At 47.6% G+C, this 71807-nt stretch overlaps 1 protein-coding gene and 1 long non-coding RNA gene across 2 annotated transcripts; both read right to left on the minus strand.

The window, feature by feature from the left end:
- Positions 1–10697: 10697 nt before the first annotated feature.
- On the minus strand, positions 10698–42349 carry LOC110341067. Its single transcript, XR_002382960.2, has 3 exons — positions 42089–42349; positions 17453–17613; positions 10698–10766 (listed from the first exon to the last, which is right to left on the minus strand). It is a non-coding gene; the product is annotated as an uncharacterized LOC110341067 (long non-coding RNA).
- Positions 33846–34685, minus strand: LOC101835497 (lymphocyte antigen 6E-like). The gene has a single exon (XM_040738396.1). It carries the CDS (start codon positions 34574–34576, stop codon positions 34166–34168), a length of 411 nt encoding a protein of 136 aa, XP_040594330.1. The 5' UTR covers positions 34577–34685; the 3' UTR covers positions 33846–34165.
- Positions 42350–71807: the final 29458 nt, after the last annotated feature.

The following is a 71807-nucleotide window of genomic DNA, read 5'->3' on the forward strand; positions in this document are numbered from 1 at the left end:
ACTCCGAGTTTTATGAGAGGTGCTGTAAAGGCAAGGGCTAAGGGTGTGGACTCAGCTAGGAGTGAAGGATGATCTCCTTATATCTGTCTACCCATCATCCATCTTAAACTATCCATTCTCTCCATCCCCGTCAGAGACACTGTGACCCCCCTCCTTCAGTTGAAGCCATGGCTGCTCGGCCACCTCTGGTCTTCACCACACAGACCTCAGTGTATAAAGTACCCTCCAGCCCAGGTGGGGTGTCACTGATGTGACTGACCCTGAAACGGGCCACAGAACCAAGGGGTTAGCGTGGCAGTAGTCCTGTAGCCAGGGGGCTTCCTGAGGATGGAATGGCATTCGTCAGTGTTCTATTAGTGTAGCAGAACACCCTAGACTGTAAAGAAAAAGCATTTATTTAGCTAGGTGTTCTGGAGTTTGGAAGTTGAAGGGCACAGTGTCAGCTTTAGCTTGACTTTGGTAAGGACATCTCGGTGAATAGTGTCCGTTTGGGTGCGAGCACATGAGGTGGGGTGAGGTGGGAGGACAAAGGCGAAACCAACCATGATCCTGGTGAACCATGTTAGTCCTTTCCAAAGGCCTGACCCGCCTGCCGGCCCCGACTCCTCTTAAAAAGTCAGTCTCTGTCTGCCTGTCTGTCTGTCTGTCTGTCTGTACCTGCATGCATGTGCCCATGCTTATGGTAGTGAGAGGACCACTTGTGGGTGTTGGTTCTCTTCTTCCATTATGTGGGCTCCTCTGGTTAGGAACTTCAGATAGGAGCTTTAGTAGATGGCACCTTCACCCACTGAGCAGTACCACTGGCCCCGGATCCCACCTCTTAGGAGCCCCACCACCTCTACACCCCCACACTGAGGCCCACACTTGTGCCATCACACTGAGGCCCACACTTCCATCACACTGAGGCCCACACTTGTGCCATCACACTGAGGCCCACACTTCCATCACACTGAGGCCCACACTTGTGCCATCACACTGAGGCCCACACTTCCATCACATGGACCTTTGGCAACACATGCCTCCTGCACCCCTCCCCCAGCATGGTAGAATCAGCCAAGACTGTCTGTCTAACATCATTAGCCAAGGAGGGATGGCAGTGCCAGAAGAAACTGGAAAAGCGTCTCCCGGCCCCAAGACGTCCCGGGCAAGAAATGGAAGGACGCGGGGCACAGATGGTGTTTTTTTAATCTCAGATTCCAATTGGCGGCAGAGGCCTTGGAAGAGGAAGGAGCATATGGGGACTGAACAGCTGGTTCAATAGACATGATCGCAGAACAAGATCTGATTTTCTGGACTGTGGCTGGAGCTGGGTTCTTGGGCCTAATATCAACTGTCTTCTCATCAGGCTCTGCACAGGACTTAACTGTTTAGGACTCATGGCTGGCAGGGTCTGAGGGTCCCCCACCTGACAGAAGGACCAGGACGGCAGAGACACTGCCTGAAGTTCCAGGGCTAGTAATGGCAGACCCAGAAGAATGTGGGGCCATGAGGGCATCTTTACTGTGTATCTGGTGTTGGTGGGGTAATGGGTGAGGCTCTCCTCTGTGGACCATCCAGGCCCCTCTGCATTCAAGGCTGGGTCTTGACACACGGGCTGCCTTTTGCCCTGCCCGGTCCCTCACCTGAGTCCTGACAGCTGTGAAGGATATGTCCTGTCATATTCCTAAATAGCTCTGTTCAGATGCCTTAGAGCTTGGACAAAGAACTTAGCAGCTAGGTACTTGTCTTAGGGTTTCCATAACTGTGAAGAGATGCCATGAGCATGACAACTCTTCTACAGGAAAACATTTAATTGGGGCTGGCTTAAAGTTCAGAGGTCAGTCCGTTATCGTGGTGAGGAGCATGGCGGCATGCACGCAGACATGATGCTGGAGAAGGAGCTGCTACATGTTGATATGCAGACAACAGGAAGTAGACTGTCACACGAGCAAAGCTTGAGTAACAGAGGCATCAAAGCCTACCACCTCGATAGCACACTTCCTCCAGCAAAGCCACACCTACTTCAACAAAGCCACACCTCCTTTGGGGGCCGTTTTCTTTCAAGCCAAAAGTCCTCACTCAAAGCCACTGTTGTCTGCTTGTTAGAGCCCCAGATCTGTCCAGCCCACTCTTTTATAAGGTTCTGGACAGTGCTGGGTCTACATGAGCCCAAGCCAACCCTAGTGATTCCAGTTCCATTAGCCATTGACAGGCTTAAAAAAAGCATTTAACTACATTCTGGCCATTGCAATATGAGGTTGCCTCTGTTATCCCTGGAATCTTGGCAGCTACCTTGGAGCTATGAGGAACCCTAGCATGACTATCTAAGCTTGGTCCCTTGAGTGGGTGTTGGTAGATGGCAAGACATCTAAGAGACGGAGATATAGCGGGTTAATCGTGTTCTTGAAGAGGGAAGTAACTGATTTGAGGCTCTTCAGTTTTATTGAATTTGACTATTCTTATATGATACTAAAATCTAGAAACAGTGTGACAGTTTTCCTTCTAATCTAGTGCTTTTGATTATGCCGATTGCTCACCCAGGACTCCCAGCACTCCTGACCCAGGCTGGCACCTGAGCGTCTCCTGTGCTGCTGGACTTCACTCACTGGCACTTTGTTGGGGGTTTGACATCGATGTACATCGGGATACTGTCTTCCGTTTCTTGTCTTTTGTATTTCTTCTGCTTGGGTGAGGGCGGTGCTGGCCTCACAAAAGGAATTTGGAAGTATTCCCTTCTCCTTGGATATTTGGAAGAATTTGAGAAGAATTGGCGCCCATCTTCTTTTGGGTGCTGAGCAGCGTGTGCTGGAAGCCAGTGGTGCCAGGCTTTTTTTGCTGGGCTGGGTTGCTGGCCCTGTCTTCCCTCTTTCACGTTACTACTCTGTGATCATTTGGCATGTCCTCAGCCCTGAGCACATTTCGCATGACCTCAGTATTCAGCCTTGATAGGGGCATTACTTGCCGTTCATAGCTGCAACCAAACACTAAACAAGGACTAGAGGCAGACTTTGCTGGTTTGAGGGAAGTCCATTGTGGTGAGGGAAGCATGTCTGGAGGAGCTTGCTCAGATTTGGGCAGATCAGAGATAAGACAATAAGTAAGGCGGGGTTATAAACCTAAGATCTGCCCCCAGAAACCCACCTTCTAGGCTCTACAAACTCCCAGGACAGCACCACCATCGAGAGAGAGAGTGTTCAAACTCCAGAGCCTGTGGGGATATTTCACATGCAGATTCCAATAGTTTCCCATCTACTCTTCCTTCCAGATCACTGCTCACCACACTCTCTTCAGAGCTTTCTTATTTGTAGTATCAGTTATAATATCTCATATTTATTTAAAATTACATTTATTTGATATTTTTTCTTGGCTGATCTAGTTACAGGTCTGTCAATATGTCTGTTTTGTTGTTTATCTTTCCAAATAACTTAACTCTCAGTTTTGCTGATCATTTCTGCTTCTTAAAAACTTAAATTTGGTCTGGAAAGATGGCCCAGTGATTAAGAGCACTGGCTGCTCTTGCAGAGGGACCTGAGTTTGGATCCCAGCATCCACATGGCAGCTCACAGCCTTCTAGAACTCCAGTTCCAGGGCATCTAATGTTCTTTAATGTTCTTTTCAGGCCTCTGAGGGCACTGTAAACACATAGCCCATTTAGATGCAGGTAAAATACTCAAACACATAAAACAAAAATATTTAAGTTAAAAATTTAGATTTATTTATTTATTTACCTATTTATTTATTTTTTTGTGTGGAAGGGGGAGATGCATTCATGCCACGGCCCATGGGGAAGTCAGAAGACCACCTATAAAGTCAGTTCTCTGCCTCCAGCATGTGGCCCTGATCCTGGGGATCAAACTCAGTTCATCAGGCTTAGTGGCAAGCACCCTCACCCTCAGAGTCATCTTATCGACCCTGATTTCTACTTTTTAAACCTCTAAGCTTGATTAGTTATTTCCTTCTGCTGAGTTTGGGCTTAATTTGACTTCTTTCCCCATCCCTGAGGGTGTGCAGCTGGGTTGTATGATGTAGACATTTACTGTTGTGAAATTTCCTCTAGGAGACGCTTCTACTGTTTCTCACAAGCGGGGTTGTACTTCTGCAGTTATTCGTTTCATGGTATATAGATTTAGATTTGCTTTCCTGTGTGTGTGTGTGTTTGTGCACATGGGTGTAGGTGCCTGCAGAGGCCAGAGGAGATGTCAGATCCCTTGAGGCTGGAGTCCCAGATGGTTGTGAGCAGCCTGTTGTGGGTAGTTAGAACTGAAATCATATCCCCTGGTGACTTAGTTGGGTTTTTATTGCTGTGAAGAGACACCATGACTACGGCAACTCTTATAAAAAACAATTCATTTAGGGTGGCTTGTTTACAGCTTCAGAGGTTCAGTCCATTATGATCATGAAGAGGAACATGGCGGTATGTAGGAGCTGAGAGTCCTACATCTCGACTCAGAGGCCAACAGGAAGTCAACTGACTATCACACTGAGGGAAGTTTGAGAAAGAGACCTCAAAGCCCGCCCCTACAGTGACACACTTCCCAACAAGGACACACTTCCTAAGAGTGCCACTCCCTTTGGGGGCCTTTTGATTTCAAACCACTACACCTGGAAAAGCAGCAAGTGCTCTTAACTACTAAGTCACCTCTCCGGTACCTGGTGCTTTTTCAGTTCTGTCTTAGTTACTTTCGTCTTACTGGGATAAATGCCATGACCAAGGCAACTTATAAAAGGCCTTCCTTTTATAAGGGTTTATTTGGGGTTTACAGTTCCAGAGGGTAGGAGTCATTCGCCATCATGACAGAGAACATGCAGCAAGCAGGCAGGCATGGTGCCCAGGCAGTAGCTGAGAGCTCACATCTCCATCCACAAACATGAAGCAGAGAGGACACACTTGGGATGGCAGAAGGCATCTTAAGCCCTCCCCTAGTGACACACCTTCTCCAACAAGGCCATACCTCCCAAGCCTTCCCAAACAGCCACCAACTGGGGACCAAGTATTCATAAGTCTAAGACTTACGGGGGCATCTTCAGACCCCTGGACCCATGTGTGGTTAGGCAGTACATTACTTAACTTCTTCATATCTGATAATTTCCCAACATTTTTCCTATTATTGACTTCTCATTTACTCCCACTGTGATCACAGGACACCGGTGAGGGCTGATTTAGACCTTGAATGTGTTAAGGCTCATTTCGTGGGCAGCGCATGCCTGGGTTGAGCAAGCTCTGTGTGTACAGCCTCTGAGAACTCTGTACTCTGTTAGCCTTCTGGGGGTCCCCTCGCATGTGACCAGGCTCCAAGAGGGTCTTTGTCTTCGACTTTTGAAAATGATTACAATGTATTCTGGAATGTTCTTTAAAGCCGTCTTTACGTAGTACCCTTTGAGTTTCACGAATCTGTGTGTTCAAATATCGCCCAAGATTTGGGAAACATTCTGCCAATCTTTCTTTCATTTTTAAATGTTTTTTCTTTTTGTTTTTTGTTGAGACAGGTCTTGCTGTGTAATAACCCTAGCTTGCCTGAAACTCACTACACAGACCAGGCTTGACTCAGATTCACAGAGACCCAATTGCCTCTACGTCCTGAGTGCTGAGATTGAAGTGAGTCACCATGCCCAGCTCAGTCGTTATTTCCTGAGATAAACTTACTCCCCCTTTCCCTTCTTCTTCTGGGTACTCATGATTTCTGGTTGCCCCCTGTAGGGTTCTCACCCTGCCCCATGCTTTTTCCTCTCACTTCTTTGTTTCTTCTTGTTTCTCTTACTGGCTGACATCAGTTTGCCTCTCCCCTTGAGACTGCCCTTGGAGTTCAGGGACTCCGTGACTCAGCACCAGTTCCTTCTATTTTTCAACTCAGCTTCTGACCCGGCCTCCATGCTTGTGTAGCCCATCATCTCAAAAGCTTCCCAGGTGGCCAAGGGTTTGCATTCCTTTTTAGGCAATTCACACATCTCCATTTCTTTAGAGATAGTCAGTGGAGCCATCCTAATTTCCTTTGTGTCATGTTTTCTTGAGGGTCTGTTTGTTGCATAGCCTTGAATGAGCATCTGCATGCTGAGAGAGGAAACACCTTCAGTCTTCTGGACCTGTCTCAGTATGTGACAGCTTTCTTCTGGGGCTCAGTCCTTCTGGAGTGGCCTCAAGAATTGAGGCCTCAGAGGGTGCAGCTTCTGGGGCCTCATCTGATGAGCTGATTGGTTACCAGGAAGCTTGATGAATGTGGCACCTGTTTGATCCCTGGGGAGAATGGACTCTGTCTCCTAGGCTGGTGAGTAGGGGTGGTGTGGAGCGAAACAGCAAAGGGCTTGTTCTCAGAAGTGTGGACACTGGTGGCTTCCTCCAGGTGTCTGAGAGGGCTCGCACTAGGTCTCAGGGAGGGATCCTGTGCTGAAAGTATTGCACAAAGATCGTGTCTAAAAGGGGCTAGAAGGCCTTAGCACAGCTAAATGTTTTCCCCTCCCTGTGGTGGAGGTGGTGGTGGTGGTGGTGGTGGTGGTGGTGGTGGTGTGTATGTGTGTGTGTGTGTGTGTGTGTGTGTGTGTGTGTGTGTTTGTGTGTATGGGGGGGCATGACTGTCTGAAAGCCTTGCTACAGGATGGTGGCCTTTTATGAAGAAGATTCTTAATTAATTTATCAATTTTTAAATTGCTACTTATCAATTTTTACTGCAGTGGGGTTTTATTGTTTGGTTTGGGAGTCCTTTCTCCTTCCTTCCTTCCTTCCTTCATTTCTTTTATCTGCTGTACATGTTTTGAAATAACTTCTCACTGTATAGACCAGGCTGGCCTCGAACTTTCAGTGATCCTCCTGACTCTGTCTCTGAGTGCTGAGATGAGAATTGTCTTTTTAAGACGATACATTTTAATGCTTGGTTCCCAGTTGATGGAACTGTTTGGGAAGGATTAGGAGGTGTGGCTTTGCTGGAGTCACTGGGGACAGGCTCTGAGGTTTCCAAAGCCCACACTATTCCCAGTTAGTTCCCTTTCTGTCTCAGGTTGTTGTCTCAACATGGAAACTCTCAGCTACTGCCTGCCTGTCTGCTGCCATGCTCCCCACAATGGTGGCCATGGGCTCACCCTCTGGAACTGGAAGACCCAAATTAAATTCTTTCTTTTATAAATTGCCTTGGTCATGGTGGCTTGTCATGGAAATAGAAAAGTAACAAAGACATGGAATTATGGGTGTGTACCACCCACCAAGGCTGGTTTTTATTCTATTTGTATTTATTTTACTTTTAAATTTAGTTAATTAACTAATTGATTTTGTGTGTTTATGATGTACCTGTGTGTGTGTGTGTGTGTGTGTGTGTGTGTGTGTGTGTGTGTGTGCCACTGTGTGTAGGTCAGAGAACAACCTTGGGTCATTTCTCACCTAACCCTTCATTTTGAGATAGGATCTCTTGTTCACTGCTGCCTTCTCCAGGCTAACTGCCCACAGGCTTCCTGGGTCCTCTTGTCTCTGCTTGGGATTATAGACACTTGCACTATGCATATGGCTTTTCCATGGGTTCTGGAGATTTGAACTCATGTCATTAAGCTTACAGGGCAAGCACTTAACCCATTGAGCCATCCGCAAGTCCATCTTCCATGTTTTTTTAAAAGGCCTTTTCCTTTTGTTTTTATTCATCTCACTGGGTAGGAGACTAATCCTGCTTCCCTTTATCATGTCTGCCCCAATTCCAGCTTGGCTAGCCTTGGCATCCCTTAGCAAACCCCACTGCAAGTGATGTCTATTAAAGCAGAGAGCGGAGTGTGCCTGCCATCCTTCGGCAGCTTCTCCTCTTGAACCTGAGCAAACCAGGAGCCAAGGTGTCTTTGGCAGCACCAGGCCTACGACAGGGGACAGAGGTGGTAAGTCACAGATGGTGGGACACCTGGCCATGCCCCCCCGCTTCCGTGCTCTGGCTGTGTTGCCAGAACATTCTTTTTTATGCTTTTGCTTCCATAGAATGAAGTGGAGCATGGGCAGGCACAGTGCAGCCCTAGCTTTTGCGCATTTATAAAACGCCTATTTATGAAAAGTCATTCAGTGCAGGATTATAATGGGGCTGACAGGCTCAGGTAGAACCCATTAGGCTCCCAGCTCTGCTTCACTGTATCTGCAAGCATTCTGCAGATTTCTCTTTAACCAAGAAACAGAACTTGGAGAGTCCCTGTCTAGTCTCCAAGCCTCTGGCTGTTTTTCTGTGGGCAGCTCGTGTGAGCAGTAAGAACACAAGGCCTGCAAAGTGCTTCCCACTGGGCTTAGCCAGGACCAAAGTGTGAGGGTGACTCCTGTCAACCTGATGGACTTTGGAGTCAATGAAGAGACACACTGTGGGGACACCAGACCTTGAGCAGAAACCCACTTCCCCTTCGGCCTGGGAGCAGGCATCTATGTAATGTTTACTGAAAACAATTCAGTGCTTTAAAGCTTGATAGGGCTCAGATAAGGGCTGGCTCACTGAAATACCATGCCTTCCACACCTCCTATGGCTAGATGCCTCTTCCTGCCCCCTGTGGTGTCTCCCCGATTCTGGGGCCGGAGATTAAACCACCAGCCAGGAGGGTGAGAAGTGGAAAGAATGGTATGTAAATGGATGGCAAAAGTCCTTAAAAAGGGAAGCCCTTTTTCTTGGAGAGACTTCTCCTGAGATTTCGCCTGAGAGCTCTCCTAAGCGGACTGGGGTCTCCTCCTAAGCTGACTTGGGAAATATAAAGTTTTCTTAAAGCAACCGACCGGTCTCTGTGTCATCTATCCCGACCACCTCGCTACATTCTCGGATGCAGGCCGCACAGCAGGTGTGACAACACACCTCTGGGTAGATTTGTGAGAACATTCCCTGGAAGGATTAACCGAGTGGGTGAAGGCCCAGAGTGGGCGGCGATGTCCAGCAGTAGCCCAGATGTAAAGAGGGCCAAGGAAAAAGTGGCTGCTTTTGTGTGCCAGCCTTCACTCCTAGCTGGTGAGTGCATTTTCTACTCCTCCCTCCTCCCCTCCCTTCTCCTTTTCAACTATTGTTGCTGCTGCTATTGCCTCTGCCTCTCTGCCTCTCCCTGACACAGGAACCTAGCTTCTTGAGCTTTTCAATGTGGCTCTCCAGGAATCCCCTAGATTGGGACTACCAAGGCACCCAGCCTTGCGGACTGAGCAGTTGGCTCCCAAGTTCTCTGCCTTTCTGGTGTGCAGTGGCTATTGTTAGACTGTGTGTAAGTCAGTCTGGTGGGTCCCTCTCTAACACATTCATTGTTTGGTTCTGTTCCTCTGGAGAACCCTGCCCAGCATAGTCAGGTGAGCTTGACAGCTTCTAGATCAGTGCTTCTCAATGTTCCTAATGTTGTGACCCTTTAATACAGTCCCTCACCGGGCAGTGGTAGCGCACGCCTTTAACCCCAGCACTCGGGAGGCAGAGGCAGGCGGATCTCTGTGAGTTCAAGGCCAGGCTGGACCGGCAGCCTCCAAAACAATACAGAGAAACCCTGTCTCGTAAACACCCCCCAAAAAAGAAAAAAAATACAGTCCCTCATGTTGTGCTGATCCCCCAACCACAAAATTATTTGTGTTGCTACTTCATAACTATAATTTTGCTACGGTTATGAATTTTGATGCAAATATCTGTGTTTTCTGATGGTCTTAGGTAACCCCTGTGAAAAGGTCATTAGAACCCCCAAAGAGGTCATGACCCATGGGTTGAGAACCACCGCTGTAGAACAAGACTTAGAAATGCATCCCTTAGCTGTACCTGTGTTCGTTGTTAATTTACAGTATTTATGGATAATTGCAGACATGGACAAAACAAGCAGGAAATGAGGCCTGCAGACCCCAAGGCTATGCCCCATTACAGCTGCTAACCTCCCTCACTCCAGATCTAGGTGTCCCTCAACTCTAACCCAGGGGACAAAGGGTCCATTCTTTCCACCTGTCCTGTCCACATGAGTGTCATCCTCACTCACACTTCCCCCAACTAGGAATGCTAGCTAGCAGCTCTTTCTGTGTCTGCTGCTGAGGTAGACCAGATGTCCTTCTGGCTCTCTGGGGGGCATCCAGGCTCTGCTTCTCAGAGGTGAGGGCCATGCCTTTCCCTGGGATCTCCCCAGGCTCCACCCAGTGCCCAGCCTTCAATGAGAGCTCACCCTTTCTACTTCCCAAGCCCCCTCCCAGTTCTGTATACCACCTTCATCTATTCAGAGGTGAAAGAACGTGGTATAGCAGAGCGTGCTGAGCTGGTATGGTCAAGAAGCAGAGAGTGGTGACAGAGAGAACCGAGCTAGGGCAAGAGACACTTTTGAAAGATGTGCTGTCCTCCATGACCTACTTCCTCCAACCAGGCCCCACCTTCTCCCTTTCCCCACCTTCCAATAATGCTGTCAAGTCACAAACCCACCTACAGAGGAGTCTATTGATGAGATCTGGCCTCAGGCAGACACCTTCTTATAGACCCTCATCTGCAGCCAACCATATGAGTCCAGGTGAAAGATTTCTTACTTAAACCTTGACAGATGTCATGTGCTTGTTGCTTGTCTGCTTGAGCACCAAAGGAATGGGGATCATCAGTTTTTAAAATATATACTTATTATTTTTATGCATGTATGTGTGTCTGTGTGGATATGTGCATGTGTGAGCTCATTGTCCACAGAGCCAGAAGAGAGCATTGTATCGCCTGAAGCTGGAGTTACAGGTGATTGTGAGCTGTCCGAAGTGGGTTCTGGGAATAAAGCTCCCATTCTCTGGAAGAGCAGCAAGAGCTCTTACCTGCTGGGGTCATCTCCACAGCTGTAAGGGACTCTTTTGGTCTCTGCTCCATCTCTGTCACCTGAAAGGGCCACAGGGTACATAGTAGGTTTTCAGCAAATATGTATAGAATGAATAAGGTCCTCTGAGTCACATGGTTCTGTGTAATAACTTGGATTCTGACAGGCAGTCATCAATAACATTGTATGAATACACACAGGGCAGGGGGATGGGAGAGGAAGAGATAGAGAGGTATGGGGGGAGGCTCACACAGTCATCTAGTTAATTGCATCTGGTGATGAACCAGGAGCAGGCTCAGGACTTCCATCCATGGCCTAATCAAAGCTTGCCTTCCTTAACCCCATTGCCCATCCCTCAGGATGATCCCCACCCAGAACCAGATTCCCACAGGCTGATGCACAGGGAATGAAACTTGTAACAGAGGCTTCATTTCAAAGCCACCACCCAGATCTTTGCTGGATGCTGCAGATATTTCCTTTTTCTGGGCTATTTCTATTCTCACCTTTTCTTTCATCAGTTCATGTTTTGAGTAGTAATGTGGCCAAGAATTTATAAAAAGAAACTGGGCAGAGAGCAAAGTCCTACAGGTGAGTTGTCTGAATCTCAGGCAGAGTTGCCTTGCTTGTCTTTGAGATTGGCTCTCCTGCTCTTAGTGCCCTGTGAACAGCCTTGGGCCAGGCTACCTGAGAGTAAGCAACTCACAGCCTGCTGTCCCTTTGTCCCAACTAATGGGAAGGTTCCCAGACTCGTTTGCCACAAGGCCCACACCAGCTGGCCACAGGCAAGGTTGGGAGCTTGGCTGAGTTCAGTGGGCCCTGTCCCAAACCACTAGCCTTTCCAAGCTAACCCCAAATATGAGACAAAAATGACTGGAGAGGAAGTCAATAGACGTGGAGGTTGACTATGTAGTTGAGGACGACCTTGAACTTCCCATTCTCCTGCCTCCACCTCCCAAATTCTGGGGTTACAGGCATGATGCACACCATTGCAGCGAGACCCTCCACCAGTTGAGTTGCTCTCCTGCCCCATCCACTCTTTTTTTTTTTTTGGTTTTTCGAGACAAGGTTTCTTTATATTGTTTTGGAAGCTGTCCTAGAACTCACTCCGTAGACTAGGCTGGCCTCGAACTCACAGAGATCCTCTTGCCTCTGCCTCCCTAGTGCTGGGATTAAAGGCATGCGCCACCAATGTCCGGCCTCCCATCCACTCTTTTAAGCCAGTAAAAGATTGAAGGGAAGTCAAGAAGTCTAACCGTACACCCTAGAGCACTCTGGAGGCAGTTCCTCTCCAGAAGCTGATGCAGGGCACCTTCTCTATTCAGGTAGGACTGAGCTGTGTTCTGGTATTTATAGAGTTACTGCATGCTCACAGTGTCGGGGCATCCAGTCTGTCTAGGCTGACAAACAGCTGTGTGGCTCCATGCAGCACTGCACTGCTGCCACCCCCAGGGATCTTGTCTGGGAGAAGAATTGCTGGACCCCGAGCTTCTCCCCTGGACAGCCTGTGATAACATCAAGCAAAACTTTGCCAATTGTGAGCTGAATACATCAGTATCACAAGACTGGCCTCATTTTCATGTCTCTGAGCATCTTTGAGATGCCTGTTGACCCATTTGTTCCCTTCTGGGTGAATTCATATCCTTTGGCTCTTTCCCCATCTGGTTATCTTTTCTTATTGACGAGGTCTGTTGTATGGCTTCTCAGCACCACAGGAAAGACCTCTCTGATCATGGGACGGCTGCATGCTGGAGGCTCTCATGATTAGATCACAGGCTGGCTCAGTGCCAGGCTCCACACATCTGAACCCATGTGGGGCTTTGATTGGCAGCTTCACTTTCTCTACCAAGAGATGGATCCAATACACATGCTCAGGTAGAAAGGTACTAAATCTTGCTGTCATTTGAAACTTAAGTGTCACCCAAAGACGCAGCTTGGCACCACTGCAGGATGGAGGAGGCTTAAAGAGGAAGGTTCTAGTTGGAGATTGCTAGATGGTTGGGATGTGGAGGGACCGTGGGACCCCAAGCCCATCATCTTCTTTTGTTTCCTCCTCACTTTGCTTCACCACACACACACACTGTGACAGGTCATCTCAGACCCCAAAGTCCCCGAGCCATCTGACCATGGCCTGGGCCCCCAAAGTTGAACCAGCACAAACCTGCTCTCTTCATAAGTCAATCACCTCAGGACTGTGTTACAGTGATGGTGAGCTGACGGTGCTCTCTACATGGGCACACCTGTAAATGGGCCCTGACTTGGGGAGGCATCAGGGCTACTGAAGCACACATCTGTTCTAAGAGTGGGGAGACTGGGCATGACACCCTCAAAAACACCAGCATGGGGCTCCACACTGGTCCTCACATTGGGAAGGGATGATCTGGAGAGGGTGAGAGGCTGCACAGCTTCTGGAGGCCTGATCTGGGGCGCGAGCTCCGAGCTCTGGAGCAAGGAGGGTTTGGGAAAAGAGGACTCTGGTCCAGCCTGCACTTCCCTCATCAGCCAAGCCAATAATCGATACAGACACATAATGAATTCTGGGCATCAATATTAATGTTGATATTTTACATTAATAAACCTACCCATCATCTACCCCTCATACACACACTCCCTGTTTCTGGTGGTCCCTGCTTGCTACAGATTAGTAATCAATTGAAAGTCTAATTTGGAGAGAAGCCAGTAGGCAAATTTTTCACTAGACAGCAGATAAGTAACTTTTCAAGATGGGATTGGTCACAACTAATCACCCAGGCCTCCATCTACATCTCTGGAGCATTAGACAGTCAAAGCCACAGACCTAGCCAAGGTCATAGACTTAAGTGGCACAACCATGTAACATTTGTCCAGGACATGGCAGGCTAAGGACACCCTTGCAGAAGACAGACCGGGATGGACAGATGTCTTGGGCAGACAGGAGGACACTGTTAGCATCTTCCTGGGACCTACTTGGCCAGTTTATGGTTTTGAGGATAAATGCAAAGGAACTTTGATACGCAGGACACTGGTGTCTTATACACTGTCACAGGACAAAGTCTGTGGAGAAGGTAGACAGAACATTATTGGCCAAGGACTCAACCTGATAGCCCAGCCTTGGCTGGCATGGAAACTGCATGGTCCTCTCACAGCCACTCAGAGCCCTGGGGGAAAGTGTCCTTGAGATATGCACCCTGCAAGTGTGGGATAGAGGTAGACTGTGGCTTATTTTTCTCATTTATCCAAGAAGCTATTTTTGCTCATTAAAACCTAGTTACTTGCTGTCTCTAGCCAGGATCCTGGAGTGCTCGCTTGGTTAATTTAAGCAAGCAGAGATTTGACGGAGTAATTTCATTGTCCTTGGGGATTGGCCGGCTGATGCCAAGCCTCACTCTTCCCGTTGGAATGGAGTTAATTTTCGCTGAAATTGCTTCTTAGCAGACAAACACATTCCCCATCATTGAAGGCTTATGTTTCTGCTGCTCTATTATTCCTTAATTTACACACCCAGGCAACACTGGATCCATACCCAAGACGGAAAAGACACCCCCCTCCCAGCACCACTGGGTGGGGACAGAAAAGGAACTCCAGGAATCTACTGTGCCCAAAGACCTAGGTAGAGATGGTGCCCCTAGTGCTAGATGGATTGTCTGAAAAATCTGCACAACCAACGCTTTCCCTGTGCCCAGCTGGAAGCAAATGCTGCAGAAGAAGAGAAGGGGAGAGGAAGGAGGGTAGAAGGAAGAAGGAAGCAGGGGAAAGGAAAAAGCAGAGGAGGAGGAAGCAGGGGTAGGGTCTGCTCCAAAGACTCAGTTATCTGGGGAGGAGAGGCTAAGGAAATGACCCAGGTTAGCATTAATTCATGCTTTGGTTCTAATCATGGCTTATGGTGAGACATGAAAGGTAGAAAGAACTTCCTGGAAAAGGAAGACAAAGGCAATGGTCTTTGGAAGGGACCTGCCACGTAGGACTTCTGAGTCCCCAGTGAATCAGCAGGAATGGGAAGGGTGAGATGGGCAGGCTGGTGGGCCCCAACAGTGAGGCACAGCATACTTCAGAGAAGTCGTCAGACAAGGAGCAGCAGCCAAGACTGGAGTCATCAAGACCAGGGCAATTAAACTAGTGTTGGGTCAGCACCATGGACAGCCCCAAGGGCCCTGGTGCGAGGGTGGTGGAAGACCAGGAAGGACGAATCCTAGGCTTTGAAACTGCCTTGGCTAGAAGTGGGGTGGGGTGTGGGAGGGGATGAGGGGGATTGGGAGCACAATGGTGGGGGGGGCACAGACCATGGAAGTCCAGAGTTGAAGACCAGAAAGGACCAAGCTCAGGCTTTGATGCTACCTCGGCTGGAAGCTATAACTGAAGCAAGATCTGCAGGCAGCAAATCTAGCTGCTAATAAAGAATCTTGGGGAAAAAAAAACTTTCATTGACAAAGATGCTTTGCAAAGACAGCAATAAGCTAGCCATTACATCCTGTTACGTGGATTAGGAGAACGCTGGAGAATATTTGCATACCAATTACCATAAAATTGAAGTTCAATCTATACTGATTTTGTGTCTTGCCTTCGGAAAGTTGAGTTTCTGTCTACATCTGCTTGCTAAGAAGATTCACTTTCCAGTAATACTGAAAATTTTGTTGTAATAGTTTCAAAGTGTCAGCCTGTACGATTGAGATTGAAATTGTTGATTAGGAGAAGATGAACTGCTACACCGTGTGTAGTCAGAACGTGATCCCTGCAAGGATGTTTGTTTACCTTGATGATAATTAACCCACGGTTTGCCTCAGGGATCCAGCTAGTTGCAGTCAGCTCAAGCTGTTCAAGACACTGATGCATTCTTTAATATTGGGGATGCAATAAGGTGCACACATCCATACAAAGTAGGAGCACACAACAACTGGCCTGAGCATGTAGTTCACTCCTGGAAGGGCAGGTGAAGCTGCAGTGATCAACCCTGTGCCCTGTGGAACACTAAATCTCCTCCATGAAGCTTTGAATTTCACACACTGGTGTGGGGTTGTCTCTTTGTGGCTGCTACCTGACATTCCAGTGTTTGCTTTACATCTTAGCTGGGTTTTCAGCAAGTTCTTAATGTGACACTTCTTAACCCTTTCATGTTGCTATAACAAAATACCTTAGGCAGGGTAATTTATGAACAGCAGACGTTCAGTTTCCTTGTTCTGGAGCCTGGGAACAGTGTGAGGAAGGAACCAGCAGGCAGGTATCTGGTGGGACCCGTTCCTCTTCCGCATATACTCTCTCTCTCTCTTTTTAAGGGTTTTATTTATTTATTATTTATTTATTTATTTATGTGTATGTGGGTGTGTCTGCATGTATGTCTGCACACCACATGCATGCAGTGATTGTAGAAGTCAGAAGAGGGCATTGAATCTCCTGGAGCCGGAGTTACAGTTGTGAGATAACATGTGGGTGCTGGGAACTGAACCTGGGTACCCTGGAAGATCAGCCAGTGAGTGCTCTTAACCACTGAGTCATCTCTCTAGCCCTATCTTGGGCCTCTTTTATAATGACACTCACAAGGCTCAGCCTTCACAACTTTGTCCCCTCTAGGTGCCTCTCTCCTCTCACCACCGTGCAGAGGATGAAGTTTTAGCACATACAATTTGGAGGGACCCAAGCACTCATGTGCCTGGTTAACAGCATAAGGACTAGTCAAGTTTGTGAGCCTTTGTGGTGCCCAGCACAAAACAAGACTAGTTGTTAACAGATGGGTGAATGAAAAATTATCATTTGTGTCTTAATATCCCAGGAGAACAAAGTTCCTGAAGCTCAGAAGCTGCAGCATTAGCAGGGAGGCCAAGGGAGATGACCTGGAGGCTGAGGCGACTCCCTGGCTCACAGCTGGACGATGGGATTAGCCAGGGGGTCTGTGACACACAGCCTTAAACGGAACAAAGGACACAGTGTGGAAACAGCAGGGAAGGTGCCCAGTGAGGCCCCAGGGGCTCCTTCACTGCACAGGACAGGCCCAGCCAAGGCCAGATCACTCAGCCCTCTGCCAATGCATCTGCACTGTCCTCGAAGCCCTGTGGATATTCCAGGCTGGGCCACCTGCTCTCCTCCCTGCCTTCTTTGTAACTCAGCTTCTCTTTTGCGAGAGAGTCCCAAGCCTTGCTGAGGCAGCCTGGCCACCAGAGCACTTCCTTTCTCTTCCTTTACCATCCTTTGATGGTTTGGTTTTGTTTCCAGTTGATACTATTTTCTGATAACACAACCGTAAGCTGTACATCACTTAATGATGGCGCTCTGTTCTGAGAAGTGCCTCCGTGCATGATCCTGCTATTGTGTTCACGCCACAGTGTGGATTTATGCAAACTAGAATGGCTACAGCATCACCTGGAGATGGACTCTTGTGTCCGCTGCAGTTCCTGTAGTTTTGTCTGAGATGCTGTTAGCAGTGCTGGCTGTGGTTAGGGAAGAGAAGAAGAGGTGGACAGGGAGGGCAGGAGAAAAAGGGGAAGTGAAAGGAGAGGGAGGGAAAGAGAAAGGGAAACCAGAAAAGGAGGGGAAGAAGAAATAAGGGGAGGAAAAGATCAAGGAAAGCAAAGTGGGAAGAAAAGAAAGAGGAAGGAAGGAAGGAAGGAAGGGGGAGGGGATGAGGAAGGAAGGGAGGAAATGAATAAGGAAGGAGTGCACAGAGCCTGTACAGAGCCAGTGGGGTTTTCCTGCGAGTGGTACGATTTCTTGTCATAGCAGGTGACAATGCACTGTGGGGCCCAAAGGTCAATCTCATTCCACACACACCCTTGGGACTCACCTGGTCTGGGGCAGAGTCTCCTGAAATTCCCTGTGCTGGGCTGCACTGCAGGGCGGTTGGGTCCAGGCCTTCCACGTTTTATGCTTCCCAGATGACTCCAAGGTATGGCAGCATCTGGGGACCACGCTGCTGAGTACTCCCATCAGGAGCAGACTGTGGTCCTAGTGAGGGACAGCATCTGCTCAGAGCTATTAAAATGCAGATTCCCCACACCCCCAACTTGCTGACTCCAAGGCTGTCTCCAGGTATTTTAAAGGCGCGTTAACTCCGGAGGAGTTTATATGGGAAGCAATAAAAGTGGTAACAGCCATTTATGCAGCTCTTAAGCTCACTCCATATTGATGGGTATGAGGGACAGTAATTGGTTTTTGATAGGCATAGGGTCCTCTGGAGACTGCAGTGCCTTAGGTTGGGGGTGGTGGAGATAGGCCAGCCCAAAACACATGGAACATTCTAGAAACCAGAAAATAACCACTATCCCAGGCAAGTAATGCCTTACCTGCTCCTTGCTCCCCCTGTGTGTGTTGGATGAGACTGCGGGGGGGGGGGGGAGTAGAAGGAGTTTATATCAGGGGATGTCCTTGGGGAGCAGGTCTTGGGTCAGGGACAGAGACCAGGTTCTGCTTGATTGCTTCATGGGAGAGGACATTCTGAGCTTTAAGCTGATACAGTGTGTGTGTGTGGCTCCAAGTGGCTTGGGGCCTTGAACCGTCACCAGTTCAAGTGTAGTCAACATCACTGCTGCGACCAGCCAGACCAGAGAGATTAAGGTCCTGCTAGGAGCAGAGAGAGGAAGGACACTGACTTTGCGGTCACCTGCCCATGTGGCTGGTGGCCAGTGCGATACCAGCAGGCCAAGCAGAGTGAGGGAGCTCCAGGGCGTGGCCTCTTGGGTGAGGCTGAAGGGTTCCGGGTGAGGTGGAGAGTCTGGTAGGAGAAACTCCAGTGGCTGTAGCCCTGGGGACCCTGCAAGGCTTCAGCATCACACAAGGCTCCCTCTGCTGGACAGCCTGGGGCTGACAGCAGGGTGTGTCTGTGCCCATCCCACCTGCAGGGCGGTGGTAGAGAAGGGCATCATCAAAGACTCCATGATGGTCTATGTGACACTCGAGAGACATGCGAGGGTGGATGGTAGGTGTGCTCTGTTTTCTGGACTGCTCTCACCATGGTGGTGGCAGGGATGACGGAACCCCTTGGCCTTCCCTCCCTGCTTGTCTCTCTGCCTGTTTTTCTGCAACTCAGTTCCGTGTCAGTGGTATCAGAGATCCGTTTGTGACACTGGGAAGGTCGATTTCTGAACCCTTAATTCTTCTCATTGTTCTGCTCAGTTGTTCTAGATCTGCCATGCTGTCCTCCCTTTTCCTCCCCTTCCTCTGTGGTGGTCATCCTCCTCACCTGTGCACTCGGAAGCTGTCTGTGCCACTTGAAACAGACACTGACAATTCAGGGAGAACTGGCATATTCAAGTCTCAAAACTACCTATTTTGAAAAATGGGCCTTCCTCTGTCTGGTGTCATCTTGTTTTCCTCTTGGATTACTTCTGAGTGAGAAAGAAAAGCCCTGGGCCAAAGGAATATAAACCCTCAAGGTTTTTTAAAACCGTAACAATCTCGAGGCTGCAGAGACTGCTCAGCAGTAGAGAGCACTGGCTGCTTTTGCAGAAGACCTGGGTTCAGTTCCCAGCACCCACACTCATGATGGCTCACAACCACGTGTGACTCCAGTTTCAGGGGCTCTGATGCCCTCTTCTGGCCTTTGTGGCATTGAACTCATGTGGTACACAGACATAATACCTGCTGGCAAACACCAATTCACACGCATACAAAGAGATGACTCTAAAATAAAGGCAATAGGAGGCTGAGTCTTTCTTCACTTGGTAAGGGACAAGCATGTATACCTGAGCTTGAATCCCCAACACCCACGTAAAATCCAGGAACACTGAGCCTGTAATCTTGATGCTGGGGAGGTGGGAATCCTGGGTGCTTGCTGGCTAGCCAGTGTAGCCAAATGGCAAGCTCCAGGTTCTGTAAGAGACACTGTGGGCAACAGCATCCCTAGGCTGTGAAAGAATGATACCTGAGTATGAGGCCGAGAGTGAGTCAGGAAGCAGTGTTCCTCGAAGGCCTCCTACCCCAGCTCCTGCCCACCTTCCCTTCATGATGGGCTGTGACCTGTAATATGAAACTAACCATTTCCTCCCCATGCTGCTTTTGGTCATGGTGTGTGTCACAGCAACAGAAAGCAGACTGAGACATTATACTTTCCTTTTGTCCAGAGAAAGGCATAGCAAGAAGGCCCATTTAACTTCTATTGTTTATAATTTGGTCAGTGTGAGCAATTACAGCAATCTAGCCATTTGAGCATTTGGTTGGTATCTTTTACTTTATTTTATTGATGATAGGTTTTTGTTGTTGTTTCTTTTATTTCAACTGTGCTTGAGTATGGAACCCAGAGCCTTGACTATGCCACACAGGTGTCCTCCCATGGATCCACCACGCACCAGCCCGTCTTTCCTGTCCCTTCCATCCTCTGTCTCTACATTTATTACGTGCTTGTAGTAGACACTGTTTACTTGGATGGGATCTGGTTAGTTAAATATATCAGAATAATTATTCAGATTTCTGGCCAAGTGAAACAAAACAAAACAAAATTAAAAAGAAATTAACAGAAAACTGCCATTGTACAATTTCAAATAATGTGATTTTAGGAAGATTACACACCACACACACACACACACACACACACACACACTATGAATGAAGAGGAGACAGAGCCTAGAGAAGCACAGATTCGCAACAGAACCATCTGTCTGCAAACGGTTTAATAATAAGGGCATTTAAAGAGGCTCGTTTAGCTATAAATACCTGGGGGCCCCGGGCAAAGCTTTTCTTTTGGTGCCTTTTGCTCAAGTGAGTGACATTGTTCCCTTTGTCCTCTCCACCCTCCACCCAGAGCTGGCCACTTACACACTGCCCTGCATCTGACAGCTCATTACTATGTTTGTTTTGTTTAATGCTGGGGGGTGGTATGCAGTACGCCATGGCATGTTACATAGTGGGATCTGGGATACAAACTCGGATGCTCAAGCATGCTCTGCTGCCCTCTGAGATATCTGACTGTCCTGATTCTGGCAGTTTGGTCAGAAAGGCTCTTACAAAAAACAGCACACTGCGTCTCCTGACCGCTACCTCGTTTCAAAGTTTCCTGGTCTTTCTAAAGGATACTGAGAGGGGTCTCTCCCTCCCAGGATTCACCTGTTTTGTCTAGTCTCTCCAGTGGTCACCATGGCATATTCCTGTTTGCATTTGTATTTCTTGCTTGGCCTCTGTCTCCCCCAAATCCAATGTGAGACCTTGAGTTCCCTGAAAACAGGGTTCTTCTGGTTCTGTTCACAGGGGTAACCCCAATGCCTAGATCACACATGGTGAGGAGAACTCAAAATGATAAATGAATGAGCTGCTTGGGAGGAGAAGCCCAGTTGTGGTATAATGAAGAACACACCTGGTCTTTCTCTCTGGTTTCTGGCTTCAAAAACCCTGGGAATTTCTTGAGTGACAGAAGTGTTTGTTAAGTTAATTGGGTGCCTCCTGGTGACAGCCTCTTGGCTTCAGGGTAGCAGCCATCCTTAGAGAGCCCAGCACAGTTAGTGGGTGGAATCCTGAGCTATCTAACCTCTGGGAAGCGAGTCCAGTCCTGTGGCCAAAGATTGGAGACATCACAGAAACTTGGGTGCTGAGATGTCTCGGGACTTTCTGCTTGGCAGGTGTGATGGTTTATATTCTTGTCCGCCTGACAGGGTCTAGACTCACCTAAGAGACAGGCCTCTGGGCATGTCTGTGTGAAGTGTTCAGTTTGGGTTGAAGTGGGAAGACAAATGGGACCCCATGATATGCAGTCCCACCCTGAATAAAAAGGAGAAAGCTGGCTGAGCAACAACATTCCTCTCTCTCTGCTTCCTGACTGCGGACACACTGTGACCAACTGCCTCCCACCCCTCCCACCCCTCCCATCACACTTCCCTGCAGTGATGGACCACACCCTCAAGCTGTGAGCCAAAATGAACCCTGCATATCTTAAATGGATATTGTCACATATTATATCTGAGCACTGAAAGAAGTGACTAATGTAACAGATGGTGTGCCGGATTCTATGAGGCCGTTTTCCACCCACCCCCTCACCCCCCACCCCCCACCTCCACCCCTGTGTCTCTCCATTCACCCGGCCCTGACCTGTGGCCACTGTAGTAAGATACTAGTGGGAAGATCAGCTCCGGTGTCATAGTTTTTGTCAATTTGACACAAACCTAGACACACCTGGAAGCAGGGAACCTTCTTCCCTGCTTGAGGAATTACCGCCATCAGATTGGCTTAGAGGCAAAATCTGTGGGGGCATTGTCTTGATTAATGTGGGAGGACCCAGTCTACTGTGGGAAGTGCCCCTCACACCACAGGTGGTCCTAGGTTGTGTTAGAAAGCAGACTGAGCAAGTTCCTCCATGGCCTCTGCTTCAGTTCTTAGCTATAGGTTCCTGCCTTGAGTTCCTGCCTTGGTTTTCTTTGATGATAAACTGTAGTGAACCTAAGCTGAAATAAACCCTTTCCTCCCCAAGTTCCTTTGGGTCCGTGTTTTTTATCACAGCATGGGCATTTGAATGAGAATGGCCCCATAGGCTCAGTATTTGGATGCTTGATCCACAGTGGACAGAACTATTTGGAAAGGATTAGGAGGTGTGTTCTTGTCCCAGGAGGATTGTCACTTGGGGTGGGCTTTGAGGTTTCAAAAGCCCGATCCATTTTCCATTGTTTCCTTCTGGATCAGATGGGATTTCAGCTACTTCTCCAATGCCAATTCTGCCTGCTTGCTGCCATACTCCCTGCTGAAACTCCCTGATGATCATGGACTCACCCTCTGAAACTAAGAAAGTCCCAAATTAAATACTTTCTTCTATAAGTTTCTTTGGTTATAGTGTCTCTTGACAGCAGTAGGAAAGTAAGACACACAGTGACAGAGAATCAAACTAGAACCAGGGCCTCGGTGATATTCTAGCAAAGATAGGCCCTGAGGGAATGTGGGAGACTCTGAGATTATAGCTTACTGGTCAGAACCAGTTCTGAGAGCCAGCAGCCAGGATATGAGGCGTGTGCAGCCTTAAGGAGGCTTGAACCCTAACCTGTGTAGCCTGACACCCAGACAGCAGCAGGCAGTGTTAGAACTCTGTTGCAGAGCATGGAAGAAGTTATTCAAAGGGGAAATGATGTGATTTTAAAAAAACATGGCCATAGATCAATGTGAGAGGCAAGAAACAGACAGAAGAGATTTCACAGAGCTAAGATCTTGAAACCCCAGACACTGTGACACAGAGAAATTTTAGTGTCATTTCCTGGCATACTAAAACCCAGGAATGTTTGTCTGTATGCTAATTGGCTACTTCCTATATAGCCTTAAGTTAAGATGGGACTGGTCCTCAGGGGGCCATCCATGTTTCAGAAGGTGGAGTCTTCAGTCCCCCAGCGCTGACTGCTGCTCTCATTGCTCTGTAGATTTCACCTGCCCTCCAAAGGCCCCAGTGGGCTGTGTGAGGTGATGGTGGAATCCTGGAGAGGTGGGGCCTAGTGGGAAGTCTTCATGTCACCAGGAGTCCTGTACTCAAGAGGGATTGTGGGAGGCAGGTCCCTCCCTCTTCCTCTCTTGCTTCGCATCCCAGCTGTGAGGTGGTGAAGCGAGCAGCTCTGCTGTCCACGTGTTCCACGGTGTTGTGCTATCTCACCACAGGCCTAAAGCTATGAGTGGAACTGATCACAGATGGAGACCTCCAAGACTGTGAGCCAGAATTAAAATTGCTCCTTGTAAACTGCTTATCTCTAGGATGTATTTGTTACATAGTAACAGCAGCTAACACATGTGCCAAGAGATAGACTACATCAGCTCTATTGGGGCAGAAGCTCTTGTGCTTTCCCTCTCCTGCCGCTGTGATAAAATACCCCACAAAAGCAACTTGAAGGAAAAAAGTATCTATTCACCTTTTGTTTCCTAGCCACAGCCCATCCCTACAGAGAAGTCAAGGCAGGAACTTGAAGTGTCTAGTCACATTCACAGTTGAGAGCAGATAGAAACAATGCATGCATACTTACCACTGGTTTACTTTATCCACTCCTATACAGTCTAGGATGCCCTGTCTAGGGAATGGTGTTGCCCACAGTGGGCGGATCTTTCCGCCTCAAGACAGTCCCCACAGACACGCCCACCCACCATCCTGATCCAGGCAATCCTTCCCTGAGACTCCCCAGGTGAGTCTAGACTGTGTCAAGTGAAAACTGATCACCTGAGTCTCTACACCTGGTTGTTCATTTGCATTATTCAGAAAGTACTTTGAAACAGCAAAATGACCTTGAGTTTTGAGTGTTCTCAAATGACCTCACCCTGGGAGGGAGCGTGGTGTGAATCCTGGTGTACAACAGCTCAGTTAGAAGCCTGGTCATAGTCTGAGTTGTGGCAGGGCAGGCCTCTGCAATGGAGAGGGGATGCTACTTGGGACAAAGGTCTCAAACCTGCAATGTTGGACACGATCACCATGCTGGCGGCATGAGACTTGCTCTGCACTGTAGATGCCAGGCAAATGCCTGCTGGAGACCAGCTTGTCTGGGGGAAGCCACACACATGTACGGCCAGATGCAAGAGCGGAAGGAGTGTTGAGTGAGAATACAGTAGTAGAGCACAGTTGGTGTCTTTCTTCAGGGCTAAGGAGTCAGCGCAATGAAAGAGGAGGTGCCTGTTAGCGGTATAGACGATGAAGACATGGGGGAATAGCTGCTATGGTCCTGAGATGGGGAGGGGACTGAGTGTATGGAGGACGAACACATGTAATAAAACATATGTTCCACTCTGTGGAAGGGTTTGAAGTGTTGAAAAGCTGGACAATTTCATACAAAATACAAATGATCAACATGAATGAAGAAAAGGCTAGAAGGTGGGTCAGACCATGAGCTGTGAAAGAATTCCATACATTTCAAAAGCTAAAATGACCTGTGACAGCTCTGAAGGTTTAGCTGGTAGGATCCCTAACTCATAATTCTGAGGCACTATGTCTATGAACCCCTTGCTGGAGTCCAGGAGGGTTTGGATTCGTTGTCTGTTGTTGGCTAGACTATCATTTTCTTTCTGGCCCAGGCAGAGTTGTTCAGTTGCCTTATAAACCAGTTTCTTCCCAAAGGTGTGTGAACACACGAGAATGCAAAGGCTGAACCAAGCTGGTGGGACCTCATGAACTCTAGAGGGACAACTGTGGTGCCTCCATGGGACCAAACTAGGCCCTCCACAAGTGGGAGACAGCTGTGGAGCTTGGTCTATCTGAGGGGCCCCTGCGGCAGGACCAGGATCTATCCCTGGTGCATGAGCTAGCTTGTGGAAGCCCATTCCCTGTGGTGGGAGGCCATGCTCAACCTTAATGCAGGGGGAGGGGCTTGGTCCTGTCTCAATGGGCCAGGCTTTGTTGACTGCACGTGGGAGCCCTTACCCTTTGGGAGGAGTGGATGGGGGATGGGTTGGGGTGAGGTAAGTGGGGGTGGGAGGAGAGGTGGGAGGGAGAAATGTGGTTGGAATGTAAAATGAAATTGAAAAGAAATAAAAATTTTAAAAAAGAGAGAGCAAAGAAAAGACAAAGGGGCAGCGCCAGGAAGCAGCCTGCCTGAGAGAACTCATGGCCTGAGTCTCTGGTGAGGAGAGTGTGCTGTGGAGGGGAGGTCTCAATTCTGCCATGGAAACAGAACATGGGAGTTCATGAAAGCTCTTTAAAAAGACAAACAAACAAAGGTATACTGAGCTGCACCCTGGAGGAAGTCACTTGCTTGGAAGACAAACGTTTTACATCCAGTAAGTAAAAGGACTGGTCTAGAATGAAAAAGAAAGCCTGATTATTTTTACAGATGAGGTGGGGGATGGGATGAGAAAGAGTAAAGGTTGATGCCTTCAGTCTAAGAGGGTCTGAAGTCTTCCTCCCGGAGGTGGGGAGCCGGTCAGCAGTGGCTTTGTTATCGGAGTCGCCCATGTGCCCTGAGCTCCTGAGCTGGGGCTCGCACAGCGGATTTCGTGGCTTTAAACCTCTGCTCTCTGGCTGTTATCTCATTTTGCTTGCATTTCCTTTTGATAAATAGCAAAGTTGTGGGAGATTTTGTTTATTGATATCCCAACTAAGGTTAAAAGCAATATTTTGATTAGATGCTAACTCATTTCATCCCTTAAGAGGAGACACGAGGGAGGAAGATGCCATTCTCCCAGCCCCCACACCACCCTGTGCCAGAGGGTGTGGAACTTTGGCCTCTATGTGTTCGTGATTTTAGAAACAGCCTCGGGTGTCTCTCATACTCAGGGACAGGTCATGAGCTCAGATCTTCGGGAATCCCATCTTCTAGGAGTAGGCTGGGATTACTTGGTGTCAGCTTAGCATCAGACAGACCTGACAGGGAGACCACCCCAGGGTCACAGGGACAAAGCCCTCCAGCAGCCAGGGTCAGCTTAGCTTCTCCGTACAGGGTGACGTCATCCTCCTCCTAGTATTGCCTGTGTGAATTCTGCTGGACCACTCTGAGACATTGGGTCTTCTTTGGCACTCAGGTGGTCAACATTACACCTGAGAGGGAAGGAGGCTCATTCTTGGCCCAGCCCATTGTCTGCCCTCTTCTGTTTGTTGCCTGAAAGCTGGAGTCCTCATCACTGTTCTGAGGTCTTGGGATGTGGTAGGGAAGCAGGCAGCCACACTGTCACAGGAGTATCACTGCAGCCCTGGGGTCCCCACCTCCTGGCTTGGACTGGGTAAGAAGAAAGTCACTTTGGCATCCCCAGGCCTCTGTCTGGGTTCTGTGTGTCACTATTCCCAGGGAAATGAGAACAAACATCTATCCCAGATGGGGAACCAGCGACAGAACAAAGTCCCACCAGCAGTATTCACATGAGCTAACACAATGGAGGAGTGGGTGGTGTTGGGAGCTCACATTTCACTTAACAATATTTGCGAACATATTTCCATATAAGCTTCTACATCTTAATTGCCAGTACCTAATCGAGTAATTAATTTAATTCCCTATGAGAAACTGGGTATTTGGAAGGATTCTTTTTTATCCAGCCTACAAAAGCAACCTCAAGTCAGCAGCCATCATGTTAAAAATCCAACAGAATGAAGAATAAAATGTAATCTTGGTTTCCATAATTTTCATTTAACATTTTCCAACCACTTCAGTTACATATGCACCAGTGATAAGAGGTATAATTCTTGTAAGTGAAGATACAAAATCATAATTATTATAAATGATATGTTTATATGTCTATATTTCCCAAGAGTATTGAAGAAAAATAACTGGAATTAATTAAGAGGCTTCAATCTGAGAGAGTTTTCCTCAAGTACCTGGCTTTCCTATGCAATACCAGCATCCCCTACCATCCAAAAAAATCTCATTTGCACAGGGACAGGAAATATTAAATCCTCAGAAAGTGCTTTCACAGAAAATTGTGAACAATGTTGTAAGGAAATGTACTATGTATTTTGCTGGAGAAGATAAATGGAGGACTTTAATTCTGGATATATTAAAAGAGGTATTGTGACAGCTAAGCATGGGAAAAGATCTCAACAGCATTTGTCATTGGGGAACACACACTGAAACAGTGTAATTCACAGGGGGTTAGAATGGCTACAATCCAGAACAGTGGCAGGCACAGGGAGGAGGTGGGGTGAAAGGAATGGGCCTTAGCAGCTGGGGGACCCAAAGTGGTGTGGGCATTCTGAAGTCAGTTTGGCCACTTCTGACAAGGTTAAGTATGTTGTCACTATAAAGTCTGCAGCCTGTACTCCTAGGGATTTGCCCAAATTTCCCGAAGGCTTATGCACACAAAAACTTGCTCAAAGATGTTCATAGTGGCTTTATTCTTAATTAGCAAATCTAAGAAGCATCTGAGAGACCTTCAATAAATGAAATGAAGAGGTGAGAGATATTATTATTAATTATTACTATTATCATTAATGTGCACAAGAGAGAGAGGGAGGGAGGGAGGGGGCAGAGAGAAGGGGAGGGAGAGGGGGCAGAGACAGAGAAGGAGAGGAAAGCAGAGAGATGAGGAGGGAGAGAGACAGGGAGAGAGAGAGAGACAGAGAGGGAGAGGGAGGGAGAATTCTACTGCACAAAGTCTGCATGGAGGCCAAAAGAGGGCATCAGATGCCTCTGGAGCTGGACTTCCAGCTGGTTGTGAGCTGTATGATGTAGGTGCTGGAACTGAATTTGGGTTCTCTGAAAGATCAAGTGCTCCCAACTACTGAGCATCCGTCCAGCCCCCATCACCCCTTCCTTGTCTTGGTTTGGTTTCCTGTTGCTGTGATAAAACACTGACCAAAATCAATTTGGGGAGGATAGGGTTTATCTGGCTTTACAGTCTATCTTTGAGGGTCCAGCTCCAACAGGGGTAGAGGCAGGAACCATGAAGGGAGCTGCTTACTGACTTGCTGCCAACGGCTTGCTCAACCTGTTTCTTTATAAAGCCCAGGGGCTCCTTCCTAGGAACAGCACTGCCCACAGTGGGTTGGGCCTTCCCACGTCAATCATGCATCAAGAAAATACCCGGCTGCAGTAACCCCAGGACAGCTTAATGGAGGCAATGCCTCATTTGAGGTTCCTTCTCCCCAAGTGACTCTAGCTTGTGCCAAGTTGACAAAACCTAACCAGCTTATCCCAACTGTGAAATATTATTAAAAGCGAAAAGAAATTAACTATCAAGCTATGAAAAGACATCAAGAGCTAGATGTCACAGCCTTGGGAAGGTGGCGAGTTTAGGGCCAGTCTGGAGTACAAAAATAAATAAACAGCTGCAACCACCGCATAACTCACTAACAACATGAAAATTAACCTTAAAATATTTATTTATTTTTATTTTATGTGTAGAAGGAGACTTTCTCCATTTTCTCGGTCCCACTGGACTGGTTTTCCTCTGCCCACCGGGTCCCATGGCCGCTTAAGAAATAACCATTCAGAGACTTAATGTATATTTTTAATTGTGGCCATTGGCTTAGGCTCCTTATTGGCTAGTTCTCTCTTAATTGCTAACCCATTTTTATTAACCTATGTATCTCTATATGGCCTTCACTTACCAATGATGCCAGGGGACCCTGCCTTCCTGGCGGCTACAATGGCAACTGTCCTTTTTCTTCCTTTCCATGTCTCTTTGTTTGGAATTCCCACCTAGCTAAATTCTGCCTGTCCACTGGCAAAAACAGCTTTCTTCATCAGTATGAGAAACATATATCCTCAGCATACAGAAGGACATCCTCCGTCATTCATGTACACGGGTGTTTTGCCTGCAAGTATGTCTATGTGTCATGTGCATTTAGTGCCTGTGGAGGTCATGAGAGGGTTTGGATCCTCTTGACTGGAGTTGCTGGTTGTAAGCCACTGTGCGGGTGCTGGGAATCAAACCCAGATCCTCTGGAAAAGCATTCAGTGTTCTTAACCACTGAGCTATCTCTCTAGTCCCTCAAAATTCACCTTTAATGTTGAAAAGAGTATATATTCCAGGTGATCCCACCCATTTGAGAAGCATGTAGAGGGATGAATATAGAAGTTACTTAGGCAGTGACAGTATTCTACCTGAAACATCTATGGTGGACACTACAGAACATACAATATCAAGATAATATCAGTGTAAACCACAAGCTTTCATTAGCTCTAATGCGTGCAGCTTCATTCACTCATTGCAGCAAACAGTGCTACATGGTGTCGCTAATAGGAGTCGTAAGGGTGGGGCTTCAGTGAAAATGCTATATGCTCTGTTCACTTTTTCTGTACACTTAAAACTAATGATACACACAAAAACTTGCATAAAAAGTAAAATCCATTAGTTAAGAGTGGGGAAAAACCATATCAAGGCACAAAATGCTACAGATAAATTTTAATTGTTAGGCAAAAGAGCCAGACAAGAAAAAGCTACACACGATCTCAGTCCAATTATACAACATTCTAAAAAGGCAAAACCATAGAGATGTTTGAAAATCAAGCCTCAGGGGCAGGTTGAACAGATGAAGCGTGGCACTGTGGTGGAGCTGTCTTGTGTGTTTCTGTAGGGAACACGTGACACTCACACTTGTGCAAACCCATGCAGCTTTACAGCAGCAGGAGGGAACGTTAACATATTCAAACTAAAAATCATTCAGGAAGTAGAAGGATTCCAATGTGGAAGGCAAAAAGGGACCAAGCAGTCCAACTGTGTTTCACAGGTGTGAGCAACTCCACGGCAGGACAGGAGAGATGCTCAGCCTTTCAGACATGGTGGAAAACAAAAACAAAAACAAAAAAACAACCTAAGCCCAATGGGATGTTCTGGAAGCACTGAGCTCTGAGTGAAAGGTCACCTATACAGCATGTGCCCTTGAGACTCAACAATCATGTGTATGTGCATGAAATGGGCATGCCAAAGAGCCAGGTTTCTCATCATGGAAGCAGGCCATGGACCAAGGCTGGAGTCATCAGTGTGGGCTCATGTGTAGCTTCAAAAGCATAGATGGTCATGTAAAGAAGTTATATATATGGATGTAACAAATGGATAGACTGGTTGGATGGATGGGTTGATGAATGGATAAAGTAGAGAGATACAGATATAAAAGAAAATAGATATATAATAGATTGATAAAGATGATAGAGAAATAATGATTGATTGACAGATAATAGAAGAACTGATTGAGTAGAATGCATAGATCAATAAGTGGGCAGATGGGAGGATTAGATAAATAAGAGAAAGGAAGTATAAATGATAAATAGATAATAGATGACAGATACAAATATACATCATTGATAGACAGGCAATGTGTGTATGTACAAATTCACACACACACACATATTTAAAAATCAAATGTCAACTCTTCAACTAATTTACCAATTTTAATTCAGTTTAATCCACCAGTGTATTCTGTTCCCCATGGCAGGATGAAGGAGCAGCTAAGTAGTTAGTGGAATAGTCAAGAAGGAAGGTCAGTTTCTACAACTTACATCATAGCCCTTAAAGCACAGCCTGGAATCCACAGTTCTGAAGCAAAAGTGGGTTGAAGAATGGAGCCTTTGAACCAGGACTTACTCAAACGACCTTGGCAAAGGTAGTCACTCTGAAGGCCCAAGAAAGGAAGAGACAGCTGTGTCTGTAGACAAACTTGGCTTCTACCTCAGTTTGTGGCTGGCTCTCCTCATCCCTGTGCAAAGCTCTTTCTGAGGGTATTTTGAGTCTCTGTCTCTGTCTCTCTCCTCACTGCTGTGACAAACACTTGAGTAAAGCAAAGTAAGGAAAGGGAGCATCTTTTGACTCACAATTTGAGGGTACAGCCCGTCATGGTAGCAGGAACACAAGGCAGTCTGTCACATTGCATCCACACTCAGGAAGCAGAGAGAGATGAACGCTGGTACTCAGTCTGGGATTCCAGCCCATGCTATGTTGCTGCCCACATGCAGGGTGGGCTTCTTCTCTCAATTAGCATACTAGAAACTCCCTCACAGACATGCCCAAAGGCTTGTTTCCATGGAGATTTTCAGTCTCATCTATTCATCTATTTGGCAATCAAGATTAATCATCACAATTACCTTCTGCAAATACATCGATGTATTATTGCCCAGCAATCGGGAACACTTTCTGAGATATGCTATTGTCAATGTGCAAACATCGTGGAATGAAGGCTACAAGGTCACCGGGTAGCAGCATCTCTTGATAGTCCTTTGGTCTGTTGTTGACTGACGCACTGTGTTCAGCTTGCATAAGTGATAATATATGATTAGGTGGATAGTGTTTCTTCTCTTTTCCCCACTAGATGTGTCTCCCACCCTCCACACTGTGGTGCTCATTCTTTGTCACTCTGGCCTCATGGCCACCATGCTTATCCCTCCATTCCTCTGACAAAGAATACATAGGGGGCTTCAGTCTTCCTGGTTCCCAAAACAAGGTGAGGTCAAGCCCTGCTTTCCTGTGTTTCTCACAAAACCTGACTTCCCTTAGGACTGATCTGCATGGGAGTAACTGCTGACCCACTGGGCCACCTGGCCCCTGGGCTACTGGGCATATGCTATGCTTTGACTCACCACTGGATTGCTCTCCAGAATGCCTCGATCCACATTCCCACTAGAAGAGCCCAAGATATATTGCACTACCACCCCCAACCATGCATCTCCCTGACAATGGTTATAGTAGCTACTTTGCTGTTGTCATAAAACACCATGATCAAGACAACTCTACAAGAGTTTATTTTGGTTTACAGTTCTAGAAGGTTATAGACTGCAATGGCAGGCAGGGGCAGTATGGCAGCAGGTGGCAGGTATGTTGGCTGGAACCTTGAACATGAAGCAGAGAACAGACTGGAAGCAGCATGAGTTTTAACCTCAAAGCCCATCCACAATGATGTACTTCACTTCCGGGACCAATGCCGAACCTCCCAGATCTCCCAACAGAGCAACCAACTGGAGACCAAGTGTTCAAATGCCCGAGTCTAGGGGCATTCTTGCCCATCTGATGGATTTGCAGGCACACTTCAGTGTCTTTGCTGGGAAGGCTGAGATCCTCCCCCCGCTCACACTTCTGACTTCCCCTTCAGTGGATCGTCTATTTGCTTCTAATGCCCCCTGCTTTTCCTCCCTGATTTTTGAGAGTCCACATGCATTCCGTAGACCCCTTTGGCCTCATCATGTAAGTCACAATTTGTGGCTTACCTAAGGTAATTTGGGATGGTGACAGTTGACCTCAAAAAGTTGACCTCCTTACCCTCCCTTCCATGCCCTTCTGCTTAGGACTGCCCCCATGCAGTCTCAGGAATGCAAGCACCACTAGTTGCTCCTGGAGTCCCCACTGTTTTCAGGCGGAGTGACAGCCCACTCCTCTCTATCTCTGGAACCTCTCTGAGATTCTCTTGGGAAGCTGTGGTCCCGTGCTAATTTGATATCTTACCTACAGGCAGAAGACAGCATGCTACATGCCAATTTTCCAAAGAAGAAAAATTTGGAGAAAACATTTAAATACTTTTTATGTGTGTGTGTTGAAAGTATATTAAAGTGTTTTCCAGGGAAAACATGTAATTATTGTGTTTGCCACATCTAGCAGCTGAAAGCTGCTCTTCCTGTTTTCTCCACGTCCTCATCATTTTCTTGGTTGGTGGCAGACCAAATTACCACTCAGCAGCCCTTGCATGACGCTTGTAACACTAAATAGAACACAGAGTCGCAGCAACAGCTCCATAGCATTTTGCCACAGGCTTGGAATGGGATTTGAATCTGAATGGAAGGGAGCTCAACCAGACCCATCTCCTGACCTGTGGCTCATTCCTTTGGGGAGGACATCTGCTACCCATAGCTCTACTCCATTAGGAGCCATGGAAGAAAGGGGCTAGCATCCATGTTTTATTTATATTATATATGCCTGTGTGTGTGAGTGCATACACACATGAATTTTCAGTGCCCATGGGAGCCAAAAGAGGGCAACAGATCCCTCGGAACCGAGTTACATGGTATTTGTGAGCCAGCTGATGTAGGACTGAGAAGCAAGTTTCTGCTCTCATGATTGAGCAGCAAGTGCTCTTAACTACTGAGCCCTCTCTCCAGGCCAGAATCTATGTTTTTAATGTCTCAATGATGCCAAGGGCAGCCCAGATGATTGAACCCCTGTTGCCTATTGCACAGCCCCACCCTACCCCCAATTATAGTGTTCTGCCTCCTGGCTCTGTTTGCAGAGCTTCTGGTTAGCAGGTGTGGAATACTGCCTGGTCACAAGGCACACAGACTGGTTGTTCATTCATGGGCTCTCATGCCTCTTTTAGAATGAATGCTCTTTCTTTAAGACAATGTTTTAAAGTTCTTTCCTGGGGAGTTAGATGGAGCTTTATTTTTTCTGCAGAGCTTAAAAAATATTTTCTTGCCTTCAGCTTCTCTCCCAAGCATCAGCTGGCACAAAACTCTCCCTGACACTGTCTTCTCTACACATATTGAAGATCTGTTGACACCACCAATAAGAAGTCGCTGTCAACTGATTAGCTGTTTTCAGACAATATATCTCTTTCTGTCGCTGTTGCTTTCTGCTGGTTCTCTTTGCCTCCTGTTTTTGGCAGGTTCACCCACACAATGCTTGAGTGTAAAGTTATTTATTTTTATCCTTTTTGAAAATTTCCATTCTTCTCTGAGCACTCATGCTTTTTCTCAATTCCAGAAGATCTTCACTCTGTTCTCTGAACAGCGCCTCTCTACCCATTAAGTGTGTGTTGGACTCTCCAGACGGCTCCTCCATACCTCAGCCTCCTTTCTCTATTTCTGACTCTAGGCTCTGTCTAGCCATTGGGCTTGTGTTAGAGTTCTTTATATTTAAGCTATGTTTTTTAAAATTTCATAATTTTTTTTTCACACAGGTATATATTCATTTGGGTAGTTCCCCCCCTTGTCAGTGTGTCCATAGGACACACTGTACTGACCTTGGTACTCTAAGACTCTGAGGAAGGATTTTACCCCTTTCCTGGTCCCCAAGGGAGGTTACAGGGTTGGTTCTGGACACAAGAGTAGCTAGTCCCACTTCAACAGAGCAGATGTGGAAGCATTTGGTGCTTAGCCCTGATGTTGAAAGAATGTGGAGGGGGACTAGACACACTCAGAAGCTGAAGGCTCCTAGGGTCCCCCTAGCTTTTCTTCCTGAACTGGGGGAATACGGGGAGCATACACGGGGATGGTCAGGGGCCCAGCTGCAGCAGAGCCAGCAAGCTGAGCAGGAGTCCAAGGCCCAGGAGTGGGACACTAGCACGAAGTCCGAGGCCAGCTGTGCTGATATTGCAGAAGGAATGCCGGCAGCAGTAGCTATTCACAGATGCCACACCTAAGTTGACATTGATGTTCTCACGAGGGCAGATCTCGGAACAGCCCTTATTCAGGGTGTAGCCAAGGTTGATATCCCCAAAGCCAGCAGTAGCAGATACTGTGACACAGTAATTGTCTGAGCTCGGGCATACAGTTGGCCACAGGCATTTCAAATTGCTCTTCTGGTCGGTGCAGGAGAAGCATACCAGGGAATGGGCTTGCTCCACACCCAGAAGGGCTGCCAGCAGTACAGGCAAGAAGACCCTCATGCTGGAAGAGGCAGGCATCTGCTGAGGGCTCACAAGCCAAAGAAGCCTGCTCCGGGCGAAGCGACCCCGAAGAGCTCCGGAAACCTCAGGTCCTGGAGATCGCCGGAGTCTGGAGATTCCCAGGCAGGCGGGGGCGGGCTAAAATTTCATAATTATATTGAATTTTCCATGCCACAGGAAGTTTGCACTGGAAGGGTGCTCTGCAGCAGTAGCTACTTGAGTGACACACACATAGAAGGGCATTTGTCTATGTGTACCTAGGTATGCATGTGTGTACATGCATGTGTGTACATGCATGTATGCATGTAGTCGCAGACATTAGAGATCAACAGGAACTATTGTCTTAGTTAGGTTACTATTGCTGCAATGAAACACCATGACCAAAATCAAGCTGGGGAGGAAAGGGTTTATTTGGCTTACTCTTCCATATCACAGTACATTACTGAAACAGGACAGAACAGAAATTCAAACAGGGCAGGAACTTGGAGGCAGGAGCTGATGCAGAGGCCATGGAAGGATGCTGCTTACTAGCTTGGTCCCCATGGCTCGCTCAGTGTGCTTTCTTACAGAATCCAGAACCACCAGCCCAGAGATGGCACCACCCACAATGGGCTGGGCCCTCCCCTATTGATCACTAGTTAAGAAAATGTCTTACATCTGGATCTTATGGAGGCATTTTCTCAATTGAGGTCCCCTATCAAGTAACTCTAGTTTGGGTCAAGTTGACATATGACTAGCCATCACAACTGTCCACTTCATTTTTTTAAAGACAAAGTCTCTCACTGAGACCTGGAGCTTGCTGAGTAGGCTGGACTGGCCAGCCAGGAAGTCCAGTCTCTGCTTCTCCAGAGCTGGGATTGCAACCATGAGCCTCCATGCCCAGTTTACATGGGTTCTGGGGCTCAAACTCAAGTCCCCATGAAAGCCCTTTACAGATTGAACTGTCTTCCCAAAGAGGTTTTTTTTTGTTCATTTTGTTTTGTTTTGAGCAAATTTATCCTACCACTTCTGGAGGTTTTTAGGCATGTGAGCTGTCCATGCAGACTTGACAGTGCCTGAACCTGGATTATGTTATAACTCAAGGCTTATTAGATTTGACCTTGAATGGGCCTCCTAATGACTGTAATCCCCTATGCAATACAGAAGAGCAATGGTAAATGTGTTTGATGATCCAAGGGTCTATGGTAACAGGGACTTGGTCCCAGGGTGGCTCTATTGGAAAATGGTAGAATCTTAGGGAAATGGAGCCTGAGAAGCTAGGTCACTGGGATGTGCGCTTGCAGGGTGTGGTTGTCTGAGAATGGGCTCATTATATTTGAATGTCTAGTCCTAGTTGGTGGACTCTCTCTCTCTCTCTCTCTCTCTCTCTCTCTCTCTCTCTCTCTCTCCCCTGCTGCCTGTTGGTCAGGATGTAGCATGTAGCTCTCAACTGCTGCTCCAGTGCCATGTCTGCCTGTGTGCTGCCACATGCCCTGCCATGATGATAATGGACTAACTCTGAAGCTGTAAAGCAGCCCCAATTAAATGCTTTCTTTTATAGGAGTTGCCATGGTCATGGTGTCTCTTCACAGCAATAGAACAGTGACTCAGACAGAGGGGATTGTGGGCCTCTGTTTGTCTCTCTGTCTTCCTGTGTGGCCATGTAAGCTTTTTGTGAAGACTTATTTGTAACATGCATTCTTCCCTCCAGCCTGGTCCCTGAGCCATATCAGTCCCAAATGAGCATACAGAACACTATATTAATTATGAAGCTGTTGGCCATTTGCTATGTTTTTTATGGTTAGCTCTGACTTAATTATTAACCCATAATTACTAATATATATTTTTATAAGGTCTTATCTTACCGAGGACGCAGTCTCATGCATCTTCTCTTCCTAGGATCACATGGTGACTCTCTACTCTTGACTACATTTCCCAGAATCCTCCTTGACTCCTAGTCCCACATATCTTGCTTCCCTAATGGCCAACAGTGCTTTATTTATCAACCAATAGGACAGCATATACACAGAAGGACTTCCCCCATCACTTATTGACACTGCCAATAAGGTCTATCAATTGTTTAGCTGTTTTCAGATAATATGTCTCTCTTCATAACCCTTAGCCTCCTGATCCTGCTGACACGCATGCACGCACGCACGCATGCACACGGCCTTCATCATTGTGGCCTCTTTCCCTAACTTCTGCTCTCTCCATTCCTCCCCTTATCAGGGAGAAAATCTGTGTCATGTTGTTGGGACTTTCTGCCAACAATGCTGTGAGCCAAGAAAATCTTTCCTTTTTATAAAGTTGGCTGCCCCAAAGTATTGTACTGTAGTAATACAAAGCTAGCTAATACAAGGTGAGGAAGATTTTTCAGAGGATTAAAATAATGAAAGAGTCATGAATAAGATTGTTTGTAAGCAAACAACAGATATTAATGATAGTTTTATGAGACGATTCAGTGATGTTGTCCCAATTGAGAAAATAAAAAGACCTTAGTTTATGGGGAAACAATATTAATTATAATTTTACGAGTATATATTCAAGTGATACTGCCATGAATAAGATGACTAAGAAGGGTTGGAGAAGTAGCTCAGCTGTTGGGAGCATTTGTTGCTCTTGAAGAGGATCAGAGTTTGATTCCAGTACCCACAGTGTGGCTCACAATCATCCATAACCCCAGTGTCCCTCCCCCACATTAAATAAATCCATGTGAACCGAAAAATTAATAAAACAAAATTAGAAAGAAGACTAAGAAGAGTTTGATTTCCAGTTGAATTCAAATGTCACCTCAAACTTAGTTGTCATCTCTTACGAGTGGCGGGAATGTGCTGAGGAAGGCAAGACTCAGGTTCACACCTGGTTCTGCCCACAGGCTATGGACACTCAATCACCCCCATTCCTCAGTGGCTTCATCTGGAGAGTGAGAATGCTGGCAATACTCATCTTCCTGGAGCTGCCGGCAGGTGGAGTGCCTGAGCCCAGGGGTAGGACTGAGAGCCATGCCTGGCACACGCAACCTGCAAACCAGAGTCACTGTGAGCTCTGAGAGGCCTCTGGCTTGCTTTCCTGACTAACCCACCTGTCCCTTCGCCAAAACTGTACTCATGCCTTAGGTCACTCTTCTTGACTTTGGAATAGGTGAAAGTCTCTTAGATGGGACACAAACTTCACACTGTGAGCTGTCACCAGGGGAGGACTTCCATGCCACAGCAAGAGAAGAACATGTGTGTTCAATTCTAAAGCACATGAAAATCCAGGGAGGATGGGGTGGAGGGCAGGAGCCAAACAAAACATAAAGTTCCATGGGCCGTGGTAACATGGGTAGGGACAGCCCCTATGACAACCCTAGCTGGTGACAGCAGCAGGAGGACTCCCAGGAGCTATCTGAGATCCTAGCTGCATAGCAGCAGCCAGAACTGAGAACCCTGGGTGCGAAGGCAGTCAGACTCTTACAGCAGTGAATGCCCCCCCACCTCCACCCAACTTTCCATGCCTTTCCACACCTTTGACTGCACGGCCCCCAGCAAGCAGATCTGCCATCATTCTGACAGTCAGGTGCCTTCTGCCTCATGGCTGCTGTGGCAGCAAGAGGACTAAAGCACTATCCTCGCTGATAGAACCCACTCAAGAACCCTGAAGGCATCACTTGAGAGCCCGGGGCCATGACTGGAGGGCTCTGGTCAGCCTAGAAAGCAGGCTCTAAAACTGAGCTCAGGCTCCACAGCAGGCTGCTGTGGCTCCGTGGCAATCAGAGCCAGAACTGATGGGAAAACTGCGTGTTGGGGGGGGGGTCCTCAATTTTCTCCTTTCACTTTCTCCACTCTGCTGCAACATTGAGGGAACGGGAAAGGCGACAGAACAGTAGACCTCTTGAGAACATATTCAGGTTAGGTTGGCTTTCTTAGCACATTCCTGATGGGTCACATTTCATGCCTCATTTGCATGTACACACATCTAACCAATCAAGATCACCAGGTTCTCTATAACAAGGGCACACAACATCTCCCCCAGTCCTGTACCATGTTGGAATCCAGCTGTCTCAGCTGACTGCTCCTAGGACTTCCTTTCCCAGAGTAGACCCACAAAACACAACCTCAGGCAGAACTCCTCTCCAGCTTTCACTGCCCTGCTCTTCCCAGGCGGGAAATGTGTTCTTGCCTTGAGGGCTCGTGAGATCAGCTGCTTTATCTGAAAGCAGGCAAACCCACTCACTCCCAGGAACTCAGGCCTTCAGGGTCTGCCAAAGAGGGGAAACCCGCCAGTCTCCCACTCTCATCGCTGTGTGCTTTCTGCAGACTTGCTCTGCACAGGAGGGCTCTAGGCCAGCATCCCGAGAGAGACCCTCCAGTTCCTCAGCTGGCTCCTTGAAGCCTAAATAGAGGCAGAGGCTAACACAAATAATACCAGTCTTTTGGAGGCTCAGAGTTTCTGCATTGTCGTTCAAGTTGTTATTTTCCTAGTTGAGTCATTACTCCTTTGCTGAAAGTAAAAAAATCTCTCTGCTTTGACTTTTTGTTTTGACAGGGTCTCGATATGTATCCCTAAGCTGGCGGCCTAGAACTCACTATAGAGAGCAAGCTGGTCTGGAACTCACAGCAATCCCCCTACTTCTGCCTTCAAAAGACTGGGATTAGAGGTGTGTGTCACCATACCTGGCTGGAAGTTCCCCTTGTTTTCCTGCTACTGTCAGCCCACTCCATTCTTGGAGGGAGAAAGCCACAGGAACCAGAATAGGAAAGCTGACTGCCACTATGGAGCACACAAGGACCCAGCTTCCAACTGACAGCCTCAGTAGCAAGGGCTGGAGTCGTGGAACAGCCAGATAGTTAACTACTGATTGCTAATAATGACTTTAATAATGATGATAATTAGCAAAGTATTTCAGGTAGGTGTTGGATTATAACACACAGTACAGAATGCATATCCACAAGTCAAAGCCAATGCAAGTGACTAAATGACTCTCCAGGGACAGCAGACTGATCTTGCAGACTCATCTTCCAACTTAGATAGAGACTGTGCTATCAGGAGAGTGACTTCCCCAAGTTACAGTATAGAAAGAGAAGAGTTTCTTGGGCAGGGAGAAGCTTGGCAAACTCTACCTCAGGCAGGTGATGTCAGCATCCACACAAAAGCGCAGCCTGGTCCCAGTCTACGTGAAAGGCACCAAGTAAATTCCATTCCAGGATAGCATCCCTAAGCCTGGCCACACTCCTCATGGTCAAGGTCACCATACAAGGGCAGTCTGAGAAACTGCCGTAGGAAGTGGGAGCCTCCACTAGCTGCCATGGGGGTGTGGATGGGCAGACTGTGGGGTAGAAAAGTATCAGTGGGTAAAAACAGTAAAGCTGCAAAGATGGGGGCTTCAGCTCACTGCCTAGCAACACAGGACCAACCCCCCAACTCCAGGACTCCACTGAGACTAGAAGCAACTGCAAAAGCATGGAATTACTGACCAAAGAGCAGTGACTATAGCATCAGCCTTTGCAGAAGGCACAGAGAACCCTCAGAAGCTGCTGCATAGACACAAGGAAGGCTAAAAAAAAAAAAAAAAAAAAAAAAAAAAAAAGGATCAGGGCTGTGGTGAATCACCTATTATTTCAACACTGCCTCAAGTTCCTCACCTACCTGGATTACATAGCATGAAACAAACTCAAAAGGAAAAGAGAGGCACGAGGGGAAGGGAGGGAGAGAAGGGGGAAGGAAAAGGGAGGGAGGGAAGGAAAAGCAGAGCAATGGTGTCTTAGGGTTTCTGCTGCTGTGGTAAACACTGCAATTAAAAGCAACCGGGGGAGGAAAGCATTTATTTGTCTTACACTTCCAGGTCATATCCATCATCAAAAGAAGTCAAGACAGGAACTGGAGGCAGGAACCAAAGCAGAGACCATAAGGGTGCACGGCTACTGGCTTGAGTCCCATGGCTTGCTCAGTATACTTTTTTTTTTTAAATAAAACTCAGGGTTACCTGCCCAGGGATGGTACTACCCACAGCGGTCTGGACCCTCCTACATCAATCATTAACCAAGAAAATGCATCACAGACTTGCCTACAGGCCGGCCTGATGGAGGCACGTTCTCAACTGAGGCTCTTTTTCGGGCGATTGAGTCCAGCTTGTGGAATCAAGTTGACAAAAAAAAAAAACCAAAACAAACAAAAACCCTAACCAACACAGGAGAGAAGAAGGAGGGGGAGAGGAAGAAAGGAGAGAGAGAGAGACAGAGACAGAGACAGAGAACCCATGCTTAGTCTCCAGTACTGCAAATGAGAAAAGAGATAAAGGAAAAGAGGGATTGGGGATATAGAAGAGCTGGTTAGTTGGTTACAGTGCTTCTTTAGCACGCCAGAGGCCCTGGATAGCCAGCACTGCATAAATAGGTGTCTTACTGTTCTATTGCTATGAAGAGACACCGTGTCCAAGGCAACTCTTATGAAAGAAAGTATTTAATTGGGGCTGGCTTACAGTTTCAGAGTTAGTTCATCATCATCGCAGCAGACAGACATGGTGCTGTAGAGTAGTTGAGATCTACAACCTGATCTCCAGACAGAAGAGAGAGAGAGAGAGAGAGAATGAGAGTGGGCCCAACATGGGCTTTTGAAACCTCAAAGCCCACCGCCCCCACTTACATACGTCTTCCAACAAGGCCACACTTCCTGCTCCTTCTAATCCTGCCAAAGAGTTCCACTCATTGGTGGCTAAGCATCCAAATATATGAGCCTATGGGAGCCATTCTATTCAAACCACCACACCTGGCATGGCGATGCACACCTGTAATTCCAGCAGGGGGAGGCGGGAGCAGGGGACCAGAGGTTTAAGTGTGTCTTCCACTACATACTGAAGGGCAGTATGGGCTCCGTGAGATCCTGGGGATGGGGCTGAGGGAGACAAAGAAGCAGCCCAGCTGAAAGTGTGAGAGCCCATTTTTCAAAATCCCCATAGTGATGAAAAGCAGCTGAGCCATTGCGCGAGCCTGAAGGCTGGAAGGGCTGCCGAGGGCTGGAGCAGCTGTCTGAAGAGATGGAGGAGATCCGGTCTCACAGATGGCGGTTACCTGCATGTGCTTACCAAATCCATTGAACTGTGTGCTTAAAACAGGCACATTTTATATTGAGAACATTGATTTGTTTTCGTTTTTCTTTTTTGGTTTTTTAAAACAGGATTTCTGTGTGTAGCTTTGGAGCCTGTCCTGGAACTCACTCTATAGACCAGGCTGGCCTTGAACTCACAGAAATCCATCTGCCACTGCCTCCCAAGTACTGGAATTAAAGGCATGTGCTACTACCACTCGACAGAAAACATTGTTTTAAAAAGTCGGCAACAAAACAGCAGAAGAATAAAAGTCTAGCTGGAGGTTGGCATTGTGGTGTACATGTGTAATCGTGGCTACCAAGGCCGAGGTGGGGGATGTCTGACCAGTCCCCATCTCAACACGTTCAAGCAGGTTCAAGTGTTGAACACATAGCTCAATGGGACAGCTCTTCCAATCAGTTTCTGGTCCCCGGTACCATTAAAATAAAGTAAAGGCTAATTGAACTGCGTGCTTAAGCACTCACCTGGAAGCACTTCTGATGCAGGTCTGGCTCCTGTCCTGCTCCTTGCACTCGGTTCCTTCACCCAGAGCCTTTGCTTTACCTCTTACAGTTCTGTCGATGCTGAGGACTAGTCGGAGCTCCTGTGCCGGGCAGCCCTATCGTTTGTCCTTTCCACAGTCCAGACAACACGATGGGTCTCAGCTGGCTTCCAACTCCGTCTCAGTTCCAGAGGCTGTTCACAACCCACGAGGCAAAGTCCAGATGGCATTACCACATTTCAGCTTCTTGCCCCAGCAGGTGGGGACCCAACCCACAACCCCATCGTAGAACAGTCGCCCCTTCCTTCCACTGTCTTTTAAAAAGTTATTTACCTGCCACGTGATTGTGCTTAACTAGGTTGGCATTTGAGTGCTACATGGGGTGGGGGAGATCAGAGGACAGTGTTTTGGGAGTCGTTCTCTCTTTCCACTATGTGGAACCTGGGGTTGAACTCAGGACATCAGACTTGGCAGTAGACAACTTTATCCACTAAGCCATCTTGCTGGTCCCCTCCTACTGCCCGGATCCTGTCTGCCTCCAACCTGTAGGCCATTCTCCTTCCTGCCGAAGGGCAGTCTGCACATCACCAGCCTTGGCCAGTTATGCTTCCCTCATTTGTCACCACCTACCTACTGGCCTTCCAAACTTCCAGGCCCCACTCAGAGGGTCAGCAGCTCCCAGAGTGAACTCAGCCCTAGAGTGCAACCAGGAGGTGGCTTTGACATGTCTCAATCTGTAGACTCCCCTCTCAGTGTCCCACACTGTCCCACAGCCCTAAGACCCTGGAACAGGACAAGATGCTCAGTTTCCCTGGCCCACCCCTCAGCCTGGCACCAGTCCCCTATCTTAGAGCCAGTTTCCTCCAGGCCCTGGCATGAGTCGGGATCGTTTTGCTCTCTCCCCTCCCCTACTTTCCCTGCTTTAGCCTGGCACACCTGGCAAACCCTTCTCCTTTCAGCCTACACATCCCTCCTTGGACCACTCCCAGCTGATTGGGTCCACCCTGTCACCCCTAGTACCATTTACTTAACTTATGTAAGTTTAAGAGAATGATTTGATTAACCCACCTACCCGGGCATTTACCCCTATGATTGACTTCATCTGGAAGAGCCTTTTTGACAGGCTAAAGAAGGGCCCAATCAGAACCAAGCCTACCCCCACCCAGCAGGCCTTGCTTGCTCCTCGTACCCTATAAGAGCAGGTATTTTTCAAGCAGAAGGCCTGAGACCTCTGAAGACAGAGGTAACCTTGACCTCAGCCTCTGAAACTTCTAGCTAACGATGCCTTTTCCAGAAGGGTCCCCAAGACTTCCAGGCAATTCCATCCAAGAAATAGCTTCTCAGACTCCAGTGCCAGCTCAAGGATCTCGCAGCAGGAGGCCAGGTGTGCATCTCTGGCCAGGGAAGGGTCTTCCCTCCATCAGATGAGGATAGGATTCGGGTGCAGAACTCAGCTCCCCAGCTTGTCCCAGCCCTGTTCCCCCCCTTCCCTTCCAGCTGATGTCCTCCCTCCACCTGCTAATGCTACTGTCACTTCTCCACAAGTCAACCACCATCTCTAAAATCTTTGGAGATAGTTTAGGGATCAAAGGTCATTGGGTCTACATGCCTTCTGCATCACACTGAGCCCAGGGTCGGCAGCTCCGTCCGGATACCTGGCAGCGGTGCTCACTCCAGGGACTGACTATGTGTAGCTTTCAGCTCCTTGACTTGTGTCTCTCCCACCTCTCATGCAGAATCAGATGGAGATATCATGGAGGAAGGCCAACTTCCGAGACAGTGTCATTGCGAAACATCCCATCAAGGTATTGCTAATGCCCATCACTACTTTGAACTATTTTCCCAGGTTTTACTTCACTTTGGGTATTTTACAGCTTAGACATCCATATAGGTCTTACTGTGAAACACAGCACTCCCCCCCTTCTCAGTTCCCAATACCTTAGAGTCAAACATCTGTTTTGCTTTTTTTTAATTGGGTGGAGGTTTATGCATGGACCACATAGCACATGTAGAAGTCAGAGGACAACCTGAGGCAGTCGGCTCTCCCCAGGATCACACTCAAATCATCAGGCTTGGCCAAGCGTATCTCCACCTGTGCAGCCCTCACACCTGTGCTGTGTGAAGTGGTTCTTCTGGGTCCATCTCACTCATTTTGGAGACAAGGCCTCACTCTACCAAAGTTAGTTTGGGGTTTGAATTTGGGGTAGTCGTCATGCTGCCATCTTCCCAGTGCTAAGATTATAGGTGTATTACCATGGTAGCAGAGGTTACAGCTAGAATGTCTGTATGCCAAGAAAGTCCTCTACTGACTGAGCTACATCCCCAGGCCTGCAGTCCTATTCATAAGTGACTCTTTCCATTGTAGATTTTTGTCATCGTCACCACCCTGCCCACCCATGCCTGCCCTAACCCAGCTCTACAGAGTGCTGTGGTATAGTAGAGCGCCTTTCCCCTCTCATAGAACTTGAGTTGTCTGGTGCTTGCTGCTTACCTGGATCATTACAAGCTTATTTATCTGGAACCCATTCTCAAAAATTTCCCTGGATATTCAAATTAAAGCACAGTCAAGTCCTGCTGCTTCCCCATCTCACCTCTTCAAGGCTGGCTCCAAACTAGCCGAGCCAAGGTGTGCCAGCTTTCCAGCTGCACCCTGTGGTCGCCCTCACCACCACCTTGGGAGAGCCCCTCACTTTCTCCTTTTGGATATTAACATATTCCTTTTCCATACCATTTTTACTTTGCTTTTTTTGTTTTCGTTTTGTTTTTGGTACTTTTTCTGTTTGCAAACCTTCTAATAAGTAAAAAAAACGTGCTTTAAAAGGAATTTATTGAGCCAGGTTTGGTAGCATATGCCTGTAATCCCCACACTGGGGAAATGGAGACAGGAGAATGGCTAAAAGATCAATGCTGGTGTAGATGATCTACATGGGAAGCATGGATTTAAAGAAAGTGTGAGTGAGGTTATTTCACAGCTTGTATATTTGGAAATGTTTTTACTCTACTGTCCTTAATTGCTAGGGTTAGTTTGGCTGGGTATTGAATTTAGGTTGGAAATTCACTTCCTGCAAAATGGAAGAGATGTTTTCTGTTATCTTCCAGATTCTAATGTTTCTGAGACTTTTTTTCTAGGCTCCCTCCCCCAACCCTTTAAGATATTCTCAACACCCTGAAATTTCGTGGTATTATGCCTTGGTGATAATGTGTCTCTGGTTTTCACGTACTTTATTCTCTCTCTCTCTCTCTCTCTCTCTCTCTCTCTCTCTCTCTCTCTCTCTCTCTCTCTCTCTCTCTCTCTCTCTCGTCCTTTTTGGGGTTTTGTTCTTTCTGGGGAGATTTCCTCAATGTTGTCTTCCAAGATTTCCATGGAGATTGTAATTTCTGGTGTCCTAATTTTAATTTCTAAAATCTCCCCCCACAATGTTCTTTGTAAAAGCATCCTGTAATTGATTCATGGGTATAATTTATTCTCCTGTGTCTGAAGGTATTAATTATAGATCAGGGGAAGTTTATGTGGCATCTTTTCCTGTTTGGTTGACTTGCTTCTGGTCTCATGCCTGGTCGCTTCTCTGTATGCTGATCCCCAGTTGCTGCTCAGACTGAGACCCCAGGCAAGGTTTGCTCTCTGTGGGTTTCTCTGAATTTAAGTGGTTGGGGAGCCCCAGATGTGATCTTTGAGTACTTTGAGGCTGTGCTTTTTCAGAGGGAAAGCCTTCAGATGCTCTGTAGTGTCATGTCTAGTGGAGACAAAAATCTCCTCAGATACATGTCTGGTCTGGGCTTTCTATCCTACTGCTTTACTCAGTCTTTTGTCTACACAGTGAGCTTAAGAGTTTTTGTTGTTGAAGAGGCAGTGGGACAGGGTCTCACTAAGTAGCACTGGTGGGGGGCCTTGAAACTCACAGATCTGCCTGCCTCTGCTTCCCTGATTTCTGGGTATGGGCCACCCTTATGTAGGTGTGTGTGTGTGTGTGTGTGTGTGTGTGTGTGTGTGTGTGTGTGTGTGTCTATACTGGGGTGGAAACTGGAGCCTTGCACATACTACACAAGTACTCTACTACTGAACTATGATCTCAGCCCACTTTTATTTATTTATTTTAGATACATTTCCTGTTGAGTTACCCAGGGTGACCTTGAACTTACTGTTATGGTGGAAGCTTCACCCCAGCCCCTGGAATGTTTTAGTGAATGTTCCACCCAAGCCCCCTACTCTGTCTCCCTCCAAATCCTGCTGCATCTCAGAAAGCCCCCTAAATGGTGACCCCCCCAGATGCTCAAGACCACTTCCACAGAGTATTTAAACTGCCCCCCCCCAAAGAAAGATGTGTGGTTTTCTGGCCTTTCTTTCCCATCTCCTCTCTGAGGGGCTGGAAGGCCATCTGGAGTGTCGTATCCATTAATCGTGGGCTTTTCCTAATTTGGTTTGATTTGGTCTGATTTGGATTACTGCATCGGCAGAGGGACTTATCAGGGTGCAGAAAATTCTCCCTTACTTTGAGTCTAGGAAGGCCTTGGACTTAGAATTCTCCTGCCTCAGCCTCCTGGGTACAACAGGCCTGCATTACAAGCCCAGCAGTCTGAGTCTTTATAGTTTTTCTAGAGAGACTTAACACTTGACGGCTTCTACTGAATTCTCCTGAGCTGCTTCTTCACACACTGTCCTTCATCTTTTCTATCTCTGTCAGTTTCCCAGTTTTTTTTCTGCAGTCTGAGATTATTTTATTTGCATATTCAGCATCTCAGATACAAATGGACTTTGTTTTTCTCCTGTTGTGAATTGAAATGTCTACGGTTTCTTTTCTTTAAAGATTATTATTTTTTAATTATGTATGTGTCTATATGGCTGGAGGTAGAGTTGTTTGTGAGTCACCTGATGTGGGTGCTGGCCATCAAATTCAAGTCCCTTGGAAAAGCCACATGTGCTCTTAACTGCTGAACCTCCCTCCAGCCCCTATATTGTATTGGTTGCATATCTTCTTCATAGTGAGTTTTAAGTGCTTTATGAATTTCTGGAGTACATCAGCTCAGACATCAGTCTCCCCACTCCAACTCCAGGGGTTACACTAAGCCAATAAAGAGAAAGATGATTCATACAGTATCATGAAATACAGGGGTGCTCCCATCCTTGGTGTCTTCAAGACCTACCATCTGGGGCCTGGTCATTGTGTCCTGCAGGTCTCTGAACCCCCAGATCTGCCACAAATGTGATGCTCTAGATGCTTCTGTGTCCACAATGAGCTGAGACCGGGTTTGAAATAGTGATGCAAGAGATACTGGAAGGTCATAGGTCAAAAAGGTTTTCACCTGCGATGTCCACTTGAGTCCCCAGACAGCTCCTGAAGCTCTCGGTGTATGTGTATGCTCCATGTCCTCTTCCTGTTTCCCTTGCCCCTGACTGGAAGTGGGGTCAGAGAGACTGCCAGTATACCTGTTAATATGCCACAAAGCACAAGGCCCTCATAGAGAGCACTTGCCGCTTCCCACCCTCCTTACTAGTGGTTTGCAGACACAATTCATATAGTTTGAGTTTTCATTTTTCTAACCACAAAGTGGGGAAAACTTCACAGATGAGGTGAACTGTTCTTTGGTTGTTTTTCATCATTGTGGAGTACTCACAGAAACAGCTGTACATGAGTTCTATGGTAGTGATTGGCTTCTGATGGGCATGTGTGTCCTGCTGCCTCCAGCATGGTGGGGCCAGCCTAGTGGAAATCCCAGCACAGCCCTATTCCAGTTGCTTTCACTGTGTCTCCTCTTCTGTCTTACCCCCTACCCCTCCCTGCACTGAAACCCTCTGTAATCCTCAGGGATAGCCTTTCCACAGCTGATCCCAGAGACTTCATCTGTTCAGTCAGCCTTGTTGCTGGGGACTCCACAGGTGTTCCCGTTAGGTGGGTACCACTTCCTGTTATGTGGGTACCACTTCCCGTTAGGTGGGTACCACTTCCCGTTAGGGGCACTGCTCTCAGGCTCTGGTCTGTCTTCATTATGGTCACACCCAAGCTCTCCCTCCCTTCTTGGTCTGGAAAGGGCCTTTCCTTTGGTTTCCCCAAAGGTTGGCAGTATGCACTTTTGGCTCTTCTCAGCGGTCCTTGTATCTCCATTCTCCCTGTTGACCTCTTCCAGCCATGACGATGATAGACTACAGCAGAATGAACTCCCCCCTCCACACAAACTCTGCTCAAGAAACAGACCTCCATGGAGCTCTAGATTGCAGAGTTATTGGATGTCCTTATATCTCAGTTATAAACCCAATATTGAACGAATGTTCTCACCTAGACTCTACAGGGATCTCCAATCCTCCCTCTTCCTGGTGCCAGGAGGCCACATGGAACTGCCCATGGTGGTAATAGGTTCCTCTGATGTCTCTGTTCCCAACACCTTTTCTAGAACTTTCTGTCTTCTGCCACTGCCCTGCCTCATGCATGCCTACTTCATCTGGGTTCCTTCTGAAGCCCACCTGAGGCTGTTGTTCCTCCATCAGTATCTTCAGTGGTCCCCTCTGATCTCAGGATAGCAAAAACTAACTTAGCTTAAGGCTAATGAGTGACTGTCTTAGTTGTGTTTCTATTGCCACCATGACTGTGGCAGCTCTTATAAAGGAAAATATTGCATTGGAGTGTCTGATGGAAGCACAGTGGCACACAGGCAGACACGGTGCTGGAGACGGAGCCGAGAGTTCTGCATCTGGATTGGCAGGCAGTAGGAAGAGAGAATGAGCCACTGGGCTCAGCTTGAGCTTCTGAAACCTAAAAGCTACCTCACAGAGACACACTTTCTCTAATAAGGCCACATCGACTCCAAGGCCACATGTCCTAATCTTTTTAAATAATACACTCCTTATGAGCCTATGGGGTCATTTTCATTCAAATGACCACAGCAATCCTACTGCCATTCCCAGCTCTTTGCACTCTAGGGAGCCTTCAACCTCTCCCAAGGGCTTTTGCAGCCACTTAGCTGTCTTCTGACTTCTAGGTCTGTGCCTGTTCAGTCCCCCTTACAGTGGTGATGTGGCTCTTTCCAACCACCCTGGTGTATAGTTGAAGAGGTTTTTCTGACCTGGCAGCAGTCCAGACACCTTGCCTGTAGTGAGTTAGTCCTTGCAACAACAGTCAGGGGTTCTTAGAAGAAGGAAACAGGCCCAGGGGGTGAAGTAAATTCTGAGCCTTCCCAATTCAGAGCAGTTTCTCCATGATGTGCCACCTCCCACTAAGCAACAGCCCTCAGTGGTATGTGTGTGCTTATGTGTGCTTGTGTGCATGTGTGTGTGTGTGTGTGTGTGTTTGTGTCTGTACACGTGGATCCTTCTTCTGAAGTCTAAGCTCATAGGGAAGACACACTATGTCAAGTTCAATCTCCCTACTCAGTTTATCCATCAGTAAGATGGAACTGTCATGCCCTAGCCACAGGTGGTCAGGGAAGCCTGGACAAGACCTTCTCTCACTTTCTGTTTCTCTCCAGACTCAGATGAGGATCCCAGAGAGCAAACCTGTCCCAGTGAGGAGCCCAAAGACCCAGTGGAGGTAGATAAGCCTAAAATTGAGTCTGATAAACCTATTGTTTATGGGAAACCTATGATGTGCAAGGCTTCTGAGCTCACAGAGCCTGCCCAAGCTGAAGAACATCACACCAGGGGAAGAGACCAAGCTGCACAGTATCAAATTAGGGGAAGACACCAAGCTGTAGAATATCACGCCAGGGGAAGAGACCAAGCTGTAGAACATCATGCCTGGGAAAGAGACCAAGCTGTAGAACAATTCTCTAGAAGAAGAGAGCAAACTATAGAATATCATGCCTGGGGAAGAGACCAAGCTGTAGAACATTGTGCCTGGAGAAGAGACCAAGCTGTAGAACATCGTGCCTGGAGAAGAGACCAAGTTGTAGAACAATTCTCTAGAAGAAGAGAGCAAGCTATAGAACATCATGCCTGGGGAAGAGACCAAGCTGTAGAACATTGCACTTGGGGAAGAGACCAAGCTGTAGAACATCATGCCCGGGGAAGAGACCAAGCTGTAGAACATCATGCCTGGGGAAGAGACCAACCTGTAGAACATCATGCCTGGGGAAGAGACCAACCTGTAGAACATCGCTCCCGGGGAAGAGACCAAGCTGTAGAACATCATGCCTGGGGAAGAGACCAAGCTGTAGAACATCGCTCCTGGGGAAGAGACCAAGCTGTAGAACATCATGCCTGGGGAAGAGACCAAGCTGTAGAACATCATGCCTGGGGAAGAGACCAAGCTGTAGGACATCGCTCCCGGGGAAGAGACCAAGCTGTAGAACATCATGCCTGGGGAAGAGACCAAGCTGTAGAACATCATGCCTGGGGAAGAGACCAAGCTGTAGGACATCGCTCCTGGGGAAGAGAGCAAGCTATAGAACATCATGCCTGGGGAAGAGACCAAGCTGTAGAACATCATGCCCGGGGAAGAGACCAAGCTGTAGAACATCATGCCTGGGGAAGAGACCAACCTGTAGAACATCATGCCTGGGGAAGAGACCAAGCTGTAGAACATCGCTCCCGGGGAAGAGACCAAGCTGTAGAACATTACACTAGGAGAAGAGACCAAGCTGTAGGACATCGCTCCTGGGGAAGAGACCAAGCTGTAGAACATCGCTCCCGGGGAAGAGACCAACCTGTAGAACATCATGCCTGGGGAAGAGACCAAGCTGTAGAACATCGCTCCCGGGGAAGAGACCAAGCTGTAGAACATTACACTAGGAGAAGAGACCAAGCTGTAGGACATCACTCCTGGGGAAGAGACCAAGCTGTAGAACATCACTCCTGGGGAAGAGACCAAGCTGTAGAACATCATGCCTGGGGAAGAGACCAACCTGTAGAACATCGCTCCCGGGGAAGAGACCAAACTGTAGAACATCATGCCTGGGGAAGAGACCAAGCTGTAGAACATCACTCCCAGGAAAGAGACCAAGCTGTAGAACATCACTCCCAGGAAAGAGACCAAGCTGTAGAACATCATGCCTGGGGAAGAGATCAAGCTGTAGAACATCATGCCTGGGGAAGAGACCAAGCTGTAGAACATCATGCCTGGGGAAGAGACCAAGCTGTAGAACATCATGCCTGGGGAAGAGACCAAGCTGTAGAACATCATGCCTGGGGAAGAGACCAAGCTGTAGAACATCACTCCTGGGGAAGAGACCAAGCTGTAGAACATCATGCCTGGGGAAGAGACCAAGCTGTAGAACATCATGCCTGGGGAAGAGACCAAGCTGTAGAACATCACTCCTGGGGAAGAGACCAAGCTGTAGAACATCATGCCTGGGGAAGAGACCAAGCTGTAGAACATCATGCCTGGGGAAGAGACCAAGCTGTAGAACATCATGCCTGGGGAAGAGACCAAGCTGTAGAACATCACTCCTGGGGAAGAGACCAAGCTGTAGAACATCATGCCTGGGGAAGAGACCAAGCTGTAGAACATCGCTCCCGGGGAAGAGACCAAGCTGTAGAACATCATGCCTGGGGAAGAGACCAACCTGTAGAACATCATGCCCGGGGAAGAGACCAACCTGTAGAACATCATGCCCGGGGAAGAGACCAAGCTGTAGAACATCATGCCCGGGGAAGAGACCAACCTGTAGAACATCATGCCCGGGGAAGAGACCAAGCTGTAGAACATCATGCCCGGGGAAGAGACCAAGCTGTAGAACATCATGCCTGGGGAAGAGACCAAGCTGTAGAACATCATGCCTGGGGAAGAGACCAAGCTGTAAAACATCATGCCTGGGGAAGAGACCAAGCTGTAAAACATCATGCCTGGGGAAGAGACCAAGATGTAGAACATCATGCCTGGGGAAGAGACCAAGCTGTAGAACATCGCTCCCGGGGAAGAGACCAAGCTGTAGAACATTGCGCTTGGGGAAGAGACCAAGCTGTAGAATGTCGCTCCTGGGGAAGAGACCAAGCTGTAGAACATCATGCCCGGGGAAGAGACCAAGCTGTAGAACATCATGCCTGGGGAAGAGACCAAGCTGTAGAACATCGCTCCCGGGGAAGAGACCAAGCTGTAGAACATCGCTCCCGGGGAAGAGACCAAGCTGTAGAACATCGCTCCTGGGGAAGAGACCAAGCTGTAGAACATCATGCCTGGGGAAGAGACCAACCTGTAGAACATCGTGCCCGGGGAAGAGACCAACCTGTAGAACATCACTCCTGGGGAAGAGACCAAGCTGTAAAACATCATGCCTGGGGAAGAGACCAACCTGTAGAACATCACGCCTGGGGAAGAGACCAAGCTGTAGAACATCACGCCTGGGGAAGAGACCAAGCTGTAGAACAATTCTCTAGAAGAAGAGACCAAGCTGTAGAACAATTCTCTAGAAGAAGAGACCAAGCTGTAGAACAATTCTCTAGAAGAAGAGAGCAAGCTATAGAACATCATGCCTGGGGAAGAGACCAAGCTGTAGAACATCGCTCCCGGGGAAGAGACCAAGCTGTAGAACATTACACTAGGAGAAGAGACCAAGCTGTAGAACATCGCTCCCAGGGAAGAGACCAAGATGTAGAACATCATGCCTGGGGAAGAGACCAAGCTGTAGAACATCGCTCCTGTGGAAGAGACCAAGCTGTAGAACATCGCTCCTGGGGAAGAGACCAAGCTGTAGAACATCATGCCTGTGGAAGAGACCAAGCTGTAGAACATCGCTCCTGGGGAAGAGACCAAGCTGTAGAACATCACTCCTGTGGAAGAGACCAAGCTGTAGAACATCACTCCTGTGGAAGAGACCAAGCTGTAGAACATCATGCCCGGGGAAGAGACCAAGCTGTAGAACATCACTCCTGTGGAAGAGACCAAGCTGTAAAACATCATGCCTGGGGAAGAGACCAACCTGTAGAACATCACGCCTGGGGAAGAGACCAAGCTGTAGAACAATTCTCTAGAAGAAGAGACCAAGCTGTAGAACACCATGCCTGGGGAAGAGACCAACCTGTAGAACATCATGCCTGGGGAAGAGACCAAGCTGTAGAACATCATGACTGGGGAAGAGACCAAGCTGTAGAACATCATGCCCGGGGAAGAGACCAACCTGTAGAACATCGCTCCCGGGGAAGAGACCAAGCTGTAGAACATCACTCCTGGGGAAGAGACCAAGATGTAGAACATCATGCCTGGGGAAGAGACCAACCTGTAGAACATCATGCCTGGGGAAGAGACCAAGCTGTAGAACATCGCTTTTGGGGAAGAGACCAAGCTGTAAAACATCACGCCTGGGGAAGAGACCAAGCTGTAGAACATCACTTTGGGAGAAGTGGCCAACTTCAAAGAGCTTACTCAGGGAGACAGAGGCAGAGGATGGAGAGACACTTGTATAACAACGAAGGACCATACCTGAACACCCATGCTCAGCTGAGATGGTACTACCCCCTCACTCCAATAGGCTCAATGCCTGTGGGAATGGTTTATATCTACTGGGTCGGCAATGCGCACTGGGTCTTTGTCATCCACACCTACACAGTCTTCATTCCCGTGATCACAACAGGCTTGTACTACATGCAGCCTTCTTTTGTGAGCTATGTGTTCTGGAACCCCTGGTTCTTCACCTATATGGCTCCGAGAATGGTGTCACCTGGTGTCAGTCCTCTCTGGTAGACCAGCACACAGGACCCCGGGTTTTCACCTACATTGCTCAGTGACTGGTGTCATTCCTCCCAGACAGAACAGTTCACAGAAGAAAAGGTTCATTCTTTCTCGTGGTTTAGGGTTACGGTTCATCACAGCTGGGACTTCAGGGCATCAGGAAATTGAAACAGCTGGTCATATGGCACCTGAAATCAGAATCATAAATGCTTTCTAGGCTCCCAGATGATTCTAGATCCAGTCAAATTGACAGGCAACACTATCAGACTTCTCTCCTAACCTGGGATTTATTTGACATATATATATCTTGATCACACTTTTCCTAGATCCCCCCCCAACATATCCCTTCCCCAATTCCTCTCTCTATTTAAAAAAATTCTGTCATGCAGCCCTGAAGTACATGAATGTGGGGGTCATTCACTGGAGTAGGGGTAACCTACTGCAGAAAATGACTCTTCTCCGCTAGCAACCATCAACTACCAATAGTTCCTCAGCTGGGGGTGGAGCCTCACGAGCCCCTCCCCATCCATTCTGCAATAGTGACTGGATTGGTCTTGCAGCACAAGACTTTCCCAGAAATGTAATGCCCTCAGAGAAACTGATACTGCACCCATGAGACCATATATGTGTGTATAGAAAGAGGTAATTAAAGACCTCAGATGGAAAATGGCTGCTGGGATGCAAGAATACAGGTTTGAATCATCAATGAATGGGGCTGAGGGACACTTTGGAACATTCTGGGCTGTAGCAAACAGCTCCAGAAGCAGAACTGGCCATGCCCGGAGCCAGAGAGGATGAGAGGACCAAAGATGGCTCTCTGAAGCAGAAGGGTCATCCTGCTGTGGAACCCTTCCTTACAGTATGGGGACAGCAAGAACACTGGGTATTGAGATTTTTTTTTTCATTATGACATTTTATTGTGTGCATGTGTGTGGACACCTATATGTTATAGCATTTCTATGGCAGTTAGAGGCTAACTTGCAGAGTCGGCACTCCTTTTACAATGCACAGACTCGAGACTTGAACCCAGGCTTGGCAGAATGCTTTTGCCCTCTGCAACATCTCACCAGCCTTGGAACCCCGAGTGAGTTGGAAGGAAATATGAAATTCAAAACAGATTGAGGAATGAGTGAATCAAAGACAACTGGACAAATCAGACAGAGGCACAGGGGTTTATAGAAGGAAACAAGGAGAGAGCAAGCCACATTTAAAAATTTAAGAGGTGCCGGGTGGTGGTGGTGGCGGTGGCGGCGCACGCCTTTAATCCTAGCACTCGGGAGGCAGAGACAGGTGGATCTCTGTGAGTTTGAGGCTGGGCTGGGCCGACAGCCTCCAAAACAATACAGAGAAACCCTGTCTCGTTAAAAAAAAAATAAGAGGCTGGGGGGATACACTTCAGAGGCTGAGGCAGATCTGGGTCTACATAGTGAGTCCTAGGTCAGCTAGATCTACATAATGAGACCCTGTCTTACACACACACACACACACACACACACACACACACACACACACACACACGCTAAGAAAGGAAAAGTTTGAGAATATTTTACATGTTTTTAAAAGATTTTATTCATCAATGGTAATTTGTTGTTTTTTTTTTTCATGGTTGTCTCTGATCAAGTTTAAGTGGTTCCTGTCTTCAGTACTCCATAAAGGATGAATTGTAAATTGGGTTTTATACTTAATGAAAGTTTTTTGACCAGATCATTTTGATATTTGTTTCTAAGAGAACCTGTCCAAGAAGCAATTTTATCCTAAATTTTTTAAATGTAGTCAACTATTCTTTTAAATAAACCCTTTCCCCAGCCTTCGGTTGTACTAAATTCTTTTTCACAAACTACCTGTTTAGAAGAACTCTCTTTGCTGGGTGGTAGTCGCAGTACACGCCTTTGATCCCAGCACTCAGGAGGCAGAGGCAGGCAGATCTCTCCATTTAAGGCCAGCCTGGTCTGCAGAGTGAGTTCCAAGACAGCCAGGGCTGCACAGAGAGACCCTGTCTTGAAAAACCAAGCAAGCAACCAAGCAAACAAAACCTCTCCTCTTGAAATTGCAAAAGATGGTAACTTGGTCCTCTACTTCTGTTAATTCCCTGTGACCATGCAAGCCTGCTCAGCATGAAGGTTCTCTAAAGTTTCCCAGTACTTTGATAGTTCCATCTATCAGTCACACTTCACTGTTGCTGAGATCAAATGCTTGGTAAGAGTGACCTAAGGAAGGTTGTCTTGGCTCACAGTTTGAGGGGTACATTCTATGGTGATGGGGAATGCATGGAGGCAGATGTGAGAGATTCCCATTCACATTACAACTGCACAGGAAATGGGCAGGGCTGTAAAACCTCAAACTGCACCCCTAGTGACTCACTTTGTCCGGTGTGGCTCCCCCTCCAGAAAGTTCACAAACTTCCCAAATAGCACTACTGCATGGGTACTGAGTGTTCAAACACATGAGCCTGTTGGGGGCACGTCACATCTGAACCACAGCATCTTCCTGGGTCATCCAGAAGTAAGCTCAGGGTCCAAACACATGTCATAGGTATGGCAGGTATTTTGGGAACTGTCCATTTGAATCCCACAGCTCATCCATCTGGCTTTGAAAGTAGTGGGGACCACAGTGGATGGGTCTGTGGGTTTCCCTCATTTATGGTTATCTCAGTGTGGGTTGTCAGTCCAATGCCCCCCACACACGCACCACCTCATGCATCTGTACATGGGACACACAAGTCCTAGGGATGCCATTTCTACAGCATTCCCATGGCCACAAGACCTCGACATATGTTTACATATAGATCTTAAGGACCAGTCTTCTTGGTTTTGTTTTTTAAAGTTGATAAAAATAACTTATCAAACTTAGATTCCTATGACAAATGGTTCAGTCTATCTTATTTTAATAGATACTAAGAAATTGCACCCAGATTAGCTCTCCCCAATGCCAGCTCCCTCAAGCTGCTCACGGTGTGAGGCGTCATTCCTGGCAGGCCACACTGGGGTTCTGGAATTTTTGGCAATATCTTAGATTAAAAACATGTTATCTTGTTTTTGTTCTAATTAGAACTGACTATTATTAAAGTTCCATATCTTTATATTTTTGTTTATCTACCTATTTAATTTGCTGGCTGGCCTTGTTTCTCTGAGGTCAGCATACCTCCTCTGCACGTGATCTGTGAGGTTCCAGTCCCAGCCAACCTGCGGGTTTCTCCCCACACCACCTTCCCCTTCCCTGTGCCGTGCTTGTGATGTGGGGCTCAGCTCTGTTACCTTCCAGTTTGCCCAGAGAATAGCGCCATCACCGGGGCCAAGTCTCATCACCTCTCACAGGTGCCCCCTGGTCTCTGTAATGTCCAACTTCAGCCTGACTCAGTGGGGTCAAGCCACACTTAAACATTACCACAGGGCATTACATAAGTCCCTGGACTGCGGGTAAAGAATGGAAACCTGGAGCCTCTCTCAGGCCTGAGGAATGTTGACCTCTGACCCCCATCTGAGGCACCTATCTCCTGGCCCCAAATTGCTAGTTTGGGGTGGCTGAGCTGCTCCATGTGATTCCAGCCTGTCTAGAGCCACTGGAGACTCCACCTGCCTGCACCTCCTAAGTGGGGAGGTCACAGCCTTTACCACCTTACCCAGGTTCTGTTGCTAGGATCGAACCCAGGGCCTTGTGAATGTTAGGCAAGCATTTCACCCATTGAGGCCAGGCCTAGCCTCTAAGCTTTGGGTTTTATAGTAAAAAAACAGGATTTTATCCTGGTTTGTTTGAATTAGCTAACCAAGACTTGAATGGACTCCTCTGGGGAACTATTCCTCCACATAAAGTCAGAATTTAAGAACTCAGAGTCACTCATGGGATAGTGTAGATGGCATGTGGAAGTGTGACCATGTGATGAGGGAAGTTGGCATGTTAGGACCTGCAGACATAAACCTGTGAACAGCATCCACTGATACAAATTTTTGACCCCATGCTTTTTTTTAAAACCCCAATTCTTTCCTTATGCATAGGCTCAACCTTTCGACATGTGGGTTATGGTTCAGCAGAAACCAGAATAACAACCTTGTGGTATTGGAATGTTTCCCAGATATGGATTGTTTGCTTCATTATAAATACTGGTGAATAGTGGTCAACAGTTTTACAGTTCTTTTTCTTAAAAAAATTCAATAAATAAGTATAGGGCCTGGGGAGGTGGCTCAGTAGTATACTGCTCTTCCAGAGGACCTGAGTTCAGATCCCAGCACCCACATCATGTGGCTCACAACAGCTTCTAACTCTTGCTGCTATTGCAGAGGACCTGGGTTTGGTTCCCAGCACCCACATGGCAGCTCACAACCGCCTGTAATTCAGTCCCATGAGATCTGACACTCTCTTCTGGACTCTTTTGACTCCAGGTATATATATGGTGTATATACATAACATGCAAACAAACACTTATACACATAAAGCAAAAGTAAATCTATAAAAATAAACTATTCTATAAATATAAATAGACTGACACGTTAGACCATCACTCTTGGGACCCATTCCACAAACCACTGGTCATTGTCCACCTCGGTCTTTGTTGGTTTTCCTTCTGCCTTTCTTCCCTACCCAAGTCTTTGCATGGGGTCCTTCATAGCTCAAGCCAAAGGCTGAGAAAATTGGCTTCATCCTCCAGCACAGGCAGATGTTACCCGTGACTTCGGATACATTGTTCTCACTCAAGATCTCTTCATTATTCCATACTCTGGTTTATCTTCTTTTATCTGTGTTGGATTTAGTAGTTTTTCTGAATCATTCAATCAGCTCTTTCATTTAGGTTTGATTGATTCTTAATGGTCCCTTTTGTTCTTTTTAAAACCTAAAGGCAAAGGCCAGAGGTCAACTCTTGGGAGCCTGTTCTCTCTACCACATGTGTCCCTGGGATCGAACTTAGGTCATCAGCCTTGGTGGCAAGCTCCTTTAATTACTGAACTATCCTGCTGGCCCCTAACCCTACTATTATAGGGAATCATTTGATCTGTATTTCTGAATTATAAGGTTCATTTGGGGGCTAGGAGAGGACTGTGTTTGGCAGGTCCAAGGCTCTGAGCTCATACTCATCACCAAGGATAAAAAGAACTCATCTTATTTTGTAACATTATCATTTTATAAGGTCTCCTGTCTTTGCTTAAGTAATTCTCAGATGATCAAGTCACCTGTGCTAGAGCTTCCCCCTCAGGTGCCTGCACTTGCATGACCTCCGGTGTGTTCTGTGGCCTAAGCCAAGCATTGACCACTGGGGCGTGCATTGCTGACATGCCCTTCCAATGTGGCTTTATTTGGTCTTTGTGTTGAGGGAGGGGTGGTGTCCCACAGTGACACCAGGGAATTTGTGTCAGCTTCTCACTTAAGGCCTCCTCACCACGTGCAAACTTTAAGGCAGAAAAGGACCTACTTTGATTCTTGCTTGATGATTCTGCCCCTCATGGAATCATGGCAGGGCAAGGCCCCCTTTTCAGCAAATGAAAAAGGTCAGTTACTTCATCTACTGCTGTGGAATAGCCCTCTGTACACTGTGAAGATGTGCTCATTGTTAATAAAGAGCTGATTGGCTAATAGCTAGGCAGGAGATTCAGGGCAGGGAGATTTCTAGGAAGAAGGAGGGAAGAGTCAGAGGAGTCGCCAGCCAGATGGAAAGGAAGCAGGACATATAAAAGCCATGAGCCTCAGGGCAGCACATAGATGAATAGAAATGAGTTAATTTAAGTTGTAAGAGCTAGTTAGTAATAAGCCTAAGCTATCCACCTAGCATTTATAATTAATAAGCCTCTGAGTAGTAGTTATTCAGAAAGTGACTACAGGGACACAGGAAAACTCCCCCTACACTCCACCATGGGCTCTACAGGCCATCTGTCACCTATGAGCCCAGTGCCTCATCTCTTTTCAGGGCATGTGCCATAGAGCTCAGTCCTGGGCCTGTGGGGTCCATAGGGGGCCAGAAATTCCTCCACACTTAGCCTCAAGCTTTGCTCTGCCACTTGCCCACATTCTTTTATTTCTTCTATGGTTGCTGTTCCTGTTCCTGAATGCACAGGGAAGGAGATGCCTTAGTCTCTGCCAGTGCTGGCTTGGGCTCTAATCCTGGATCTCCCACCTACAAGTTGAACATATATCCATGTCCTTCAAGCTCCTTAGGCCTCCATTTCCCCAACTGTAGTATGAACATCAGTGAATACCAGCCTAGTAGACAAACATGGGTTGATCTAACGTGAGCATCAGGAATGGCAGCTGTGAACTAGAAGACACTCAGTGGACACAGCAGACTCTTATTTCAAAACAGTAAGGAGTGGTTCTACTTCATCTAGAGAGCTAAGTGCTGCTCAAAACTTCTGTTTGTCACTTCCTCTGCCATGCTTATGGGTCAGGGGATAAACTCTATCTCTAAGCTTCAGGATACTGGTTCTATTTGGAGACAAGAAGGTACTTATGGTGGCTTGAAAGAAAAATGATCCCTAAAGGGAATGGCATTATCAGGAGGTGTGGCTTTCCTGGAGTAGGTGTGGCCTTGTTGGAGGAAGTGTGTCACAGTGAGGGTGGGCTTTGAGGTCTCTTTTGCTCAAGCTATACACTCAGCATGGTAGACAGTTCACTTCCTGTTGCCTGCAGAGCAAGGTGTAGAACTTTGAGCTCTGTCACCATGTCTGCCTGTATGCCACCATGTTTTTTGCCATGATGATAATGGACTAAACTGTAAGCCAGAACCAATTAAGTGATTTCTTCTATAAAAGTTGCTGTGGTCATGGTGTCTCTACACAGCATTTGAAACCCTAACTAAAACAGTATTGGATTACTTTTGGAGGGTCATGACATACAACTGTAGGAGGGAGAAAAAGCTTGGTCTTGTAAAAAAAAAGATTGATTTTTATTTTTAATTATGTTTCTCATTTGTTTATTTGGTTTTGGTTTTCAAGACAGGGTTTCTCTGTTAACTCTGGCTGTCCTGGAACTCATTCTGTAGACCAGGCTGACCTTGAACTCACAGAGATCCTCCTGTCTCTGCCACCCCAGTGCTGGAATTAAAGGTGAGCTCCATCATGCCCAGCTTTAATTATGCTTGTATACACATGCATGAAAGTGAGTATAATGCCTCGAAGACCAGAAGAAGGCATCAGATCTCCTGGAACTAGGTTTAGAGGCAGTTGTGAGTCACCAAACATGGGTGCTGTGGGCCAAAGGCGGAAAGATCAGCAAGAGATTTTAACTACTGCCATGTCTCTCCATCCCAGTATTTATTTATAATTGTGTACGTGTATGGACTTGTGTATGTGTGTGTAGTGTCCTCAGACACCAGAAGAAGGTTTTGGTCTCTGGAGTTATAGGTGGTTGTGCATGATGAGAACAGAACTTGGGTCCTCTGCAAGAGCAATATGTAGTCTTAACTGCTGAACCATCCCTTCAGGGCCCATAAAAGGGTCTTTTGTAGGGATGCGGAAAGAGGGAAAGGATGTGGAGTCCTCTTTATGTAGAGTGCTGTCTCAGTCCATTTTCTGCCTCTGTGGCAGAAAACCACAAGCTGTGATTTATGGAAAACAGAAGCTGCTGTAATGCATGTACTGGCGGCTGAGATGCCTCATCACAACTGGTGGTGGAAAGTGAGAAGACCAGGAGGGTGAGAGCCAGCGAGCAAGAGCAGCTGAGGTCTCCTCGATGGGTTCCCATCATACCCCGCTCCTGTGATCAGGGCCTCGAGTCTCTTATGGCCTCATTTCTTAACATCACAATGGCAAGTAGACATCAGCACGGGGTTCAGGGCCCGCTATGAAACCACAATCTGTGTGTGGCAAGCCACCCGGAAGCTTGGTCCTGCCTTGCTGTTTTCCCCACAATTCTATTAGAGAGAGGCTCAGACAGGCAGCCATCAGTGCTCTCCACTCGATGTCAGCTCGGGTACCCAGGACTGTTCATCATTTTCTAAGGTAGTGTCCCCACACATCCTTTTAGTATCAACTGATTATAGCTGTGCCTGTGTGTAAGTCCTTTGTTGTTATTGTTGTATGGTATCCACCATGTGTGTGCACCTCAATTAATCCATCTCCATGGAGATGGTCTTTGGACCTGGGGCTGTGGTTTGGGTGTGAAGTGTCTTCCACATGTGTCAAAGGCATGGTCCCCAGCTGGTGACAATGATCAATGGTTTAACACACTGATGACTTCGTAACTTGGGACATGGGCACTTTCAGGAAGTAGGTCACAGCATATTTAAAAGATGCAATTTATCTTCAGTCTCAGTCTCTCTCTTGGCTTGTGTACCTTGGCAAGATGAACGGCTTTCCCACACAGTCTGGCTGCCATGACAGTTCTGCCTCTCCTTAGGCCTGAGCAATGAACTGAAAGCATGAGTCAGAGTAACTTTCCCCCCTTATGTTGTTTTGTTTTCATAAGGCATTTTATCATTGCGGTAACCACGGTCTCTTTCCAGCATCTTTCCCACTATGTGGTGCTGCTGTGAACATTTGGGGGCTTGTTTTTGGGCAGACACCTGCCAGGCTTTGTCTCGGGCATATATTAGTAAGTAACCCTGCTGCGTGGCAGAGGATGCTTCTAACCAGGTGACACAGGAGTGCAGTCCACCAGTCGCATGGGAGGACTCTGCTCCATGTACACATACTCTCTGTATCATCAGACTTCTTACTATTTTGTCAATAAAATGGAATCTTGTGGCTGTGTTTACAGCAGCAATGGCTACTGCCTCCCAGGGATCCAGCAACACTCACTGTTCCATGGTGGCTGTTTAATCTTTGGCCCCTGGAGTTTGTTTTTGTTTTTCTATTTCTTATGGTTTAGGTGTCTACCCCATCTTGATGCCTCTTTGTCAGCATCTGACTTTGTAAACCTTCCCTCACTTCAGGCTTTTTACTTCATCTGAACTGTTCGCTGATTTTCAGAAGTTCACGGTGTTTTTCAACACTTCACCTCTCCCTTTACTCCAGAGCTTTTTGTACTTTAAGAAACCCTGCATTGTCTGGAGATCAGGAATTCTCACCTAGACTTTCTTTTCGTAATTTGAGTTCTTGCTTCTGACATTTGCTCTGCTGTAGTTCTTAATCCATTTTGAGCAGAGTGGGGTGCATCAGAACGCAGAGGGAACAGAAAGCCGATTCTTCTAGGTGTAACGATTAAAGTATCCTCTTCCCCCACTTGCTGGAAATTCAGTGTGACAGGCGTGCCTACCCCAGACCCTTCTAGACCGACATGATTCTACTGGGCGTGCGTGTGCTCTGTTTACCCCACCCCCTGCACTGACACCACACATAGTATTCATTGCTAAAACCCTGCAATAAATTTCCATGCCTGGCACAGCAAATCCGCCTTTCTTTTCAGAGCTGTCTCGGAGCGTCTCTCCCATGTTAATTTTAACATCGAATTGTCAGTTTCTGCAAAAGACCCTGTTGAGCTTTGATTGGCATATTGTGTAATCATCTCATAAATTTGAGATGATTAGATCAGAATATTACACTTTCCGATTGATAAACACAGGATACCTTTTCATATATTTGGGTCATAATATTCTTCAGGGAAATTCTGCTGATTTTTACACAGGGTCTTTACAACTTTGCCTAGGTGCATTTCCATTCATATCTGTTGTTTTTGTTGCTGGTTAGATAGCAGCAGCATTTCTAAGTTTATCTGTGCCATGTAGACCCTCAGTTGGTTTTTGTATGTTGAGTGCATATTTACGCATGTGCTCCATGGCTAAGCCATCCTATTGCTGCTGCTTATTTTTCTTCTGGTTTTGTTCTTTTTTCTTGTCTTACTTCATTGTCTAGGATCTTTAATAAAACTTGGAATCACATAAATGACTTTGATCATTTTCATTTGCTTAATTTTAAAGCAGACTATAAATAGATTCTCCCTTGTTATCCCAAAGGCCTCACACACATGTGACACTTCAGTAGAGTCGGCAATCCTCAACTTAATCTCTCCCTTTCTCTCCAGGGCCTCAGAGCTATGAATCCAACTAGAAAGCTGAACATTTGCACAGGAACCTGTCCTTGCCTCTCAGACAAGTGTCACAGTCCACACAGAGCATGCTTTTCCTGCAGCACCCTCTGTGTCTGTCAAGGTGGCATGTACGTAACATTTGACCTCTGATCTTGGTTCCAACCACTGAGCTCCTAGAGTAACACAGAAGATTAATATCTTGGTTTTGGTACTAGTTCTTTTCTGTAGGACTCTTGGAGTTTCTTGAGTCACAGAATCAAAAGAATTACCTTTGTTTCATTCATTGCAATTGTTTAAAAAAAACACATCTAAGTTTTTTTGTTTGTTTTTTTGAGACAGGGTTTCTCTGTATTGCTTTGGAGCCTATCCTGGAACTCACTCTGTAGACCGGGCTGGCCTCAAACTCACAGAGGTCCACCTGCCTCTGCCTCCTGAGTGCTGAGATTAAAGGTGCGTGTCACCGACGCCTGGCCTAAGTTTATTCTTTTAAAACAAACAACTATATAAGATTTCAATGGATACTGCTGGTTACCAGGGAAACTAGCCATGTGACCAGAGGGTTGGAGCTCTGGCAGCTTTCCAGGACCTTGAAGAAGCGAAAGCTGGATGGGTAACACCATGACCAGTGTTGTAGTTAATCAGACTTATCTAATGGTGCCTCCAGAAATCCTGACTGAAGAGGTTCAGAGATCATATGGACTGGAGAGGGTATCAACATGCCAGGCAAGAGAGACACCCCAAATGCCATGAGCACAGAGGTTGGGACCCTTACTGAACTTGCCCTATGTGTCTCTTCAGACTAACCATCTCCATCCTTTACAGCAACTCAGTCTCCAAAGAGTGTTTCCCTGAGTTCTCTGAACCATTCTGGAAATCACCCACGTGAGCTGGGGTTGCAGGCTCCACTCTACAGGCAAATCAATGGAAGCCTAGGTAGCCAAGACCTGCAGTTGGTACCTCGCTTGGAACAGTCTTGTGAGACTGAGCATAGAACCTATGTGATCTGTGTTCATTCTAGGGTGTCGGAGCTAGAACCAAGTTAAATTGAGAAAGTTTTGGCATCCACAGGGAACTTAAGAGTTGCTTGCTGGCTCAGCAATACTGTGAGCACAGAGTTCCTTCAAGACATTGTCCTGGTTTGCTTTCTGTTGCTATGATAAATACCATGGACAAAAACAACTTGGGAAGGAAAGAGTTTATTTGGCTTCCGTGCCCTGATCGCTGTGCATTACTGAGGGAAACCAAGACAGGAACTCAAGCAGGTGAAGAGGGAGCAATTCAAGCAGAGGTCATTGAAGGACACTGCCTACTGACTTGTTCCGGTGGCCTGTTCAGCTGCCTTTCTTACATAACTCGGAACCACCTGTCTGGACCCACTGTGGGCGGGGCCCTCCTGCATCAATCATTAATCAAGAAAATGCCCACACATTTGCCAATATGATGGTGGCATTGTTTTCAACTGAGGTTCCTTCTTCTTTGACTATAGTTTGTTTCAAGTTGACAAGAAAAAGGAAAAGAAAAAGGAAAAGAAAACTAACCAGCACAGATACATACCCAGGAAACCTTTGTATGTCCTGTTTAGAACAGTCTGTGTCAACATTTACCTGTTTATTCCCACCTCTGTTCATTCCCAAAACATCCAGAGTCAGAACCAGCCCTGCTCCCAGGGCTTGCAGCAAGAGCCTCTAACAAATCTTCCTCTTGGGCTTTGTCTTCTTCCAGATCTTCTCTGCCTTTGATTGAGACTTGCAGTCTAAAATGTGTAGAATTTTTAATGTCAAGGCCCAACTAAGAGCCTTCAGCGGCTTCCTGTTGACCTAGAGGTTGCCTGTTAGGAACCTTGCTGTGCCTCACCAGCAGCTTCTTTAACCCTTTCCCCGCAGGCCACTGCATCTTAGCCATGCTCTCTGGGCCATTCAGTTTTAATCTGGATGGTGTCTGTACCTTAACAGCTCCTGGGTAACACCCTTAGGACCACTGATGGAAGAAAGCTCGGACGAGAAAAGATGCAGGCAGAGGGCTGAGTGAGCATCCGGATATGCCTTTCTCCCTAGATCCCTAGACAAGGCCAGCTGTTTTCAGCAGAGTGCTGCATGGCTAACTTTGGGGAGGGGAGATGAGATAGGTAAAGGGGGGTGGAGGGGAAATCTCAGATAGGAGATGACAGCATGGTTCCCTCCCTGGTCCCAGAAATACCTTCTCAGGACCAGGGGACAGGCAGGGAGTGCTTGCTCCTGTCCCTTTCCTGCTGCCCCTCTCCCACCTGCCTCTCTAGTTGATGAGTTGTCAAGGATGGAATGACGTCAGACTTTTGCTGGGCGGAGCTACCTTTGCTAATAGCCTCCAGGCAGTGCTTGCACACTGCATACAGGAGCTCAGTATTGCTCATAGTTCCTCACATCCCTGTGTCCCATCAGGTCTATAGGCTGTTGTAAAGACCCAGGACATCAACAGAAGGGAGGAAGGAGCCACTTCCTGGCTTAGTGTCATTTCCTGTCAGGCGGGACTGGTTCCAATGCTGCTTCTGTCATTGATTCCCCTGCACAGTCCCTGCCTCGGATGGTCTGTTGATGTTGCCCCTCATTATGATGTCTGCTGCCCGGGGCAGCACCTGCCTGCTTTCCTCGCTGTCTGCCTGAGTGTCTGCTCGGTGAAGTGGGCAGGCTGGATTATTAATAGCCACATTAATAACCCACATTTATTGGACACTTAGGATGTGCTTGGCGCTGTGCTAAGCATCTTAAATGCATTATGTCAATTGATCTGCCGCAAGCTGCTACCTTCCCACTTGTTTCTTGTGCCTCTCTGGAATTCACCAGACTCTAGGTTTAACACTTGAGCAGACTGAGCCCCCTAGAAAAGGCATGTGACTGATGAGGTCACCCAGCACCTTGATGGTCAACAGTGGGCAGTGACATCTCATCCTGAGATCTTATCACTAGTCTATCTCTAAGCTGGAGAGACACAGGGAGCAGTGCCTTGGACTCCATACACCACTCTGTCCACTCCTGGGACTCCTGGGACTTCACTCCCTCTCTGCTCCAGGTCCTCTGAAGGGAGGTCACAGCTGTGAGTGCACTGGGGTCAGTGTGAGGTCAGAGCCAAGACCAAGTTCAGATTCACTTGTGATCTAATGAGTAGTCCAGTTGATTTCAAGGCTGGGTCAGCTTAGTACCAGGAGTCAGTGTTGTCAATGAAGTCACTGTGGGCTGGGATCAAGGGTCAGGGGATATCCGAGATTAAAGTGAGGGTGCAGCTAGGGTCAGAGGTCAATACAGATGTGGATCTAGGCGTCCTCAGGAGGCTGAGCAGAGGGTCAGCCAGGATTTCCTAAGGAAACTGAGCTCATTCTGTGGAGAACCAGGCTCTGGTCCCTGTGGCCTCAGCTGTGCATGAGCCTGGGTCCTGGAAAGGGTGAAATATTGGAGATACTGGGTCTGATGTAAACTGAAGCCTCTTGTAGAATGACTGCTTGGGAAGGCTAGCCCAGTCTGGGAGGGTTTAGCGCTAGATCTGGATGATCAGTAAACAAAAGAGGCATGTCTGGAGAGACTCCCTCCTGCCTGCTGCTCCAACCATGTCCTGCCCTGTCCCATGGTCTTAGTGCTGGCAGAACCCCCCCTCCGACTTGCCCCCTTAGGTGCTGTGCTTCTTGTAGTACCATACTTCTTCTACTCCATCATGCCCTGCCCAGGACCTCAGACTGCCATCCCACACAGGAAGCAGCCTGCGTTCCTCCCCTGCCCATCCCGCCTGTGTGGTTCCCTCCAGGAGCAGCAGGCCTGCGAGATTACTCTCCCAGCAGCGCTGCTGTTCCAGCTGTGTGGGATTCACTGAACCACATAAGGCAGAGCTCACGGTGTGTGCACTGCACAACAGAGAGAGTCCCTAGGAAGAAATTCTTACATCTGGGAGAAGGCTCGGGGACACTGCTGTCTCTGCCTCTGAATCATGTTCCTAAGAAAGAGAGGATGGTTTGGCAACACAGAAAAGACTCGGTTCAGGAGGCACCAGTTCCGAGCACCCGAGTGTGAGCAGGTGGTCAACTCCAGCTCCAAGCTTTGCTGACTGACAAACTGGCCTTGCCTGTGCATGGCTTGGGTTTTAGTCAATCCTATTCCTGGGCCATGGTTAATGCTACTTCTCCATGAGCAATGCAGGATTTCCTTTTAAAAGGCAGGGGCTGGAGCGGGTACCCATTTACCTCCCAGAGTTCTGACAAGGGGCCCCATCACCTGTGGGAGAGTGGACTCATTAAAAATAATTGCCTGGCCAGAGCCATTAGCCCTGAAGAGCCCTATTCCAAAGGCTTCTCTGACTCCTGATCGCACATCTCCCTGCTTTCAGGGCCCTATGCTGCTAAGAATCAGAACACTGGGCTCTAGGGACCCATCCCTGGAGGAGAGGAGGGACATGAGATGAGATCAGAGCCTTTTGATAACAAAGAGTTTGTGCACAGTGACCTGAGCACCCACGGGCATTGTCACCAAGATCCTCAGCAGAGTTCTGTGGCAGCACTCCCATATCCTGCTGGGAATGAGGGCCAAGGCTCAGTGACAGGAGTTTTGCTAGGTTAGGCAGCCGGTAAGGTCACAGCAGTGTCTGGGCTCCTGCCACTGTCTGACTATAGTGGAGAGGTACATTCAGTGAGGGAGTCACCTGAGTCTGAATAGGTCAAGGCTCTGGTCACTGTCCTTGGGTAGGTGGGAAACAGAGCATGGACAGGCCATGATGTAGATGGCTGGACAGCAGATCAGCGCGTTAACTGTGTTAGTACTGTCATGGCAGGACCCCTAACAGAAAACTTAAGAGAGAAAAGATCAATTTCAGATCAAGGTTTCAGGGTATCTCAGTCCATCATGGACAAGGAGGAGGCATTGGGAAGTGACTCCGTTTTCAACAGTGAGAGTGTGAGGAGCAGAAGGCTCGCATGACTGTGGATTTGAGGGCAGACAGCTAGGCTGGAGCCAAGGCAGGTAAGGCCTTCAGAAGCCTGCCCGAAGACCTACTTCTGCCAGCCAGGCCTTACCTGCTAAAGGCTCCATAGCCCTCGCAATGGTGATATAGGCTGGGGGTTGAGCACTCCTACCACTGGAAATTCAAACCACACTGAGGTGGAAACTTAATATTGGGCAGCCAGTGCTCTCAGAATTTAATGGATGCTGCATGCCCAAGGCCTTGCTGTTACTTGGCCAGAGTTCTACAAGCCTGATGCTAACTACTTATCCTAAGGCCAAGGGCATCTGTCAAGTGTGACTCTGGAAAGGTCAAACCCACAGTCAGACTAAGTGCCTGAGTTCACATGTAAAACTCTAACCAACAAGAGTTTCAAAGGTTAAGAAGGTCAGGAGGGTGGGGCCCTGACCCCACAGGATTGGTGTCTCTTTAAGGAGAGACATCCTCTCTAAAAGGACAGCACCCTTACCATCTCACACCCACACAAGATGCTCACATGAGATGGTGAGCCTCTGCAACAAGGGGAGATGCCTTGCTGGACATTGCTCCGGTGGTACCTGATCTTGAACTTACAGGGGTAGATGAGATGACCAAAGAGAAATGTTGGCTAATTTTTTTGTCAACTTGACATAAACTAACATCTTCTGGAAAGAGTAGCATAGTTGAGATCATGTTCCCGTTAGACGGGTCTGTAGGCCTGTCTATGAGACATTTTCTTGATTTATGATGATATGGGAGGGCCCAGCCTACTATGAGCTGGGCCACCCTTCAGCAGGTGGCCCTGGGTTGTATAAGAAAGCAGGTTGAGCAAGTCAGTAAGCAGTCCTCCTTCCTGGACCTTGCTTCAGTTCCTGTCTCCAGGTTCCTTCCCCAGATTCCCTTCATGGTGGACCATAAGCTGCCAGGTAAAATAAACCATTTCTCTCCGAGTTGCTTTTGGCTGTGGTGTTTATTGCAGCAACAGAGAGTAAACTAAGTCAGGAAAGGAGGTGTGGAAGAGACCAGACCCAAGCCTGAGTCAGGCCATCCTCTCTGTACAAGCCCCTCACCACCTGTCTGGAGACTCCGTTTCTTCTCTATAAAGCAGGACAGGGCCCAGGGAACGACGCAGTCAGCAGAAGAGGGTGAAACAGCGTGCAGCCCATTCTATGGCCGGGAAGCAGCTGCCAGGGCAGCAGGGCTGTCAGGAAGTGTTCATAACACACCTACGTGGAAAGCCACCGCCTGGGGTAAAGGGTAGGACCCATTGGCCCTCCCCTAAGGCCACAGTCCCACCCTGACTGCCCAGCTCAGATCCACAATACTTCTCAGTTAATTTGTTCCTTGTGGACTGCCCCTCGGCTGCAGCCATCGATGCCCTGACTGATCAGGGCTCAGAACCCCCTGGACAGTTACATGCAGAGAGTGACAGATACTAGCTGGGTCCCTGTCATCTTGACCACTGCTGCCTTCTTATCTGTGTGGTGTGTAGCCCTCAGTGTCTCCCTCTGAGTTTTATAACCAGATTTTTTCCCAAATCTCTAACTAGATCTTGGTAATACCTACTTCTCATTTTTGCAGCAATATCCTCCATTACCTCTCAGATTGATCACTGCCAGTAAGTGCACTAGCACACTTCGTTCTTCCATGGCCTCAGCCGGGGGAGAGGGGGCATCACAGAACATTCTAGAACAGACCTGGCTCCCAGGGAGGTAGTTTCCCTTTATCCGGCCCACTTGTTCTCTTACTCCAGGGAATCGGCATGTTTTCTGCAGGTTATGGATTGTTGTTTTGAAGTGTGTATGTCTTAGATTGTCTTGACATTCATTAAAATCCCTTTTGTTAAGATCTGGGCATGGATCTCAAGGCTCCAGTCATACCAGGTTGGCGCTATACCCCTCTCCCTCGAGTCACTGTGGATTTCATGTGGGAAAAGAGATGGCGGCAGTCTCAGCAGTACCTGGAGGATCGGGGTGGCTTCAAGGGCTCTGGTGCCACAGTGAGCCCACTCTCACGGTCAGGTGGGTCCTTATACCTGCAGGCTCCACACCTGTGGAGTCTGCCAGCAGCAGGTTGCATGCATCTAGAATTGATTTGCATCTATTCAGAGGGTGCAGACCTGAACTGCATGCTGTAGGGAATAAGACACAGGTCTGTACCCTCACTGTACGGACACAGATGGATGTCCCAGAGTGCTGTCAGCTATTGCAAGTAAGCTAGAGGCGTATTTGCACATGTTCAACGCAGATGCTGTGTCCTGTTGTCTAGGGACCTGAGCATCACAGACACTTGTGTCTTCAGGGGTCCTGGAACCAGTCCCCTGGGCACCAGGGAATCTCAGTTTTTCTGTCTCACACACACACACACACACACACACACACACACACACACACACACACACACGGACGCATCAGGTACAAACTCAGTGGTGGTTGGTGCTCATGGGGAAGCTGTTGGTTATGTTCCCTGTGTTAGACCACTTCACTGAAGACCCTCGATTAATTACAAGTACCTATTCCCTTCTCTGTATGGGGCCAACAGCTGTCAATTAGGAGTCAAGTAGCCCCGCCCCCACCGTTTTGCATATTCACAGGAAAATGAACTCCAGGAGTGCTTATAGTAAGCACATTCACATTAATGTGGGTTTCAACAGTGTCTAACAGCCACTCTGTCCAGCCCCCAGGGATGGGTGGGACCCTTCATGTGTCTTCAGTCAGGTGCGAATCTCTGGGATTGCCCTCCCATGTCAGACCTCGAGGTGAGGTGGGAGAAGGCAGGAGCCCTCAGAGGGAAGGAACAGGAGGCTCACACAGGGGCGCAGGAGCAGGGTAGCCCCAACACATAGTCCCATCATCCTTTGGCATGTCCTCTCTGCTGAACCCCTGGTGGGCCTCATGCACTCATGGGCTCTGTGGTCAGGAGTGGGTGGATGTGGCTTATCAAAAGCCTATCCTAAGGGTGCCACCCCCATGCCCCCTCTGCCCTCTGCCCAGCATGAGGTGGTCAGGTTCTATCCTCCCCGTGCCCCTCTGCCCTCTGCCCCGAATGAGTCAGTCTGAAGGCCTGACAAGATTCAGCAACTCGTACCTGCCAGTCTCAGAATTATAAGCCCCGTGAGTTTCTGCTCATTGTGCAGAGATGAGTCCTGGAATTTTGTTACACCAGAAGGTAGACCAAGCACCAAAGCCACAGATTCAGACGCCCTGAGGAGCTCAGAGACTCAAG

The sequence above is a fragment of the Mesocricetus auratus genome, unplaced genomic scaffold (assembly GCF_017639785.1).
Source record: "Mesocricetus auratus isolate SY011 unplaced genomic scaffold, BCM_Maur_2.0 Super-Scaffold_100676, whole genome shotgun sequence".
Classification (NCBI taxonomy): domain Eukaryota; kingdom Metazoa; phylum Chordata; class Mammalia; order Rodentia; family Cricetidae; genus Mesocricetus; species Mesocricetus auratus.

Coding starts and splice junctions, on each gene's coding strand:
- LOC101835497 (XM_040738396.1), bottom strand. CDS start 34,576: ATGCCTGCCTCTTCCAGCATGAGGGTCTTCTTGCCTGTACTGCTGGCA.